The sequence below is a fragment of the Oryza brachyantha genome, chromosome 8 (assembly GCF_000231095.2).
Source record: "Oryza brachyantha chromosome 8, ObraRS2, whole genome shotgun sequence".
Lineage (NCBI taxonomy): Eukaryota > Viridiplantae > Streptophyta > Magnoliopsida > Poales > Poaceae > Oryza > Oryza brachyantha.
The window spans coordinates 12623102-12692772 of NC_023170.2; the positions used below are offsets into that span (position 1 = coordinate 12623102).

General features: G+C 40.5%; 7 protein-coding genes and 1 long non-coding RNA gene across 16 annotated transcripts in view; 3 read left to right on the plus strand and 5 right to left on the minus strand.

The window, feature by feature from the left end:
- Window positions 1–6333: 6333 nt before the first annotated feature.
- Window positions 6334–18386, minus strand: LOC102701934 (cytokinin hydroxylase-like). 4 transcript variants are annotated; one of them, XM_040527265.1, is made up of 7 exons: window positions 18364–18386; window positions 15828–15973; window positions 15487–15544; window positions 8673–9786; window positions 8328–8557; window positions 7961–8202; window positions 6334–7506 (listed from the first exon to the last, which is right to left on the minus strand). In XM_040527265.1, exons 4-7 carry the CDS (start codon window positions 8950–8952, stop codon window positions 6651–6653), a joined length of 1608 nt encoding a protein of 535 aa, XP_040383199.1. In that variant the 5' UTR covers window positions 8953–9786; window positions 15487–15544; window positions 15828–15973; window positions 18364–18386; the 3' UTR covers window positions 6334–6650. The 4 variants fall into 4 exon arrangements, with proteins under 4 accessions (XP_040383199.1, XP_040383198.1, XP_040383197.1 ...); XM_040527264.1 differs by lacking the exon at window positions 18364–18386 and adding an exon at window positions 16191–16404; XM_040527263.1 differs by lacking the exon at window positions 18364–18386 and adding an exon at window positions 16125–16404.
- A 1916-nt stretch (window positions 18387–20302) lies between these two features.
- Window positions 20303–26644, minus strand: LOC102711722. 2 transcript variants are annotated; one of them, XM_006659356.2, is made up of 5 exons: window positions 26149–26644; window positions 25330–25394; window positions 24821–25153; window positions 22107–24727; window positions 20303–21992 (listed from the first exon to the last, which is right to left on the minus strand). In XM_006659356.2, the coding sequence occupies exons 1-5, from the start codon at window positions 26168–26170 to the stop codon at window positions 20684–20686; spliced, it is 4350 nt and encodes a 1449-aa protein (XP_006659419.1). In that variant the 5' UTR covers window positions 26171–26644; the 3' UTR covers window positions 20303–20683. The 2 variants fall into 2 exon arrangements, with proteins under 2 accessions (XP_006659419.1, XP_015695948.1); XM_015840462.1 differs by lacking the exon at window positions 25330–25394.
- Window positions 26645–32129: 5485 nt separating this feature from the next.
- LOC102712000 (protein FLX-like 3) lies at window positions 32130–36147 on the plus strand. Its single transcript, XM_006659357.3, has 4 exons — window positions 32130–32277; window positions 34522–35050; window positions 35263–35396; window positions 35482–36147. Exons 2-4 carry the CDS (start codon window positions 34530–34532, stop codon window positions 35631–35633), a joined length of 807 nt encoding a protein of 268 aa, XP_006659420.1. The 5' UTR covers window positions 32130–32277; window positions 34522–34529; the 3' UTR covers window positions 35634–36147.
- Window positions 36148–38490: 2343 nt separating this feature from the next.
- LOC102712282 (14-3-3-like protein GF14-C) lies at window positions 38491–41727 on the minus strand. Its single transcript, XM_006659358.3, has 6 exons — window positions 41631–41727; window positions 40208–40620; window positions 40045–40123; window positions 39757–39879; window positions 38961–39077; window positions 38491–38871 (listed from the first exon to the last, which is right to left on the minus strand). The coding sequence occupies exons 2-6, from the start codon at window positions 40597–40599 to the stop codon at window positions 38812–38814; spliced, it is 771 nt and encodes a 256-aa protein (XP_006659421.1). The 5' UTR covers window positions 40600–40620; window positions 41631–41727; the 3' UTR covers window positions 38491–38811.
- Window positions 41728–43526: 1799 nt separating this feature from the next.
- Window positions 43527–46882, minus strand: LOC102712560 (protein CURVATURE THYLAKOID 1A, chloroplastic-like). Of its 3 annotated transcripts, none has more exons than XM_015840452.2 (6): window positions 46468–46882; window positions 44969–45069; window positions 44783–44890; window positions 44591–44662; window positions 44061–44131; window positions 43527–43936 (listed from the first exon to the last, which is right to left on the minus strand). In XM_015840452.2, exons 1-5 carry the CDS (start codon window positions 46604–46606, stop codon window positions 44063–44065), a joined length of 489 nt encoding a protein of 162 aa, XP_015695938.1. In that variant the 5' UTR covers window positions 46607–46882; the 3' UTR covers window positions 43527–43936; window positions 44061–44062. The 3 variants fall into 3 exon arrangements, with proteins under 3 accessions (XP_015695938.1, XP_006659423.2, XP_006659422.2); XM_006659360.3 differs by having other exon boundaries at window positions 44051–44131; XM_006659359.3 differs by having other exon boundaries at window positions 43717–44131.
- A 1908-nt stretch (window positions 46883–48790) lies between these two features.
- LOC102713013 (ultraviolet-B receptor UVR8-like) lies at window positions 48791–52638 on the minus strand. Its single transcript, XM_006659361.3, has 11 exons — window positions 52551–52638; window positions 52277–52421; window positions 52084–52194; window positions 51915–51975; window positions 51712–51830; window positions 50923–51008; window positions 50630–50831; window positions 50178–50231; window positions 49948–50058; window positions 49820–49876; window positions 48791–49202 (listed from the first exon to the last, which is right to left on the minus strand). The coding sequence occupies exons 1-11, from the start codon at window positions 52592–52594 to the stop codon at window positions 49011–49013; spliced, it is 1182 nt and encodes a 393-aa protein (XP_006659424.1). The 5' UTR covers window positions 52595–52638; the 3' UTR covers window positions 48791–49010.
- Window positions 52639–55020: 2382 nt separating this feature from the next.
- Window positions 55021–57734, plus strand: LOC107304770. Of its 2 annotated transcripts, none has more exons than XR_001550814.2 (3): window positions 55021–55141; window positions 56181–56293; window positions 56856–57734. It is a non-coding gene; the product is annotated as an uncharacterized LOC107304770 (long non-coding RNA). The 2 variants fall into 2 exon arrangements; XR_001550815.2 differs by having other exon boundaries at window positions 56181–56277.
- Window positions 57735–69118: 11384 nt separating this feature from the next.
- The window catches only part of LOC102702211, a 4472-nt gene continuing 3919 nt past the window's right edge, over window positions 69119–69671 (plus strand). The window contains exon 1 of one of the 2 annotated variants that reach the window (XM_006660085.3): window positions 69119–69555. In XM_006660085.3, the coding sequence (XP_006660148.2) occupies window positions 69204–69555 (352 nt within the window). In that variant the 5' untranslated portion in view covers window positions 69119–69203. The remainder of the gene's footprint in view (window positions 69556–69671) is intronic. The other variant, XM_040527252.1, reaches the window with a different exon arrangement.

Here is a 69671-nt window from a genome sequence, read left to right on the forward strand (position 1 = left end):
GCTGCCCTACACCTGGTACCGCCCCTGATTAATTTTAAATTTAAAGTTAGATTTATAAGTATAAGCAGAAGAAAGCTATAGCCACAGTTAGCGGCGTTTACACGCGTTTACATGAATGTTAATTATTATTTAATTATCCATATGTGTGTTATTCTCGAAGCTACTAAACTAAAATTTATAGTACGAGGCCAAGCTGAAGTCCCAGGTTTTCTATCATTTTGTCTCAATCCCGGCTATGAAAATCAGCTAGCAGAGTACAAGTCGTTCATCTCGAAAATAAAATTTCAAATATTTGATGGAAATTAGTTCAATTGAGCTCTTAACTTCACAATGTTGGAGCCATATGCCCAGTCTGGCATGCATTCTTGGTTCGCTAGGCCCTCATAGTTTGGGGCAATGAGCCGCTTGGCTTGTAAGGAATACAAGTCTTAACTGCTATAAATTTAAATTTATGTTAATTTTCAAAGAAATTTCTATATCAAAAGTTTTTAAAAGTAAACTATGTATTTTACAAACATGCATGACTATGATAATCTGATACTCTTCCATCCCGATATGAGTGTATTTCTAGCACAGTAAAGATAAATTAGTTATAAACAAAAATAACTCAAATGTCTCTCATTGAATAAGGAGGTAGTACGGAGTAGGAGGTAAGTATGGTAAAATAGAAGAAATTTAAATACAAGTGATGATGGAACAACTATTACTCCACAAATACAGTATTTGTAAGACAAATTTAACTTTCATAAATACGCTTATTGTAGAACAGATGGAGCGTAGCTAATCTTTACTCCTATACAAAGGAGAAGTAGTGACGGTGGGTGATGAAACTTTGTCACCTCACCACCAACTTTTCCCATCTTTTTTTTAAATGCAGGGGAGATTCTACGTATCAGTCATGTCACACCTACTATTTACTTTTTGTAAGAAGAAAAATGATAGTGTGAGGACAAACATTTTAGATAATAGTAAAAAATGTATTATCATTAAGATTTGATATATAAAATAATAAGAATAATAATGGATTAATGATATTTTTAACTAATATCTTTTTCCAACGCGCAAATAGGACCATCATTAAGCTGAAAACCAAACAAGCCGCCAGTTGAGAAACACAATAAGCTGGCTATCGGATACATCATACTGCCGGGTTATTATTAATTACTATATAAGTTGGACAATAATATTTCACTAAACATCTTTATGTCCAACTGAATATCAATAACCCTCTGGATCTGCCATTTCAATTGCTTAGCAGTAAGTTATTGCATTGAAGACCAACATTTAGTCCCTTCATATATATGCTTTTGGATTGAAAAGTTAAATAACTTGTAATTCAAAAATTATACTCTTCTCGTGCATGACAATTAACCATAGGAACCTCGAATAAAATTCGGTTAAATTGACCTAGCATTTTCCTTGCGTGGGCTTTCCTTTAATTATATTGATATGAAGGCCCTTCGGATGTAATAATTTGATAATCTCATTTACCATTTTATCCATGACTATCATATAAATCTTAGGCAAAATGGACAGAATCTAGCTTGTTATTACATTTTCTAATATGACTATATAACTTTGATTTTTCATATTTTGCATGATTGCAAACATATGAATCCCAACATGCAATCGGATTCATTATAGCCTAGAAGGCTAGAAAAAAAGTGGCAAACTTTACCTATTGTTGAACCACTTGTCAATTCTATATCCTTCCAGGCAAAAGAACTTTTTCCTTTGCCAGTATCATGCCTCTTGTTTCTCTGCACCTTTCTTGCAAACTATACCTTTTGCATTTTGAAGTACATGATGTAATGTTTTCATGAGACAGAAGACGGCAAGATGACTAGCTTAGCTAGCTAGCTATTACTCCATTAGTTACATATCAAAAGACTTTTTTTATATCGTCTAGATTCATGCACTGACCAATGTATATTGTTTGTACATATGTCTAAATTTAGTGTCACATATATAAATCTCCGTAAGGCTAAAAAGTCTCACATTGTGAAACATGGGGAGTCTCTCTTTCACATTATAAGGGCACGTAGGAAAGTGATTATTAGCTTACTCTCTCAATCTTACTCTCTCAATCGCCACGTGATGACGCGGATGAAAGAGAGCGAAGGAGAGAGAAAAGTTGTTGTCATGCATGGTAATGGCTTAGAGTCGACTCTTTAACATTTATTAAAGAAAATTTTCTTGCATCACGGTGTATAAAAAGGAAAGTAGCGTAATAAAAAATATTTTATTGCATTAATGAAGAAACCACACCTGACTCTATATTATCATAAAATAGACTTTTGTTACTGACGTGGGTTGAAATTGAGCCCACAATGAACTCTACCATTGAACATGCCCTAATATATGCTAGTCATCTCTAGATTTATATATATATACTAATGAATCTAAACACATATAAAATATATTTATTGATCTATAAATAAATATAGATAGAACCATGAATGGAGAGAGTAGCTATCAATCTAATAAAGATTCACTTTAACCTTTGGAACAAAGAAAGTGCCTTAAGCCTCGAGGCCACCCACTTCATGCTAAAATGATTACACTTGAAGATCCATTCAACCTTAATCTAAGGGAAACTAGAAATTAAGATATGCTCATCTGTAAACTGATTCAACGTAAATCTCGAAATTTTTATTGTTTGTGCTAACAAAAATGGAATAGAAAAGTAATTAAAGCTATTAGGCTGGTAGTGAACAAACAACAAACATGCTATAAGTTATGGATTTACTCTATTTGGCACTTATGTGGATTGCGAATTTGTGATTATTTCGTGTTTGGTGAAATCAGACATTGCCTTTAATTATCTTGCTGTGAATTACAAACAACAATACTGTGGTATTTAATAAATATGAAACGATTACTGAGAGACTTAATTAGTTGTTGGATAAATTATATTGTCTAAAGTTTCATGACTTGTGACATAGACTACCATGGTTATATATATATATATATATATATATATATATAATGGCAATACCCCAACGACAATAGGAAATGTCAGTTCACATGAAGAATACCTATATGTTTACGGGAATGATCCCCAAACGATAGTATCTGAAACAGGTAAGGAAAAGAATACCATCTTTGGCAAGATCATAATTCAAGACCCAATTGAACTCAACCATAACTATTCCAAAGAATTACTAGAATGTCTCAAATCCCTCGTCGATATGGAGAACCCGAGATATAAATTTACGGCTTCTAGAGGAGATAGAGGGATGAGACATCAAAACTAGATATGAGAGGGATCAACAAGCCTATGTTCCAGAAGATAACCATCAAACCTTCTTGCCGGGATCACCAAAGGTCTCGTCGACCCATCTTTTCCAACCACACTCTCATCGGCACTCTGAACAAGATCAGAAAATAGGTTTAGATTAGGGCCTCATGTATCCTTCTAACTATATGCATGCCTATAGCATATGTAACCATATCCATTCCACGTATATATCAATACTAACATAACGTAGGGTTGTTACTCTAACGAGGACCTAAACACGTATAAAAATCCTCCAATGTCTAACGGACATCTCCCCTAGAAGATATATAAAAAACACAAACATGATCTAGGTATAAAAATTTACTATTGTCGGACTTATATCAACGACAATATATTATGTTTTCAAAATATTTTAAAGAAAACACGCATATAGCAATAACAACAACAAATCGAGCATTATGAACCGTATAGCCGATCTAGTGAATAGTATCCATACAATAGATGAGAGAAAAGCCCTTCCATTCCAGCCATCTAAAACCGTGGTCAAGACAGACGCAATCCGTTGATGGATTCTTCACACACATAACATGCCAAACCTTCGTAGGCACATGACATGCAAACAGTGGGCTTCTTTTCTCACCAAGAAAACAAGAGGCTTCATGCATCATCCCAATCGATCGATCGCCAGGCTAAAAGGTGTGGTCACAACATGAGTCAGTACCAAGTGACAAATTGCAGTGACCAATCCTAAGCTTTGTTCCACTAATATTGTAGTGCCCATCACTCACTCAGTCCCCTCTGCTATAGCTAGCTAGCTTTTAGACCCCCATTTAATTAAGAGGGGAAAGGAAAGCTTTTGGTTGTCAATGTTACATATATATAAAAAAGTACATTGTTTTTGTCACATAGAGATGATGGTATTACTAGGCTAATCATCAAAATATTAAACAACTTAGCATGTTTGTGGCTTTGAGAGACCATTGGCATATAGTTAGAAATAGTACTGAAATGGAGCCCATATATTCGGTTGAATCAGATCAAAGCTCTAGCAAAACCGCGGCTCCAACGGCCGGCGATCAAACCCCATGCATCTCGATGCCTTTGGAGCACATAGAAATCAATGGTTGGTTTGCCCAAAAACAAGACACATTTATGTTTGATTAATTATGCCCACCATTAGGCACTAAGAGCAATGTTTGTTTGCTATCAGACCATAGAAAATGTGAATTATATATGTTTCTTGAACAGCCTTTAAATTATGTGGAGTGAGCATATGGATAATGTAAATTATATGGATGTCATGCAATTTTGTATTCTCTTGCAAAATAATGCTTCATATTTTCTGGTATATATGTTCATGCATGATTTAAACTCAATGTTTTGTGTTGGAGACCATGTATAAAAATAAATAAATTTTGGCATGCTATATTGCATTTAGGAGGGCATATATAGTATATGGCTAGCTGTTAGTAATACCATAAATTGGACATGGTTTTCCAGTAGAGCTAAATAATAACTAAACTTCTGCATGTCCCTGTAAACACAAATATAATTTATTCCATTTTTTTATCCGTATATAACCAATTGGACCACACAGGTTTGGCCGTTTCCCTAATAAACAAATAAGGTAAGGTTTTAATGTGTAATTGATTTATTAGCCAGTGAGGTAAGATGAGATCTGGGCAGGTGCATGGCAGCAAAGAGCCAAAGAGCACTAGATTAGAGTCCTTTTTAAAATGTTAGAGTTAGGTTTCTTGTGTGGTTTTCTACGTTTCTCCAGTGATTGCTTGCAGTACATATAATAGAAGAAGGAAGATTAGAATATATATGCGTGTAAGTTCTGTAGGGTTTTAAGCCGCTAATAACGGTGTCGTTGTATGATAGTTCAGGTGAAATTTCATATTGGAACAATCCAAAGAATTAAAAGAAACTAATTTACTCCTCGAAACTACTTCATTAATTGGAACATGTTTTCTCACTTTATTACCTAACATTATTTCTCTTTTTTCACCCTATACAGTTCATACTAAGATGGTTGGTAGGATGATAGGTGCATTAGAACTTACGCCTCACTGTGACTATATATGTTGGAAGCACCTAAGGTTTATTTAAACACCAATATTTTAAAACTTGTACATACATACTCCCTCAGCTTTTTCATGGTGCCCGAGGGTTCGAAAAACATGCTTAACTTGGCCTGTGTACTTTGTACCGGAACAAATCAGCCCAAATTGTTTATGTTCAAATTTATTTTTTGGTTGATTTATTATAAATGCAGTTGTTGATACTGTTATTTAGTTAGAATATTGTTATTTGGAAGATAAAAATTTCACTTAAAGTCAAATTTTTCTTATGGTATCTGCGCCGAGGAGTAATCTTGACAAAGAATAATCTTGCAAAGCGAAACTGGAAGGATGGTAAGAATTGTTGTTTTTTAATAAAGATGAATCAATTCTTTATTTGGCTTTTAGTGTCATTTTACGAGGTCAGTTTGGTCCATAATTTAGATGGCTCTAGGTCTGGCACGACCCGTTCTGTTGCTCATATGTCAGGTAATTCATTACGGAGTTTTGGGAAAGATATAAAGTAACTTATCTTACTAGTGGCAGCGTCGACCCGTTGGTCGTCATGGTTATACAGGAATGACATAGTGTTTGGTAAAAAGATAATCTCCTCTCTTCTACAGGTTATTTTTAGAATTATTTACTAGTTACATACATGGGTTATCCTATAGAAGCTTGGTTCACGAAATACGGTGTTTATGATGTCTCAGCAATTGAAACTAGTCGTCACGGAGTTTTTTACCCAGGAATACGGGTGGAGTCCTAGATTGAGCATTTTTTTTCTTAGCTAGGTTTTGTTCTATTTTGTAATAAATGGTAAAGCTTGCGTCTAATTTTTTTACTATGTGTATCTTAGTTGCAGAGATCAGAAGTGTTTTTCGAGTGATTGTATTACCTTGATATAATCATTTGAGATCAATAAAAGTTACATTTATCTAGTTAGAATATGTGTATTAGAAATTTTGTACACATTCTGGTAATGTTGTATTTGAAAGTTTCCTAGATAATCCCTCCATATTTGGTCAATAATTTTGAACCTAAGAACGAAATGTATGTTTCATATATATATATGATGATCGATGTCAAATCTGCCATCCATTTGTTACATATCCCTGCTCAACACATTGTACACGCCCAATGAGCATACAAGATTATTTACTCGTTACAAAAACATTGCCGACAAAATTGACTCCTCCAAATGCATTGGATAACCTGAATACAACTACAAAATTTTCTCCCGAGTCAAAAAAATTCAAAACAAAAAAGAGACAAAAATAATCCAAAATTGTAAAAAAAAACTAGTGCAGTAGTACATTGTAATTGAACGGCATGCATGCACACGTAGGCTATGGCCGCAGCGGCAGGAGGCGCACGGGCACGCCGTGGCGCGGCCGGAGCGTGAGCACGTTCACCGGCGCGTGGCGGTACTCGTCGGAGATGGCGAAGCGGAAGCTGGACAGGAGCATGGCGAGCGCGACCTTGGCCTCGACCATGGCGTACGCCTGGCCGACGCAGTTGCGCGGCCCGGCGGCGAACGGCAGGAACGTCCCCGCCGGCGGCCGCGGGCGGCCCGGGGCGAACCTGTCCGGCCTGAACTCGTGCGCGTCGGCGCCCCACGCGGCCTCGTCGTGGTGGATGGCCAGCACGGGGATCCACACCGACGCGCCCCTCGGCACCCGGAGCTCGCCGCCGCCGAGCTCGATGTCCTCGAACGCCATCCGCGGCAGCAGCGTCGCCGGCGGGTACAGCCGCAGCGTCTCGTTGATCACCATCTGCAGCACGGTGAGCCTGGGGAGGTGCTCGGACGACGGCGCGGCGCCGCCGCAGACGGCGGCGACCTCGGAGCGGGCCTTCTCCTGCCACGCCGGGTGCGTGGCGAGCAGCATGATCGCCCAGGTGAGCAGCAGCGCCGACGTCTCGTGCCCCGCGAAGAAGAAGGTCTTGCACTCGTCGATCATCATCTGGGCGTCGTACCCGAGCCCCCCGGCGCCATTGCCGCCGCCGGCCCGCCTCTCGGCCTCCTTCTTCCTCTCCATCTCGGCCAGCAGCATGCCGAGCAGTCCCCGGCCGCCGCACGGCGACGTCGACGGCGTCCGGCCCTCGTCGGCGATCTCCCGGCTCCGGTCGATGGACTCCTTCAGCAGCTGCTCCAGCTCGCCGTTCAGCCGCTTTATCTCCCGCCTATACTTGCTCGGAAAATACCTAAACAAAATAAATAAATTAAAACATGTCATTCTTCCAACTATATATTTATATATATTGACTATATAAAATGGTAAAAAAAACATTTTAACTTTTTTTCATAGTTTGATCGTGGAATACGTACGTCGATCACTACGTAAAAGTGTACTCCTAAATATAAGGAAATTCAAATTTAAAAAATTTATCTACATGCACTACATGAAGCAAGTGGCAGAAAGTATATATAACTGTCGGCTTTGCCTAGCCACGAACATTCTAAGAATGAAAAGCCACATTTTCTTTCTTTTTTTGGTTCCAATATTAATGCGAATATTTTATATTAATATTATGTATAATTATATTCGATAAAGATAGTTACATTTTGATTATATGGAAGTGTTTTTATATGAAATTTTGATGTGTGTGCATGTGTGAAGAGGAAGGAGAGCATCAATGGCGGGCGTGGGTGACTCACTGGCTGCCGGGGACCCAGAGGTGGCGGCTGGAGCGGGCGGTGAGGCGCTGCAGCTCCTCGATGAGGCGGAAGATGCGCTTGCCGGTGTCGTAGCTGGTGTCGAACTCGGTGCGCGCGATCACGTCGCCGGCGAGCCTCGTCATGTGCGCGCCGATCTCCACCTCGTTGCCGGACCTCGCCACCGCCTCCCGGAGCGCCCGCACCGTCTGCCGCGTGCACTCCACCATGTGCCCCACCCTCCCCTGCCACCACACCACAACGCGTGGTCAGCTAGCTGCTGTAGGCCACCGGCGGTCGATCCGTCGCCGGCAATGGCGTGTGATGGTCTGTCGCCGGGCGCGCCGTGGCGGGAGCGAGAGGTACGTACCTTGAGCCTGTCGGCCATGAAGGCCGGCGCGACGACGTGGCGCTGGTGCGACCAGGTGGCGCCGTTGGCCATGAGGAGGCCGCGGCCGATGAAGTGCTTGGCGCCCTGGCGCTGCAGCCACGATTTGCCGGTGACGTGCGCGTGCCGCGACGACAGCAGCTCGCGCACCATGCCGGCGTCCGTCAGGCACAGCCGCGGCTCGCTGCCGTACCAGTACACGAACCGCCGCCCTGCAACCAAGCACACACACCGCCGGCCGGTCAGACCATCCGCCCTCCCCCCACGCGCCGGCCGATCGTCGCCGGCGCATTCTACACTACACACGCAATGCACGCGCGCACTCACCGTACGTCTTGGACCAGAGCACGTAGTGCGGGAGGAGGCGGCCAACGATGTCGTGGCTGAGCGACCCCATGTCACCGGCGGTGGACCGGGCGACGAGCGCCGAGACGTCGCGGAGGTTCCCGACGAGGAGCCGCGGCGGCGGCCCGCGCACGCCCTGGCCCGCCAGGATCCTCCGGATCCTCGCCGGCGTGAGGTAGTAGCAGGAGGCGGTGACCCAGGCGGCCCTGGCCAGCAGCAGCGCGACGGCGAGCGCGAGGAGGAGGACGACGGCGGCGGCCATTGCCGTACGTATTGGACGGACAGGTTCTTGGCCCTTGTCTTCTTGCTGGCTGCAATGGCGGCTTGGTGTGCACTAAGCTCCGCCATGGCCTTGGCCCTTGAGCACATATATAGGGCTTGGAGACATGGCCCAATGAACAAACTAACAAATTGCCTAGCTTGCTCACTAGAAAATTGTTAAACTTATTTCCATTCGTCACTTTGATTGGTTGTTTGATTATGTGGGTGGGCCAACTAGGATATATATTTAGTATGGATCCGTCTAGTGATCAAATGTTTAAAATTTTTAATTCCATCGATCAAATCCGGTTATTGTTATTGGATGATAATCTGAAGGCATGCACGCAAGTCAAAAATCTTATACATGCCCTCCTCCCTAGCCTCCATGCATGGCACATGTGGTTGACAGAAAAACAAAAAATCAAACATTTGATCAATAGCAAAAGTAATTTAGGATTGGTCTCTGTATGGAGCTTCTAGCGGCCGTAGCCTCCTCTAGAATCTCGAATTCCCCCAAACAATTTAGATTCTCGCCAAAGTATGAGGATCGGTAGCTACAGAGTCAAAAATAAACTAATAGCTAAAATCTAGAAAACCTGGCTATTACAGATTCTAATAGGTTGGCTACTTATCAACCATTTCTCATAGTATGTAGCTCACCAAATAAGATTTATGTGTTTGCACCATGTATTGTCTATTGTCTATTGGCAAATAGCCGTCACCCAATGCGATTGAGGGGCTAGGAATTGAACTTATGACCTAGGTCTTCGTCGGCGAATGCACTAATTAACCATTTTTAGTGCTCTCTCTCTCTCTTCCTCCTCCTTGTGGTTATCTGTGCAAAATGTGAAGATAAACTAGGCTTGAGAAAGATGTTTGACTTGATTTTGACCTAAAGTGGGGAGGCCATGTTAGTGAATACAAGATTAGTTTTTGGTGTGTTAGTGTGGGGGAGAGAGAGAGAGAGTGCGTGTGTGTGATGGCTTTGGCATTTAAAGTTGCAAAACCGGTACGGTTGAGAATTAGGAGATAATTAACTGCAATAGTTAAGTACAACTGTGTGGCAATCAATATTTCCACTAAGTGAAAAAGAGGCAGCATATCTTCAATACCGGCAAGATTGTTTAAGGGAAAGGTATTTTAGTTGGGCTTATGGTTTCATTGCAGTTGCAAAGTGAGGATAAGCAGAGAGTAAGTGGGCAGCAGAATGAAATATCACTGTGAAAGATGTGTACTACCCAGCTAGACCACCTTGATCTCACGTTTTTCTCCAAGAGAAAAAAGTAAATTTCATAAAACTACAAGTGATTTGACCAAACTACCGTAGAACTATAAATTTAAGACTGTTTATTATGAAATTACATATTTTGCACCCGCTTATCACGAAACTGAGATATCCCAATTGTGTTGTGAAAGTTTTATAAGGGAACAGTGGGTCTGGTTAGTTAATGTATTAGATGTTCAATCCACGAAGAGTGGTTTGAAAAAATTGCAAGAAGAGTTGTGAGGATATATGTTCAATCCAAGAGGGGAAAAAAGAGGAATTCAGAAGCTTGTAAAGAGTATTCTTTCACTCTATGTGCCAGTCAATCCCATAAAGAAAAACTTCTTTTTAAGTGGCTTTATTCTATTCTCTACACTTTCAGTCTTTCACAGCTGATGGTTATCGGAACCAGAGTATCTCTGTTTATGAACATTGCTGAAGAACATAAAATAGATCAGAACAAGAGAAAGTAAAAGGAACATGGTGTCTCACCAGCTACTTGTCTCCACCTACTGCAACTTGCATACCAAAAAACATGTGGTAAATTGTTTCAGAAGATAGTCTGAATAACATGCATCACAGTGCTCCAGAGAGGTCAAAGGCTAAAAGGGTTTGTTTGATCTGTTGAATGGCATATTGCAATGCACCTGAAGCTATAAGTTTATGGTTGAGATTTCAAGGTTCAATGGACTGTGAACATCTTTGATTTCAACTGGACTTCTACCTTAAGCCAAACAGATGCATTTGCATCCTCGCACTCAATTCTGTGAAATGTTCAGTGAACCTTGTCACTCCCATTGGTTCATGTGTGCTTGGCACAGAATGTATTCAGCCGAACGTTTTACAGGCTTAGTGGCTTACCAATTTTCCTGGAGTTTCTAAATTTTCTTGGCCTCATAGACAAGAAAGTTAAGATGCAATAGTTTATATTTGCATGATGGAACATGCTTTGAACATGTAAAGTTTTTACTAGATTCTTTTAGAATGCAAGAAATTTTTACTCCATCTATTTCAAAATTTTAGTTCTGTCTTAACTTAAAATTCTCTAATTTTAATCCAAGTTTATAAAAATGCACCAACGTCTACAATATTAAATTAGTTTTATTAAAATCAACCATGAAATGTGTATTTATATTTCTGGGTAATTAAATGTTAAATATTTTTCTATAAACTTGGCCAGAGTTGCTCCATCTGTCTCAAAATATAAACATTTATAAGTTATTTAACAGATATTAAGGTTAAGAACAAATGACTATGTTGCGTCTTAATAAATGAGGAATGGATTAAGAGTAGAGGACACTTAGAGATAAGATGGGAAGAATTTTATGCTTTTATATGTAAAGTGATTGGTGGGATAATTAGTTCTAGAAATGTTTATATTTGGTACCAGATATAAATATCATAAATACTTATATTTTGGAATGAAGCAAGTTCATACTTTTGACTTGTGACAAAAGTAAAACGTCATATTCCCTCTATATTTTAATAAATGATGATGTTTTTTTATAAGTTTGACTATTCGTCTTATTAAAACATTGTATAAATATGTAAAAATTTAAGTTATAATAAAAATGCATTTGGTAATGATTCTAATCACAACAAACAGAAAGAGTATGATTTTTACATTATTAAATTCAATCCCTGTAAGTACACTACAAAATTCATTTTGTTTAGAAGGCGACAAACACTTTTGCATCATATTTGTACGCAAGATTCCTCCACGTTTTCCGAGGTAAATTGATTTGTCTAAATGAGGCGTATGTACCTTCTGCCTTCTACCTTATAGATATAACTCATATGGCAGTGCCTAATGCATCACCTACATACATCAGAGTAAGGGTGTAAGTGAACTAGCCCGTTAACCTGCTTATAGGCCAATTAAACGGGTTATCCATCGGGTTACCCACTTAATTGACTTATAAGCAGGTTCACGGGCCGGCCCACTTACACCCATACATCAGAGGATACGTGTCCCTAAATGAGACATATATTCCAGATATCGAATTGTTGTGCCTCGTGGATGCAAGCATGAACTTACCAGTGTGCTAAATATCACTATTTCCGTCGAACAATACAGAACATTTTAGTATTTCCTCGATTTATATGGATACTAATAAATCATATATATATATATAAACAATATATGTTAGTATATAAATAAGATCAAACATAACTAAATGTAAAACGCCGTTTTATAATATAAAACGGTATTTTATAATATAAAATGGATGGAGTATTTCAAGCATTGCATAGGAATATTACCAATGCCCCTATGAGTCGCCCTCAAACTCACTCTCTTGCATAACGAGGGATATGCAGATCGTCTTTTTCTTTTTAATCAGGAGAGATTTAATCTTTGGAAAGTAGTAACAGTACGGCAGACAGAGAAGAAGGAAACTGGTATCCAACGGCTGGTTTTCCTTTTCTTTTTTCCCCTTATTTTAGATTAGATCTGTGGGGTAGGCTGTAGATATGTTTATGTCAGGTTTAGTTGGTGATGATGATGGATCTTGGATGGGTGTTTTAGTGGGCAGGTGTGATGGATTTCTTTGTTCTTCAACCGCGCATGCACGGTTAGAGCACATACAATTGCAAACTATAAGCCAACTATAAATATATTTTGAGATAAAAGAGTTGAGAGAAAAGTAATGGGCTACAGATTTGTAGCCAACTGCAGTACGGACTCTAAAATATAATGTGCGTATGACAGATGTAACATGGTAATATATGTTTTATAGGTAGCTATAGTATAAATTGACTATTAGATTAACTATAGATAAATTAGAGCTAATAATTAGCTATACTATTAAACTTGCTCTTACGAACAATGACGTTGGTTGTTTAAATTTTTCGTATAAAAAGTCAAACGATATATTTATAAACAAAAAAATAAGCTATAACTTTTATGTGTATTTTTTATCAATCTAAAAGCAAATGTTAGAAAACACGATAAAAAAATACCCTAAAATCAAACCAGATTAAGGTTAAAAAATTTTTAAATAGTTTATAAGCATAAGCGAAATGATAAGGCTCAAGTTAGGACACATACAAAAGTGCTTATTAGTTGACTCTCTCAATTGTCACGTAAGCAAATTTGATGATGTGAAGGAGAGAAAAAAGTTATTACCGTACATAACAACAACTTAAAATCGACTCAAAGCATTTATTAAAGAAAACTTTCTTGCATGAGGATGGATAAGAAAACTAGCGTAATAAAAAATATTTTATTAGATTAATGAAGAAACCATACCTAACTCAATCTTTATATATGTTATTATAAAATAGATTCTTGTTGCTGATATGAAACAGATAAAAATCGATAATAGACTCTACTATTGAACATGCCCTTACACTCATCTGCACGCATCTCCTACGGTATACCAAGTTTTGGAGCCACAATGTCTGTTTTGGAAGATGGTTTGTATGATTGTATCATGAGCTTGGTGCTCTTCAACTTCTTGTCGTCGAATTGAGATGCTCGAAAACATTTTGAACCAATATAGAACATTTATGCATAACTTGTAGTTGAATTGAGATGCTCAGAAATATTTTGAATCAATATAGAACATTTATGCATAACTTGTACTCTCTTTATCCCAAAATATAACTTATTATTTTGATCAATTTCGGACAAATTAGTACTTAGATAAAATAGCCTCTATGCCTTTATTCACTTAAGCCTTTTGATGATGGAAAGACGTGGTGACATTACTCTCAAATGTGCAATAATTATGTATTTCCTTAATCTGTTTTATTTTCTTCTACTCTCTCCAATTCATGATGTAAGACTTTCTAATATTGCCTAGATTTATATAGATGCTAATAAATCTATATATATATATATATATATATATATATATATATATATATATATATATATATATATATATATTATACATTCATCAATGAATAGATTTAGACAAGGCTAGAAAGTTTTAAAATATGAAATGGAGGTACTATGTTCCAAAGTCTGTCTTATTTGTTTCCAAGTCTCAACGTAATAACTTATTATGGCAAAAAAGAAAGAAAAAGCTAAAATGGTTATTCCCTCCATCGCAATATCTCCATCGCAATATAAGACTTGTCTTGCCTAGATTCATATGGACGCTAATGAATCTAAACATATATATAAATTGTAACCATTCATCAATTGATAAATTTAGATAAGGTCGTAAAGTCTTACAATATGAAATAAAGATAATACTTGTTTTAGGACCAAGGAGATGGTATAATTAGCAATCTTTACTGTTCTTTTTTGAAAGCAATGATAGGTTTTGTTGTTTTCTTAATACTTTCCTCTGATTTTTTTTGACGATGTTGACTTTTGATCTATATTTAACCCTTCGTCTTATTCAAATAAATTTATATAATTATTGACTATTTTATAAGTATCTTTAAGTATAAATTTTGTATATTTGGACAAAACTTTTGAATACGACGAATGATCAACCGTAAATAAAAAAGTCAACGGCGTCAAAACAAACAAAGGGAGTATTTACTACCTCCGTTCCATAATAACTTTATTTTTCGATTTCTGTGTTCAACGTTTGACCATTTGTCTTATTTAAAAAATTTGTAAAAACTTTTTTAAAAATTATTCACATATAAAATACTTTTCATGTTTTACCATCTAGTAACAATAAAAATTTTAATCGCAAAAAAAATTCAAATAAGATAAAGAGTCAAAATATTATATCTAAAAAACTGAGAAATAAACTTAATATGGGACGTTGGTAGTAGTAAAAAAAGGAGAATGCATAATGAATGGTGAGAATTAAAAAGTTCAATTGACATGCATCTCATGATTTCCAAAAAAACATAAATTAGCGTTTGCAAGTTAAGAGAAGAAATAATCTGTCCATCCACATTTATATGCGCTATCATCAGCGAGAAACAAAATTGACTGAAACTTCAAAAACAAAACAAACAAGGGCTCTAATTTTACAGAAGAAAATTTTGCCAGCCTGCTTCCAGCTTGAGAAGGTAAAATGAACAGAGCTGGCTCATATATTCCAAAGACATGGATGATCATATGCAATCTAACTGGTACACAAAATGGATTTGAGAATCTTTTATCTGGGCATAGATAGATCTGATTCGTGCAATCCATTTAGCCCCTCACTGGCATCTTTTCGATGACAACTAGCTAGGCAATAATGACAGTTAGACAAGCCCATTGAGAGGCTTAACGTCTCCAGCAATTTTCATGGACATGCTTGCCGTGCCAAAAAAGCATACATAGATTTGCGACAAAGTTCAGGAGATTCTCACCTTGGTCTGCTTCAACATGGCTGTCGATGCGTTTCGGAAAAGCTTTGTCTGAGGTTTTCTGAAACAGAAAAAAAGGGGAGTTGCAAGGCATGTCCCACAAATTTTGAGGCTAAGTCACTTTATTCCCATCACTTGAGAATTGACAGCCAAATATAGGACTACTATTACACTATAAAAAAAATATAAATGCATAGAAATCTGATGGTCTATAATGCTATCTCAGTGAGTTCTTATATGGTGGTATACACGGTGAAGTTCATCTTCTTTTGTCAAGTTTTCTATAACAAAACCGCTAAAATGCAAGGTGAAAATTTACAACAAAGAGGGGGTGAGCATCTTACCTCGATCAGCAGCTCTCCGGCTTGAATGACTTTGCAGCATCTCCTCGTTGCTCTTTACAGACTTGCTCTCCCTGAACATTGGCTAACAACTGCAATAAGCCTTGCAGGTTCTTGCAAGATGTACAGAGAACTCAGTTTCCACAAACCTAAAGAGAATGCAATAATCATTTTCAGCTTGCTGTAATATAAATTCATGAATTCGCCATCATGGAGTACTCAGATATTGATCAGCAAACATGGGCTAACATATACTTTTATCTAGGAGTGCAATTCGAATTGTGTTTGCTTCAACTCAACTTAAATCGCCATCTAACTGGCTGAGACTCTCAGAATGTTAGCTTTGCCCAGGAGTCACTCCCTCACCACACATGCGAGGAAGAAGATGAACAGTAGCACGAACGCCGCGGAGCCAATTGCTTCTGTATCTTGGCTTTATTACTCACTGAAGATTAACTCGGCACTAGCAACTTACACCAGAGGAGCACAGGGGCTACTTATACACCAGGGACACACCAGGAGCTAACCTCCATGCCATCACATCGCCATGAGCCGCACGCTCGCCCGGACGATGCGGCTTCCACCTGCCCACGCACACCACTCCCCTGAAGACTAGCTAACTAACTAAACTAACTATTGCGTGCACATGCATGCAGCCATGCATGTAGCCAGCAAACCAACGAACTAATGCATGTATACAACCTGCATGCATCTACCAGGCAATCCATGCAGCCACACACTCGCGAACACGACTCAATCATTCTGACACGCCACACATCCATGACAAGCTTATGGCTAACACAGAACGCCTGCAATATGAATGAAATTAGACTTACAAAAACTAATCAAAGTAATTTCCTGTTGGGTTGTCTAAGATCTGGCAAGTTCTTTCTTTTATGTCCAGGCATATTACCATCTGAAATTGTGAATTGAATATACTCATGATAAATTCCTTGTAAGCCACTAAGATTTTCCTGAATGCCCTACTTGCCAATCATTTTTGCTCAGGTCATATCAATGCTAATAGGGGGGTAGCATGAGCCTCTTGGGCGAACAAGAACCGGCCCAGATATACACTGTTGAAAGCATCAATCTCTGAAGCCAAAATATAAATGGTGACATTGTCTTGTCCATCCATCTTCTAAACTCCCTTGCGTCCAGGTCATTTAATGTACCGGAGAATAAAACAATGCGCAGTCCTTGCATCACTCTGACTCGTGCAGTGACCAGCTAAAGAAGCGAAGAGGAATTGAAATAGCATCTTAATTGCTAAGTATAAGAAAAGTAAAAAAAGTACTTATACTGTAAAAATGGGGGAAAGACAGAGCAAAAAAAGTGAACCCCATGCATGTCTTACCCATATTAATTGCTGCTCCATCCTAAATATACTACCTCCATTTTCACATGTCACTTTGACCATGTATGTTTTAATTTTGACCATTGATAATTTCTAAATGTTTAGTTTATAATTAGTGAAAACTATATATTTGTATCAATGCACAAAGCATATTGCTAATATGGCTAACTTCTAAGTATGTACTACCTTTGTTTCATATTGTAAGACTTTTAGCATTGTCTAAATTCATCCATTGATAATGTATGTAATGTATATATATATATTTATTAGCATCTATATGAATTTAGGCAAGGTTAAAAAGTATTACATTGTGAAACAAGGGAAGTATTATTTTATTTTGCAAAAAAAATGAGAGGTCAAAGTTATAAAGTGAATAGTACCCAGTGGTAAGTATTTGAAACCGGAGGCAGTAGCTATTTTTACCGTTCAAATTGTAGTTGTTTCTCCAATCACAATCATCTCCCGTTTAATTTCTCAACCTACTACATCTTCTCAACCAATCACAATCTTCCCTCATTCAATTCCACCCACTTTCTTAATATATGTGCCCAACTCCAGAAATTATCATTTTGGAACAGAGGGAGCAGTGGTTTCCAAACTGTTTTTTTCTTAATGAAACAAATGGTCCAGAGAGAATACAACTGCACCCTAGAGATAAGAGATCATCTTATTTGAGAACAGTTGAGAGCAGTTGACCACTACAGTTGTATGAAGTGTGATGAAGCTTTTGTAAAGGATCAAGCAAATTTCCAGATTCTCAGAAAAAGAAATTGAACAGTGAGTTCGGGGCCAATAAAAGCTTTTCCGGCTTCTCCATGCTCCAATATATTCCGTGACAAAAGTATATCAATAGGAGAAACCCAATAACAGTCAATGTATTATTATGAACCAAGGAGTGTAAGGAAAAAATATAAGAGAAATAGAGATTTACTTGCCCAAAAAACTGGAAAGAGGAAACTAACATATCATCTTAGCATCTAGGGAGGCATTCAAAATTAAGAGATTTTACATTGACTACTTTTTAAAGTTTCATCAAATATATGAAAAATCGTACTCCCTGTAATGTCCTTTATTTTTTACATTTCAGGCTTTGCGTTTCTGTAACACAAAATTGAGACAGAAAACATAGGAGCAAAATAGTGTATAAAGATAAGAGATTATTAGAAGAGAAACACATGGTACCTATAGCGCTTGTCTTAGAAATGCAAGGTATCCACCTTTCCTGTTGGAGAGCTGAAGAAACAAGAGATTTGAAGCTTCTAGAAATGGAAGAGACTTTCTTTCACTGCAAAATACATGTAAACAAGACAAATAATCGTCTTGAGTACTAATTCCCACATTTTGAAGAAGGCAGAATTATTGTTAGTCCTATCTCTCCATTTCCATTGCCTTCTAGAGTTAAAGCATGCCACTTGACACCCCAGAGGCCTAAATGATACTACCATGACAATAAAGTAATGATAATAAAATTTGTCAGTCTGCTGAGCAGAATCCTTTTGGAAGTTTCAATTTATCCTGCACGTGACAAATTGTATAGATCACCATCTAGCAACAAGGCAAAAAAAAACGACTTCCAAGGGAGGTCAGCATTCTAAAGTCTGGAAGACTGGAAGACAGGAGAAAATCAATTGTAACATGTAGTTTATTCAGGGGAACTGCATTCTACTGGCAAATATTTCATGCATCAGTTAAGGTGAAAAAGTCTAATGTTAAATGTCTGAGCCAGCAATGCACTGAACTTCACACAAGTATCTGAAAACATCATTTGATGTCATAATGCACTGAGCAGTAATAAAACATGCGGCTAGTCACACCTGATAAGAGGTACCTCATATGGTTGCCAAAAAGTGCACAAAATTGTGATTAAGAACTGGTAATAGATGGCAGATTTCTGACACACTGAGTTACCACAGCAGAGGTTCGCTGTTTCATGGGTCTTCATCCATACAACTGGTGCTGATAAAATAACAAAATCACTACTGCAAAAGGTATAATCAGCCTAGGCAGCATCCACGACTGTACCTCGTAAAATTACTGAAGGTGATCGCTTAGCCTGCCCAGACAGGCTCTAGAAGCTAGGCGTAGGATGCTTAGCCTGACTAGGCAGCAACTGTGCCGAAACTACCCTAGGTGAGTTCACAAGCGAGAAAATGACAGCACTGCACCACCAACAAACTGGTGCCAACAAACCTAGTATATACTAGTAGATTAGTCAATATATCCATGTACCCCTGTCTGGCAAGGTCAGATAAAATGTGCAGGCTGCCAAGTGCCAATGGCTTCCGTATAGACATTAATTAAACATGACAGTGTAAAACAGCCAAACAGGGCATAGACACAACACAATTTTTAATATCTTTGATCCACAAAATATGATGCTCCACAACTATTTCATATTTTGATATTTTCTTTAAAATTCACTCACTAAAATAGTGGCAATCATACCAGAGTAATGTGAATCCAAGTAAGAGGTAAGTCACTACATTCATGTCAGCATTTCTTGATGAACAGCAACTATTCTGTGTATTCATGTTTGATTAAATGAGATAAAACAGAACATGGGATCTGACACAGCATAAACAGGACATGGGATCTGACACCACATAAACTTGACAAACTATTGACAGCTCCACATACGTAATACTGCTGGGTCACAGAAAGAGCAGCAATACAGACAGTGGTTCTTATTAAAAAATTTGAAGAGGGGTTATGTCCCTTTAAGTATGTCAAGAGCCATATGCAGTGAAAAGTCAACAATAATACCAGTAAGGAGCAAGTACCAGATATAATTACTGGAAGAGGATTAAACCAAGGTGTGAGTGCAATACCTGGTACGCCTCACATGTGCAAGGGCGCTGTTCCAAACTTTGTCCTGAAAAAAGAATGCCAGCTAGAGTAAAGCTTGTGAAGAAAAATATTTATAGAGAAGACATTTACCGCAAGGATGTCATTTACTCAAGTCCAGAGGTTCAAATGGCCCTACCAGATACACTCCACTGAATTGTGTGCTGAGTCAGGCTTTTTTTGTAAGCACCATCTCCAGGACGCACAAACCAGTTAACCAATTAGAAAAAAGGTTGGATGGCATAAAATGCCGATAGAAGGCAGAAATATAAGAGACATCCACAAGTTTCAGTTCAAAATTAATTGATTGATTGATCATGTTTAAATGGACCTCATACAGGCATAATGTCCATTGAAAAAGAGTGCAGTGAGGGGGTAAAGAAAATATAATAAATAAAAAAGAACAGCTATAAAGCTGTAAACCAGTGATTGTGATCTACTACTGATATAAATATTTACAAACGAAAAGAGGAAAATTGTAAAGTTAATCAAATCCCTCGTTAATCTGCAAATCCCTCCTGAGTGCATGATTTCAGCTTATCTGTGGCTTGCGCACAGATGCAGAAACAGAACAAGAAGCAACGCTGTCAAGGTAATCCTTTGTCAAATAGTAGTGAGCATAGGAGCCCAGGTTTCCAGCATGGGTTTGCTTTCCAATTCAATCATATCTGAAAGGATTTTTGTTATCTTCTTTAGTTCCACGAGGCAAATCCACACCCAGCTGCCTCTCGAAGCCCCTTTCAAATCTCCGAGGGCTTCCCCTTCTTTGGGGTTCTGGCGATCTGGGAGCAGAAATGCGTGGATGAAGTTTATCTCCTGTATGATTTCTGAACTGCTTTGTAGCGCCATTCCTGTCATATGGCTTGGCAGAATGAGTTTCATATCCATCAGCATACTCCCTCTGATCATCACTGTTCCCATCATGCCTATTTCCCCTCCCCCTTTCAAAGCCATAAGGAAGTCTTCCCTGTGTTGGGCGATACAACTCTCCAGACCTTGGCCGTCCGCTGGAGTCTACATCAAACCTGTCATTTCTTGAGGTGGTTCTCAGGGGTGGGCTTCTCCTCGAATATCGCTTTTTATGATCAGGAATATCAACAGTTGAGCAGTTCCTCCCACCAGCCCATGTAGAACTGTGTTGAGAGTAAGTATGATCTCTTGATGAAGGGCTATAACGCATAACTCGATCACCAAATCCAGGTTGTCTAGAAGGTGAAGCCATTCTTCCCATTCTAACTTCAGTCATGTAATTAGGCGGAGATCTACTTCTGCTATGCCTCCATAAACTTGAACTGCCATTCACCATAACTTCCCTTCTGTTCCTAGGTGATGTCCAAGCATGTGGAGATCGAGACCTTGAACCAGAAGGGGATCGGCTGTGAGCACGTGAAAGGTTAAGTGAGGCTCTATGAGGTGGGAACCTCCTTTGTCTATTGGCCAGTGAGCAATGAGCTGAACTCATATTTAAATTAGCATGATCTTTATCCATATCAGGACCATATCGAACAGATCGATTACCAATGGTACCAAAGCGTCTTTCTGGGGATGCTTCCCTAGCATGTGCAGGACCTCTGGATACGCCACTACCTCCATCTCTGTCAATTGGAGAACCCCGTCCAGATAAAGGGCGGTATGAGCTACTTAAAGTGTTGTTTCTCACCCTCCTAGCCATTTTACTAGCATTTGCGGTATCAACTGCCTTTACCAAAGTGCCATCAGGTGCAACTACAAAACCATTGCTCTGCATCTTTGCAACAGCAGCTTCTGCAGCATTCCTTGGACCAGGCAGGCCATAATTATAATAATCAGGTGATTTGCGCCGGGTAGGACGAGAACTGTTTGAATTTTCCACCCATTGTTCCACCCGGCTGTTACCTTGAACATGTCGTGATGCTGCACCTCTTTCTTGTGATCTAACATCAACGGTTCTTTCAGCCTTTGAAGCTGAGCCATAACCATCATCAGATCTGGACGAAAGAAGAAAAGGGATCATAAGATTAGTGACTAGGGCCATGACACTGGATCATCAGGGTCAAATTACTTGCAAGATGACAGCTAAAAAAGGTTCACTAGTGACTTACCTGCATAATTCATTTCTGTGGGTTCTGTCAAATGATCTTGGTCGTTCTTCTCGTGGTTGCATATCTCCATTTGATAACTCCATATGCCGCAATGATTCACCAGCAGCAGCTGTATCTGATGTGCTCAAAACACATCGGTTAGATGAATCAACTGTGTCCCTTGAATCATGTTGAGAATGCCTCTGATCTTCAGGTAACATATCCCATCCCGTGGGCTTCATCCTCAGACTTGAAATATCATCCCCTAAACCATCATTGACCCTCTCAGACTGGTTAGCTGTTGCAGCAGATCCAGTTATTACATGGCCTGAGTTCATCTCATATATTCTCGAGTCACCATTCACTCTCAAGTGAACATTGAGAGCCTTCTCACCAGCATTTCCAGTGCACATCATTCCAGATCCATCATCTATGCAGTTAGTTGACCATGAACGCTTCAATGCAGCTGGTGAAACATCACCATCTTTATTCCTGGAATGTGTTCCATTGACGTCAACCACTAGGTTACCCGTATTCATGGAGCCAGGAGGTAAAGGAGAAATGCCTGGGGCATCACTCTTGCAATCTAACACCTGGTAATTGACATGTTTAACTTCTTCATAAGCATCATCTCCCCAATACCCGCCAGATTCCCTAAGTTCCCCGTCCTCATATTGAGAATCATCCTCTTCAGCACCAATATTTCCAGTCCCAGCAAGATCTTTAATAATCTGAGGAGCCTCTGCTTCATGACAATGCTCCGTAAAATTATTCGATAGAACCTTCCCAATGTAGTTTTGTTCTGCAGATTGTGAATCCGCAATGCTGTCAATGTCAGTAACTGGTTTGATGCATTCTGAATTGATAAGGGGAGCTTCATGGGCATCATCTGTAGTATGACATGTTAATGCATTGCTACTGTCAGTACAAGTGAGATTATGACTAATAGGTGCATCAGCACCCTCTTTTTCATGAGTGTGGGACATCCCACGATCAGAAGAACCTGGGTTATCATTCATATGAGTATCAGAGAGGTCCAAATCATCATCTACATCTGCAGCTGTCTTAGAGATGCTCAATACATCAGTGCCATCGGTGCCATGTTCAACCTTGTCATGAGCTGACTGATCAATTTTACTAGTTCCAGAATCAACATCCAAAAGATCTTGGTTCTTAAATTCAGATATGCTTTGTTGAGAAGCTTGCCCAAGTTTATCATTGCTCCAGCCAAGACCAGTAGAACTTTTATTGAAAACAGTTACTGTTGCAAGGTTTGTGCTTTCCTCAGAAACTAACGTGCTTGTGAAAGGCTTCACTCTGGAGCCCAGTTCACTCATTTGAATTGAATTAATCCCAACAGAACCATCTGTAGAAGCCATCTGGGACGGACCTACACAACCAAGGGCTGAGGCATGTGAAACATCAAGTTTCTCCTCATTTGCAGTCAAAGCAAAACACCCGGTCATAGGAGCCAAAGAACTGCAATCAGGATCAGATCCTAGATGTGATTCTACTTTGCCTATATCATTGTGATCAGGCAAATCCTTTGTTCCTGCAGATGAATCATTGCATTCTAGCAGTCTCGATTCTAAAATCTGCACATTTTGCGGCGACAGACTGCACAAAGGTTGAGATGAACTATCACCAGCAAAATCACTTTCACCCTTTGTACAAGCATCGCTTGGTTCATCAATCGCAGGAGTTTTGTCCTCTGAAAGATCAGGAATGTTGCCAGCAATTGTTGAGTCAAAAGGAGCTTGACATGCCTGCAGCTTATTCGTCACATTTTCAGCGTCACTACAACTGCTTATAGCAGAAGCTACAGGCTCAGGACCAACCGTATCATGATCATCGTCACCACCACAGTTAGTGTCCCATGCCTCCATTGCAACATTAAGATCCCAATGCAACCTAGAGTCACGGGTGCCATTGGAATGCTTAGTTTCCATGACTATATCCTGCAAGCAACCTACAGATTTGTCTGGATGACTTGCGTTTATTGATATGGTAACACCTGAAGACTTTGTGACAGAAGCAGATGAAAAATCATCTGCTTTGTTTGCACTGCCCAATGCGGAATAAGGCACAGAACAATCCTTCTCAGCATGTGAAGATTCAACGATATTTTCACTGTTCAATGTAGGGGAAAACACAGGCTTCATATCAGGAGCAGATTCAGATGACTCCAGTGGCTGGTTTGATTTGCAATTTGAAGCATCCAGAGTATTTAGCATCTCCTCCTTGATTTCACTTAGGACATTCAACTCAGAACTACCAGCGATATGTTCTGGTTTTCTTTCTTCAACACAGTGTGCCGACTTCGAGCATTCGGCATCCAATGTGTAATCATCCAACTCACTTGTGCAAGCAGCAGCAGCAAGTATTGATATGCCAGAAAAATCATCTGCGCCAAAAGGCCCTCTCGTTTCCTCTATGTAATCAAGTGCAGGTGCTTTAACCTTGTGATGCTTTCCGCGTGACGAGATACCTCCAGAGGATCTACTCAGCAGTTTTTCATATGGATCCACTAGCAATGGAGTGGGTGGAGGTGATGGAGAACAATCCATAAGAAATCTTCTCTTTTTTATTGGAACACTTTCCATAGGGTCACTAAAGCGCCGACCAAGAATAGATACCCCAAACTGCAAAAATGTCATTAAATAGTTCATAAAATTTGCATTCAAGAATTTTATTGACGCTTACTTATTGTACTCCTAAAGGGGGGAAATAAGAACCTTCTCGGACTCAGAAACAGGAGCATCATCTTGTGCCAATTGTTGATTAGTAGCATTGCTGCATGCATAGAAAGACATTATTTCATCCTTCATTTTGTCTTGTCCAGAGAAAGAGGTCCTTGCTCTCCTTGCAGCTCTTTGCCTTCTGTTTATAGTCTTCCATCTCACCTCAGGATCTATAGGCCTTGGAAGCTCCAAGCCCATGGTGTTGAACTTGCTGTTACACGATGGCCCACCTCTGTCTGTTGTCGATTCACCGCCACAGCCTTTGCAGGTCATTGAAACACCTGAGTTAAGTGATGATGGCCTTCCAGTACAGGTGCACACCCGAATCTGCCATGAGAACCAAACTAGTAAAAAGATCTATATCCAGTACGGTATCAGTAAAAAAAACTATTAGGCAGATGGCAGAATATCGATCCTTAGCACACTGAACACAATGGAAGCTTTCAATTTAGTTGAGATACAAGTAGAGCATAAACCAGTGTCCTTCAAACATATGAGCATACCATGAAACCAGGAGCCTGGTTGACATCAACTGCACCCTCAGATCCAATAGATCCCTTATAATCCTCTGGAAAACAAAAACAACAGAAGGTTCCGGTTGAGCACCACACCACCAAAGCGTATGATACTGCTTGAAGAACAATAGCATCACAGTCCACATAGCGTGATCGAAAGGAAGAGGGAAAAACTAAACGATGCTTCTGCAGCCATGCCACCACCGCCACCCCGCGCACCAATTGTCGGAGATCAAGCTGAGCCCTTTCCACAGCAAAAACTTAAGAAAAACTTTCAACTTCCGGTCCGCCGCGGCCACAAGCAATCAAATTCTTCCCGTGCAGCACAGCATATGGAGCACCAGTAATGGAACACCAGAAGCTAAACCGAGAGTAAGGCTTTTACGTCCAGGACTGAACAGCACGGAAGAACCAGCTCCTTCGCAAGTCCTAGTCAACTGCCCTCTTCCCTCGGACATCAGCATCCACGCCAAAAGAGAACACCACTTCTTCCTAGAAAATTGATCCCCATGAGAGCAGACAGATCTGGGAGCTGGACGAATCCCTCGCGAGCACCAGCATCCAGAGCACGCAGAGAATAGCCTGGCTGATTTGACCCCAAGACAAAAACTCCGTAGCCACAAGTCCAAATCCCTCAGACAAGGCAGATCTGACATCCGGCCGGCGAGAACCTGTACTCCATCCCAGCGCCACACGGTGATCTCCCGCGGCGGCGGAACCAGACCCCGCCGATCAAAAAAAAAAACCTCCGCCCCGACGGCGGCGAGAGAGACTAGTCAGATTTCTAAGAGCTAGGGTTGCGTATACCTTTTGCTCCGGCCTTCCGCATCAAACCCAGGGCCGCCGCCGCCGCGTCGTCGTCTTCGGCAAATCTCTCCCTCCCTCTTCCCCCTCCTCCTCCGCGCGCCGCCGCCCGCCCTCGTCCAGGCGACCCAGCTTTTTAGTCCGAACCGCGCCGCTCCATCCGCTGCCTTCCCCCCTTCCCCCCTTCCCCTTCCCTTCCCTCCACGGATTCCTTGCGTGCGCTGCGCTGCGCTGCGTCGCGAAGAAGAAGAAAAAAAAAATCCCCACGCGGCCGCTGCTGCTTTTCGACTGACCGATCGGCGCCGCCTTCCCCCGCAGCTGCTGGCTCCGTCCGTCCGTCCGCCGCCGCCGCCGCGGATTTTTTTTTGTATTGGACCTTTTCCTTGTGCTACTTCGCCGCCTGCGGAGGAGGCTGGGGGGAGAAGAAGACCAAGACCATATTTTCCCGTGATTTTTAGGGTGCGCTCGCGATTACTTATTATACTATGGTATTATTTTTTTTTCCTTTCTCTCGAGATGAGATGGTGGTGGGTGTGCGAGCTATATAGGGACGGGGATCCCAGGCTTCGTCGATGGACGGGATTACCAAACGATGGGCTTTGGCCTTGATTTTCGGGTCGTTTAGTTTGTAAAAAAAAATTTTAAAACGTTACATCAAATTTTTAATATATATTTAAAGTATTAAACGTAGTCTAATTATAAAACAAATTTTAGATTTTGCATGGAAACTACGAGATAAATTTTTTCAGTCTAATTAATCCATCATTAGCATATATTGGTTACTATAGCACTTATGGTTAATTATGCACTAATTAGTCTTAAAAAATTCGTCTCGTGATTTCTTATATAACTGTGCAATTAGTTTTTTTATCTATATTTAATACTTTATTTAGATGTCCAAAGATTTGATGTGATGTTTTTAGATAAACTTTTTGGAACTAAATAAGGTCTTCCTTCTAATACTTCGGTGCTCGGCATTCCACGACCGTTTTGATCAAAATTTTGTGGGTATGTATAACTATTATACATATTTTTATCATGGATACCGTTTAATTTGAGTACTCATTTGTCTGAAATTGGCCAAAGTGATTATTTATTTTGGGACAGAAGAATATATTGTTTGAGAAATTATGGATTTGAGTTGTCCGATCGTATCAAATTGACCATCCATGAGATTGTTAGTTTCATCTTTCTTTTAGTTTGACTTGGAGACGGAGATTAGAATGCTTTAATTTTTAATAACCTCCGTTGAAACTTGAGATGCACAACTAAAAATAAGCTATTGGAACGTATAGCTATTGGACTCAAATTCAAACATAAAAAGGCTTCCTTCCCCATCAATTTAAATCTTTAAGGTGTTTAATCATTTGATCCTACAAATGACCTTAAACTTCAGGCATGTTTCTCTGCATCACAACTTCCTTAACTCACAAGGGCTTTAATAGTATGTTATTAATCATCCAAAACATTATTAGGGGCTAGATGCACTTTTAAAATTAGTCAATGTTACAAATATAAGATACCTCATAGATGTGCATTTATATCGGTAAGGGTAAGAGTATCACATATCTAATCCTATATGGTAGATGAAGGAAATTATACTTAGATAAGAATGCACCGGTAGTTCAATTTGAGTATAATTCTACTTACCTAGTCATTTTGCCTAACTACTTTAATCTTGCTCGATTTCTACCAAGACTATGTATAGAATCTATACATATCTCCATAGTTCTACCTGAACAAGGGCAACCATGGGTATAAATACAAGATTCTCAATGGAAGAAGCAAGTCAATATAACCCGAGGGCAACTAGAGATCAATCCAACTCAATAGACCCTAAGGGGCAATTAGAAGACAATACAATACAAATCACATCGAAACAACATTTAAGAAGCTTGACAATGCCTAGTCACCGAAACCACTCCCATATTACCATGTCAATATAGTTGCAGATAGGCTTGTTCAAAATCCTGGGAAAAAAACTCGGACTAAGCTCGACAATTCAAGAAAAAAAAACTAAGCATGGGCTCAACCCGACCTCGGGCTTTCTCATGCCTTAGTATCTAGGCTCGACCTCGGCATGTTGCATGGTCCAGTCGGGCTCAGGCTTGAACATGCCTAGTTGTAAATTAGATTAGGATTCCCTTCTTGTATGTTGTCCTAATGTGAAATTGTATAATGGTAAAATCAACCACAAATGATAGGAGTAGGGCTATGCTTAAGTCATATGTCATGATAATTAAGTTAGCTATTTCGAATTTTGATAATACCATGTATCATCTCTATAAAATCGAACAATATCTCGCAAAAGCAATCAGACTGATTATCCGATATAGTTGTTGAGACCATGTTCACACCATCTATCATGACTAGTCAAAATAAGGACTAGTTGGGAACACAAATGAAGCAGGTGCTCTATACTGATGTAAGATTGATAAAATGGTAAAACCAGCTACGACCGATAGGAGTATGACTATTACCCTACCTGATAGGGGCTCGAACCCGTGTGAAAATTTATGTCATTCTTGTTGCTATAGTTTTGTGTGTACCTCAATACTATCTAGACATTATGTCTTCAAACACGGTAGTAGGATCTCTATTGGACGACATGTATGGTTGTTTCTTAAATTAAGCTTTGTACTTGGACCACAATTAGGCCAATAAATCATGTTAGCGCTAACATAATACATTGGATCTAGGATTTAGATTTACAAATGTGTAAAATCCAATCTAATCCAATAAATAGCATGTATTTCTCATTAGTGTCATTAAAGTCCCAATGATCCAATAGCCTAATTAGCCACCATAACCTAGGGAACTTCTCTGAGTCATCGTATTTTTTTCTGTTTACCCGTCCACTTTCCAACTCCAATCTTTCAACTCTTTCCACTATAAGTCACAACTTACTTACATATTTTTTCATTTTCGGATCTACTTATTGCACGCTAACACCATGGGCTCGACACATGTGTTACCCCTGGCCATAGAGCCATTTCTTCACCATTGTTGACAACAACCAGATCCTCCCTGCATCATCGTCGCCCACAATTGCCTTCCAACTTTCTTGAGCTTGTAATTGATTTTTGCGATTCATAAAACTTAACTATGTCAAGTTTTTAGGTAGGCTTTAAATTTCTAATCTTTTGCCCAAGTCAGGTTCATATATAAAAAGGTTAATTTGATCTGTGCCATCGTAACTTTGCATATTTAGATAAATGTCATTACAATTAGTCTATTTATAGTTGCGCCATTCAAATTTTATAAAATTAAAACCATGTCATCGCTGTTAGTTTTTCTATCTTCTTTCCATCTACACGTGGGACCCATTTGTAAGATTCATCTTCTTCATTTTCCCATCCCAGCAACACTGATGACGAGCAGGGTGGTCACTGTGGTATAGGCCGCCGGAGCTGCTGCTGGGGTCCATGGCGTACGAGGCTACCGTCGACCTGTCAAGCGTCGGGTGTTTGTTTGCCGAGATGTGCGCGCAGCAGCTGGTCTTAAACGGCCGGACAAAGGTGGAGCAGATCCATCGGATCTTCAAGCTCTACAGCTCATCGGCCGAGGGGTCCTAGCTCCGCGACACGACAACGTTGCCGCATGCCACCGTGTTCCGGCCGCAGCACCTGGAAGTATTTGTCCATGACGTCATGCTGGAAAAATAGTCCGAGTTTTTCCCCTTGTCTTGACTGGTTAGTATTTCACGACAAGACTTATGCCTGTGAGCCGTTGAGCCCGATGCAATTCAGCGCTTCGCCCGGTGCAGCTCACTGCCTCCACCGACTCAGGGAGCCCATGGCCACCGCCAGCGCCACCTTCAAGCAATTCAAGAGCAGCAAGGTCGACAAGCAAAGACAAGGCAACGGGAGAAGGATGAAAGGAAGAAGATAGATCTAACGGGTGGGTGCCACGTGTGAATGGTGAAGAAGATGGAAAACGTGACGGTGATGGCATTGTCCGAATTTTGTAAAATTTAAGTGGCATGGCTATAAATAGATAAATTATAAATACATTTATCTAAATACACAAAGTTGCGATGCCACGGATCAAATTAACCCTATATAAAAACTTAAAATTGTTGGGCCCAGCCTATAAAAAACTATAATTCGAGCATTTCCCAACGATAGTAAAAATACTTGAACCTTTCAACAATAAAGTTCTACTAAAAAAAGAGATACTTTGCTTCGTGTTTCAAGTTTCAACCCATGAAAGCGTATGACCTGTTTGAATCATTGCCGATTCAAACCTTACCAAAATGATGATAGTGACTAGATTTAACAACACGATATTTATGTAAAGTGTGGTTGGTTGGTTTGTTGCTAAATCTTGGTAGGTGATTAAGTTCTATTTCAAACTATGGTAGTTCCTTCTCTTCGACACTGTCTAGTTTGTTGCTAAATCTTGGTAGGTGATTAAGGCTGCTTTCGGCAGCTTGGTTGTTAACCGGCATAGAAAACGTGGTAATAAATTAGTATATGATTAATTAATTATTAACTATAAAAAAATAGAAAAATATATTAATCTGAATTTCAAAATCAACTTTCCTATAGAAAATATTCACAAAAAATACACCGTTTAACAGTTCGGGATGCGTGCACGTCAAAATCAAGGAAATCTGGGGTTAAGAAGAGCGGAAACGAGTGAGGCCTAAGTTCTATTTCAAGCTATGGTTGTTCCTTCTCTTCGACACTGCCTCCATTCCAAGCATTTATAGGATTTAAATTTTGCATCATAATATAATCATCCATGCATTGATTTTCATTTTTTTATTCCAATAACTCTAAAATCAATTGGGTGATTAGAAAGGAAATATAAGCAATCCAAAATTTAAACCTTTAAGCACTGAAGTAACTAAAGTAGATTCTTTTAACAAAATCTTAGTATTTACTACTAAACAAAATAAAAACATTTATATTTTGACGGAGAGGCGTATGATTAAAGTTTGGGTTGTGCCTACAAAACCAATCTCCAAAATGAACATGCTCCTACCACTTTTCTGTTCCCTCTCTCTCCCTTTTAGCCTTTTTACATTGCCTCAACTAGATGTGGGCAGAAAAACCCCAACCGAACGACCGAACTCGAAAAATCAAGACCGAGAAATTTGATCATCAATTTGGTCATATCCAGTGAAAATCAAATTTTGTTCGGTCAATTCAATTAATTTCATTGGGTAATCAAAAAACCGAATTAAGAAAACAAAAATGGTCAAATACAACCTTCAATCCACTAGGTTTAATAAGGGTAAGCTCTAATTTTCACATCCCAACTCCTTCAAGGTATGCACACTTATAAGAGTATTCATTTGGATGTGAGCACTATTTTTGACATTTTTTTAACTATAAAATCACAAAAAATTCATATTATTTCGCTGCATATATATGAAAAAAAAGATAACATGCTGATTAGATAATGGGTTTTTATCTTGACGGAACAAGTTATGAAGCAGATGAAACCAGCTATAATCTACCAACTGGTATCAATGCTACATAATAACCTATGGGCCGTGTTCGGCTGGTGAGGGTAAGGTAACTTATCCTTAGCAAATTTTTAAAAAAATACACTGTTTAGCAGTTTGGGAAGCGTGCGCGCGAAAAACGAGGGGTAAGATATCTTACCTGGGGCAAACAAATGAGGCCATGATACCATATGATACTAAGAGCATTCTCAACAGCTCATATAAATTTGGTCATCCATATCTTTATTTGCATGATCATTTAAACTAGATTTATCCTTTATATCTTTATGTACTTCACTAGATCATTCATATATGACATTATCTATATCTTTTTGGAGGATAGAGAGATCATCTAAATATGAAGGTTCTCTCCTAATATAGATGACATCTAAAAATAAATAATAGAATAACCGTTCTATTAGAGCTTAATTTATAATCTTCATTGAATAGAGGACGGTTAACTTATCATATTTATCATTGGCACCCGCGGGGCGAGGCAGCGTGGAGGGGGCGACGGAGGCACGCGCCGCCCTGAGACTCCCACCCCACCCCAACCCCCTCCCACCTCGCGCCCTTCTCGCGCGCACGGCCGGCGAGCCAAGGAGGAGGGCGCGGCGCACGCAGCGCGGCATCCATCACCCACCCCCATCTCCGTTTGAATCGAATCGAACCCCGAGGTATTCCTTCTTCTCTGCTCTGCGGTGGCGCTCTCCCCCCTCCTGCGTGGATTTGAGACCCATCGCGGCTTGACAACTGGCTAGTCTCTCGCTGCGCTTAACCTAACTAACCCGCCTTCCCGGTTCATCGCGAATGGAATTAGGGGGGAGAGTAGTGATGCTGCTGACGTCGATAGCGAACACATAGTTACATCGTAGTCTTGTAGGATCCATTAGTTGCATGTGATGTGATTTTGCTGCAGCACTAGTGATTTAGGGGGTGGGTGGGGAATCGCCCTATACCATGTTTACGATTTAGCGTCTTGGATCATGCCAAGTTGCCAGTACAGTTTTTCTTGGCCGGGCTCTATTATAACCTATTGGGTCTGTGATTGTGTGCCTACCTTTGAAGTTACTTGCTTAGCTCTTATGTCGATATAGCTTCTTGTCCCTTCACAAGCCGATGCGGCTCATCAGTGCAGCAATTTCTGCGAATGCTTTCTGTTGAATGTAAAGATACATGGTTTTTGGTAGACATAAATCTTCCATAAAAGAAAGGGGGCACAATTATGAAGTGTATCCATCATAACCCACACGACTTGTGTGCATCGGAGATTCTTCCTTTTTCTCGCATTTTCAAAGTATACGGACTGACTACTGCTGTGCTACTGTTGTAACTCTAGCATTACGCAATAAGAATTGTTACTTTATTCCATTAATAACTGATTCTCTGGCTCGGCGAAAAAAATAGCTGATTCTCTGCACACTGCATAATGTTTCAGTTGTATAGGCACCATGTTAATCCTAAAAGCCTCTCTCTCTCTCTCTCTCTCAATACCACCTCTTGTTGGAATTTTCTTTGTTCCTGTGTTGCACATTTATCAAGTGAAGTTACATGTTATGTAACTCATGTTTTAACTTCTTTATGCCGTGGTCTTATATCCCGTACTGCTGTTTGTTATATCCCGTACTGCCATTTGTTTTGTTGCATGCTAGAGCACTAGGCGGTCAGATCCTTTTAGTTATCATGGCCTGGTCCTCTGGTTAGGTTAATAGAATCATAGTTACAGAGTTCCTAATTAACTAGCCAGATGGTCTTATTGTGCATTCTTTCTCTTTTTTACCCTCTTCCTTTGTGACATATTACAGCTGGTATATGCCAACCATCCCACAGTTTCAGTAGAATAAACACATTGTAGTGAAAATAATGACATGGTATGATTGCATGGCTGTGAGCTTTTTTGCTGGGTTTTTTTTTAACATTTACACAGAACTAGAGCATGCAATATGCAATATTTTTCGTGCTTTATTCTACTGGATAACAGGACAATATATTGAGATCCTTTGACCACATTGGTTGCTTTTCATTTGTCAACCCTGAGGAGGATCAAGCTGTTTTTTTTTTGTTTAACAAAGTCACTCGTATGCTTCTTCCATGAGAAATACTTGTTTTCTCTGCTTTGAGTTTCTTTTTAATCAAATGTAAACCAAACAGCTCACATTCAAATATTGTTAATTAGTTTTAGCAGTTACACATCTCAATGAACTCATAGTCAGTGAAGTCCTGTTTGTATGGTTTTGACTGGCCCCAGAGGACATGCCCCTTTTGGCATTCTGGACTGAATGTTTGTTATTGTGGTATTGCCTGTGCTTTTTACCCATTATTCCCATCTGTTCTTTGTTTTCTAGATCACCCTAAATTTGTGCGAGCAGGTAAACATTGTCTTGCCTCTTCTTTCTATCATTATTCTCAATATAACATTGCTGAAAAGTTCAAATACAAATACCCTGATAAAAGGCCTTGTTAATATATTCAAACTCATCTAATGGCTAAAGAACTTATTTTCAGTGACTTATCTTAAGCCTGTGAATATGTGTATAGAACCTGTCCTGCAGATTGAAGCTTCACATGGAACTACTGAAAGCAATGGCATTGTTAACAGAAAAAAAACTTTATGAAGTTTCCTATGTTAGCATTTATTACGAGAAAACGGCTATGGTACATATGAATGTAAATTATGTATTACATAACATTTCTCCTCCATCCATAATTATTTCTTACAAGAGGAAGTTGTGAAGGCTAAAGAGTGGAAATAGGCAAATAACAAGTGGGAAAACCTTTTTTATCTGAAAATATACACAAGCCTTGTTCGCTTTTCTGTGAGATTTGCCTTAATTCGCACTACATCCCCTTTTTTTTGTTGTTCTGTGCGCATTTCAAAAGAGGTTCCTTTTCATGTTCTTATGTGTGGCATTCTTGATTAGGCCTATAAATGGCAGGAAGACACCGCATACCTCGCGAATACTATGATGAACCTCGAGGGTTTCGTGATGGCCCTCCTCCACCACTTGCTCGACCAAGGCCCATCTCTCCACGTCGCTTGGAGGAGCAGCTGTCTAGCCGTCGTGCTGATACACGCAGAATCCGTGATGACAATCAGCGCCTAGCTGATGAAATTGTTGGTCTCAGGCAAGCAATGCCTCGTCTGAAGGGAGATCTTGATGCTGCAAGTCAAGCTATACCCAAGCTTCGTGCAGAGAAAGAACTTGAGTCAAGGGAGCTGACTCAAAGGAATCTGAAGTTGGAAGCTGAGCTACGTTCCTTAGAACCCCTTAGGCAAGATGCCTTACAGCTACGGTCTGAAGCTGGGAAATTACAGTCAATAAGGCAAGAGATGACTGCAAAGGTGCAGGGGTTATTAAAAGAGCTTGAGCATCAAAATTCTGAAAATCAGAAAATACCTGTCATGATAGCTGAACGTGATGGTCTTCGGCAGGAACTAATCCGAATGAGGTACTGAACTATTCTGCATCTTATTTCGTGTAAAATAATTGCTACTTGTTGCTTTTCTTGATGGATCAAGTATCGGTTCTAAGTTGCCACTCAGAGGGGTATATTGGATCCTTTCTGGCAGTTTCAATTCTCAATAAAAGGGGCATTTCTCGAGTGTCTTTCTCTCTTATCTTCAGATGTTAGAGCAAGCTGATTAGTAATATCAATTGTAGGGGAGCCCTTGAGTACGAGAAAAAGGCAAGGCCGGAGCTGACAGCACAGGTGCAGGCAATGGAGAAGGATCTTGTTGCTATGGCTCAGGAGGCTGAGAAGCTGAGGGCCGAGATTGAGAAGAGAAAGGCTCCCAGTAGGTTTCTTTTCTTTCACATTTACTGAAAGTTTTAGAAATAAATGGCAGCTAACACCTAACAACATAACATGTTTGATTTTAGGTTTCAGCGGCCATGGAGCTTATGGACCACCAATGGCGACTCCAGGGATGGGTCTGCAAGGCGTCTATGATGGTAGCTATCCTTCCATAGGCAGCCGCTATGGCACTGGACCTTGGACACCACATGACCCACATGGTTATCCACACATCTAACTGGTTTTCTGATCATCGTTCTTCCCCGGGCAGTGTTTGATCTTCACAATATCGCTTGATGGTTGATACCGATCTTGACAAAGCTGTTCCCTCTGTCGTAAAACTTATGTTGCACAGTAAGTGATCTTTTGGGATGCATTTCGAGTGTTGTTAGTTTAGCACTTGCGTTACATAGCAATATAGTACCATCTATGATTGCCTTGGTACCTTTCGTTCCATCCGGAAAATGTAACAGATGTTTCCTGTAAGAGGAAATTCATTACAATGAACAGGAAAATTGGTGAATCTTAAGCTCTACAAAATGCAAGTTTGCATGTGAATGTAACGAAGGGAAATCAGCGGGGCTGAGTGTTACTCACGAGTTGTCTCTTCCAAATTGCAAGAGCGAATACTTGGTATCTGTAATGTGCAATATCATGAGCTGTGTTTCCTGAGCTGAGCTGATGTTTATATATTCTGCACTCCAGGTAATTGATTTTGTAAATGGATATCTACTAGCAACAGGCAGTGCAGATTAAAATGATTCAGCTGTTCTTTGTGAAGCGTAAGCGGTAATCGTATCTGCATTTTTGTGGTGTTGGTGTTGGCTCCTATGCGCATGAGAACCTGACGGCGCAATGGCATTTGTAATTCTTGGCGATATATTCTTTTTGCTCCATCATTTCGTTTATTGGAAGCAAACAAACAATAATTTCTGAACAAAACTTTTTTATATATGGGTGCATTGTGATTCAAATCAAATGATGGAAAGTAAACTATAATGATAAAAAATCATAAAATTAACTTTTAAAATTAAATTAGCTTATAAGTGAAACAATATGAGATCCATTCGCACTTGAAACCAAAAACATGAGGGTGATTCTTTGACTCTGCATATTACAAACGAAAAATAATTTATGAATAAAATTTTTATATACGCATTTTAGTGATCTAAAAGCTAAAACTGGAAAACAAACTACAATGAAAAAAAACCCCTAAAATACTCTCTAAATTTAAGGATAGAAATTAAAAAATTTTCTCATAAGCGTAAGCACAAACAAAAAAATAGGGGCGATGGGAGTTGCATCTTGAGAGAGACATTGGTCTCGTGAAAACACGAGACAATGGATTGACGGGGAATTTTTTAGAGAAATATTATTTTTAATGGAAAATCATAAATTTGAAGTCTGGATGCAGAAAATCGCATAAGTAGTAGCCAGTCAAACTCCGGTAGATCGATAGGGACCCTGTTGAACCGAGGTTGTTCGGTAGGCCAGCTGCCGAGGCCTGTCGTCCTATGGGAGTTCGAGAGGGCAGCCTGGGGCCTGTCGAACAGGGGGAGTTCGACAGGCCTCCTAGAGGCTCCTGTCGAACTGTGGCTATGGCTCCAATCGGTCTCCTGGAGTTCGACAGGAGTGGTGGGGGTGGCCAATCGTCCTCCTGCCATTTGACAGGCGTCACCGATCCAGATGGTGGGCCAGTCGAACGTTGGGAGTTCGACTGGTACGCTATCGCACTTCTTGCACCATATCGCCCACCCAAAGTTCGACAGGATGCTATTTTTACGATTTCATTGGGCCGGCCTACATTTTCAAGATTTTCCATAAAAAGGAATAATATTTCTCCAAAAAAATTCACATCCTACCAGCCGACAAGTGAGGCGGCATCAAGGTCGCTTACTTGCAGTTGCAGACAAAATTTTGGTTCAAACTGAAAATGTGCACATGCAGTATTGTCCACACATATATGTCTGGAAAAATGCTCTCAAACAAGACTGGAAAAAAAATAACGAGGTTCAGATTGTCTCGTGGGTAAAGGAATAAACTCTCTTTCAGATCAGTCAAAATTCATTCAAATGTCTCGGTCTTCCGGGCCCATATAGGATGATTTGCTGTCTCAGTCTTCGAATTTTGAGATTTTAAATCCAGGCAAGAAATTTACCAGGATTATGCTGTTCCATTGAAACTACCATGTGATTTATCTATAATTATCTCCCCTTCTTCTCTTCCATCTTCATTGCTTGCTGCGTCCAAGGGTACTAGTCGTTCCAAGTTTTTAAACCACCAAACAGCTCATCCAAATCCGGCAAAACTGTGCAGTAAAAACGATTTTGCATTGATCCTACCTGGCACGAGGAGCTCGAAATTGTGTGACCAGCAAACACCAGTAGCTCGAAGAAGAAAGAGCATGAATCTGATATCACAGCAGTGAATTAGCGGCGTGATTATCATCTATAGTTCACTAGTAGTCTGTCGTCACGGCCACTCGCCATCAGATGGCTTGATCGTCACATAAGCAAAAGAATGAGAAGCCAAAAAAATGATGATCATATATAGCCTAAGTACGTGGACCGCTTGTACGCGTTATCATATTGTACTTTGTACCGATGTAACTACCGCATTAATCTCAAATGCAAGAACCTTTTTGCACCGATGGAACTTGAATGGGGGTACTTCCTAGCTCCACCAACGGGGGAGATGAATGTACACAAAACTGGCAGATAGTTGAACATCTCGAAACAATTTGTAAGGAAATTTGCAAGGACTATTAGTGGCAAATAGTTTAATTTCCCATTGGTTATCAGCGAAACAGCTACGAGAGATCTAATGATCGGTTTCATACAATCGATTACTCTGCAGTACTATACTGCATTAGACGAACTATCCACGAACTGCCCCGTTCCAAACAAAACGATACAAAATTTCGCAATGCACGCTTATTGCCTGTTTGGACTTTGGGATATGTTTCTCTTTCTCATTCATTCATTTTGAACCGTTCAAAGTTCGAACAATAATTTTGAAGCCACCCAGAGTATTATTTGCAAGAAGCATCTGCTGCCAACTGCAGCATCGCAATTGCATGAGCATAACTCATCACAAGAATAAATCGAGGTGGACAACAACTTAAATATTGCTCAATAAAACACTATCTGGAGACAACACACACGAGAGTCATATCCAGAGGAGAACAATCTGCCCACACGGACCACTAGCAGCAAATGCAAAGCAATGGGAACTAATTCGACCACTACCAGCACCCAGTAAAGCAAATGAGAAGAGAGAAGGGGAGGAAATAGGAAGAAAAACATCTAGTAGAACACAAGAAGAATCCATCCATCCATCATCATGTTGATGGCAGCATGAGGCATCTAAATCAATGGGCTCCAATAACATGCGGAGCCATCGATTGATCTTCCCGTTTACTGGCCCTCACCAGCATCGCCCTTGGAGGCTTCTTTCACCTCATCAGCACCATCCTCCTGCCACAGAGATAGTTTCATATGGTAATTAGTAATTACTCATTAGTTCAGGTTTGGCTAAGCAAAGCTATTGATGGGCTGAAAAGTACCGTGAGGTCAGAGGTCCAGAGGGTCAAGTTGTCCCTCAGGAGCTGCATGATCAGGGTGCTGTCCTTGTAAGACTCCTCCCCGAGGGTGTCCAACTCAGAGATAGCTTCGTCAAACGCCTGCAGTGAATCAGTTCATCAGTCACAATAATTTAGAGTTGATGTAGCAACAAACATCAATAAGCAAAAGGCAGGGTTCATACAACAAACAGAAACATAATGACTGGTGATTCAATTTAATGACAACACAAAGGAAGAGTTGGTTCAGATTAGACGAACCCTGCATTTTTATCATGCTCACTTTTTGTAGGCTTTGGCCCCATAAAAATTATTACAACAATATATAAGCACCTAATGGAAGCTTTAACTAGGATTATCCTACCAAGTGCACTCATAAACTTAATCAACAAGGAAGCACGGGAAGGATGTCCCAGTTAAAGCAGGAAACACTAAGTTTATTCAGTATGAATTCAAATTCATATCACACTACATAATACTAAAGCACATACCATATAACTTTAAACAAAAAAGGGACATTAAAATATACTCCCTCCATTCCATAATATAAGGCATAACCACTTTTTTCTTTGTCCCATAATATAAGACGTGCATGCAAGTATGCATTAACTAGCATATTTTTTATCATCAAAACATCCAATCACATTATATGCATGCATACATGCACCTAGGTAATCCAAACGAAAAGAGAGTTATAACTCTTTCTTGGTCTTTGGGTTAGTGGTGGTTATGTCTTATATTATGAAACAGAGGGAGTAGAAAATAAGGGCAAATGATTAACCTGCTTAGCAAGGTTGCAAGCTTTGTCTGGAGAGTTGAGAATCTCGTAGTAGAACACAGAGAAGTTAAGTGCCAGTCCAAGCCTTATGGGATGGGTGGGAGCAAGTTCCGCCAGAGCAATATCCTACACAGAACAATGCAAGGACAGAATTTTCAGAAAGCAATGTCTGAGTTACTAAGCAGTCATTTATAACCAGATGTAGTATATGAATATACTAGGTAGTAAAATCAGAAGTGAATCAATTGTATAACACACATGTTATCTAAGAATTAAAATGAATCAACCTACCTGGGCAGCCTTGTAAGCCACCATTGTGCTCTCAGCAGCTTCCTTTCTCTCAGCACCAGTCTTAAATTCAGCAAGGTACCTAAAAATTAGAAACTAACCAAATCAGAATAGTCAATACAAACTAAAGGTTTGTTTTTTATGATAAGCATGCATCATTCCCAACCTGTGGTAATCACCCTTCATTTTAAGGTAAAACACCTTTGACTCCGCAGCTGTAGATGAGGGCACAAGGTGGGAGTCAAGCAACTTCAGAATGCCATCGCAAATCTTGCTCAGCTCAGCTTCAATCTTTCCACGGTACTCCTTGATAAGAGTAACATGCTCCTCATTGCCACGACCCTCCTCCTTCTGTTCAATGGATGACACAATGCGCCAGGAGGCACGGCGGGCACCAATCACATTCTTATAGGCAACAGACAAGAGGTTGCGCTCCTCAACAGTGAGCTCTTCCACATCTACAGTCTTTGCCACCTTCTCCATGTACTCAACCATCTCCTCATACCTTTCGGCCTGCTCTGCCAGCTTGGCCATGTAGACATTCTCCTCCCGCGACATTTTGATCAATGAAGGGATTTACTGCAGCCATAAGAAATACTAATAAGTCATCAAAACAATCATGAGAAAATGACATAATACCACAAGTTATGATTGTACAGAGCAGACAACGTTGTTATTCAAATCAAGGATGTCCATTTGTTAAGAAACATATACATCATTTAATTATTTGTGAAAAAAATCCGCAGAATCCAACAAATTTCATCAAAGTTGTGACAGTAACTCCTTTGAAAGGTTACGAATTTAGGATTATTCTAATAGTACACAAATACAAGTCCACAATATAGAACAAACTAACAAGATAATACCATGCAATGCATCAAAATCTCAGATATTTTATTTACTCGCTACGAAAATGTCCCGAAAAAGAACTGAAAATCAATTTCTGACTGATAATTTTAGTGACACAAGAAACATTTCAGATCAATAAACTGAAGATCTAAACGCACCTACATCTACCACCCACGAGGCATCAACACTGATTTTCCGCAAAGCAAGGGCACCTACCCTTCCAATCCAGAACTTTTTTTAAAAAAATCACCACAATACAGGCACGTACCATTCAACCACTATATAGATCCCTCACCATTAACAGAAAGAAACCTAGATCTAATCAAGGGATCAAGCGCAGCTCACCCATATCATCAAACCTAAATCGGCACAACATTTCTGTCGACCAACACACGTTGGCTCTCAACCCACAAAAATAGCACGCCGAAAAAAAAAACATAAATCCCCCATTCCTAAACGAGAGGAGGCTACTCCAAATCGGCGGATCTACACCCCGCGCGTGCCCCCCCTCAGGATCGCAGATCCGGCAACTCGAACACCAAACCAAATCGCCCCAACCCCTACCGACCACGCCAGATCTAGCCCAACCACATCCCCCTAAATTTCTCCCAAAATCGCCACGCGCTGCTCCGCGAGATGAAACAACACACTAACATGAAGAGGAGAGAGCACCACCACCACCTAGAAATGCATCAGAACGGGAAACAAAAGGAGGAGGAAAAAAAACAGGTAACCCTAACCTCCGCTGGTGCGGCGGAAGGAGGCGGCGGCGGCGGCGGCGGAGGGTTCGATGCGAGTGCGACGCTGCTCGGAGGTGTGGTGCGGTTCGGTGGAGACGGTGGAGGGGTGGGGTGGGGTGGGGGGGCGCTTTATATGCAGGACGCAATCGGCGAGGGCTGGCCCTCTGGCCAATGGGACGGCGCCACGTGTGCGGCACGCCGACGCCACCCGTCCGTGGGCCCCACACGACCGCGAATGACATGTGGGGCAAGGCCGCGCATGGGCCCCACATGTCAGTGGGCGGGGCTGCGTTGCGGCGGGCTCGGTGCGCGCGGTCGGTGGGAGCCCACCCCCGAGCGAGCTCGGGCTCGCGGTCCGCGGGCTAGGGAAGGAAAATGGCACGCGTTTTCCGCATGACATGTGGGCCCCGGGACCGGTGGGGCCAGCGTGTCAGTGAGATGGCCTGATTAAAGAATAATTGCAAAATGCAATTTTTTTTTGTCAAAAGCAAAATGCAATGAGGGGGGTTGATACTGTCTATAAGTGGAACCGCACCATGGGTGATGGAAATTGCAAAATGGCCTGCGATGAGTTCGTGACATCTCATCTCAAAAAAGGCAAAAAAAAAAAAAAAGAACTCTTGAGGGAGAAAAAAAGGCATTATATGGTCATGGAAATGGGAATTAGCACCATAATAAGGCTTGCAAATTATAACAAATGAAATGAATTTTCAGTGTTTCCCAGGCTGTATCACACGGCAAAAAAGTAAAGCTGTGGCTGACTTTGGAGCTCTGACCCCTTCCTCTGTTGTTCAAGGTCTGAAGAGGAAAAGGTCAGAGAGGCTGTCTACCAAATATACCTTATATTATTTTCTGAAAAGATAGCATTTCGATGTTCAGCTCCTAGTGGTCTAGAAAGTCTTTCTGCGAAGAAATTTTGGGTCCTGAGAACAAGTGGAGATTTTACAACTAATTGGTTTGTAATTTAGGTGTTAAATGTGTGGTTTTAGCTCTCTGAACACAGCACTTTGCCCCAACCACCCCAGCTACAAATTAAATATTTCTTTTTTGCAAATTTACAGATAAACTTGTGAATCTAAAAAAAAACATAAATGTGGCTTGGTGAACTATGGAAATTGTCTAGCTGTCATGTGTGTTTAAACAGGAGAGGACAAAATTGGACAGTTTGGTTCCTGACAGAAAGAAAAACAGAAAAAACATAAGCTTTTCTTTTTCTTTTTCTTTTTCTTTTTCTTTTGACGATCCTTAAAAAGTTACGAAGAAAATATATACAAGCAATTTCACCCGTACAAGTTCTTGTCAAAGAAACCGCTAATCCCCTCGTGCAAGTTGCATCCCTTGCTGTTATCGTTTTCAAACTCCTTACTTGTCCTTGTCCAGAGACAGGCACAGTTCCAGCACAGTATGCTTGGAAAAAAATATCAGGTTAGTTTCCATCTTAATGACAGAAAGGGATGTCATTTCCACCAAAGCAATCTGGAAAGCAACGTGTAGTAGAATGCTAACCCAGATTTGACACGTAATTGACTGCATCCATACGGCAAAATCTTCAGATGAGCATTGAGACAGCGAGACTCAGGGCTCGTTCAGATTAAAAAAAAATTCGCAAAAACATCACATCTATACGGTATTAAACGTAGTTTAATTACAAAATAAATTACAGAAACTGTGAGACGAATCTTTTGAGCCTAATTAATTCGTCATTAGCACATGTAGTTTAATGTAGTACTTATGGCTAATTACATACTAATTAGGCTTAAAAGATTTGTCTCACGATTTTCCGTAACTGTGTAATTAGTTTTAATGTTTATGTATATTTAGTACTTCATCTAGATATCCAAAAATTCGATATGATGTTTTTGAAAAAAAAAATTAGGAACTAACCAGTGCCTCATGTCATATGCAGCATTGAATCATATGGAAAATAATAATTCTTGCATGAGGCTACAGGGCACACACAATGGCGGGTGGCAACAGGCTAACAACTCTGGGATAATAACACGGAAAGCTGAGAAATAGAAGATCGAGAAAGAAATCTCTTAATCAGCCAATTAGCTGGATACTTAAGGATTTGGTACAAATGCAGAATCTACTGGGCTACTGATTTCATTTCAAATAATTTTAGTACAGCTAAAAACTTATCAGTTCTGGCTGGGGCAGTAGTATACAGCTGAGTCATTTGGGAGGAAGCCAGACAAGAAACAGGACCAGCTGACCTCCATATCAGAAGAATCACAAGCATTTTAGCGCAGCCATAAATGTGGAGATCTGTTCAGAGGTCAGATGATACTGCAAAACCCGCTGAGCTGCAGACAGTACAGAAGATGTGGGAGACCATACATCAATAACGTTTACAGCATTTACATAAGAAAACAAAAGGTTCTAATGACAACGTTCAAGAAGAGAAATAGGTTCGAGACCAGGGCGCACAGCTATTCCTCGTCTCCAGTAATCCTTTTCTTTAGAGCATCAAAGCCATTGACCAGTTCTTCCCGGTTTTCCTACCAGAAAGAAAACAGGCTATAAGAGAACCAAACAATTGAATACAACTAAAACATAAAAGTGGATCTGGGGCATGCTTGGACAAATGAAAAACACACAACCACGTATTGTCTACGTGTTACAGTAAGTTGGACCGAAGCATATCTGACATTCAAATGGTGAGTAATTTTTTTTTCTCTAGGATAAAAACAAATGGGAAAGGACTTGGATGGAGCTGGGATAGGAACGGCAAAGCTAGCACACTAGCCAGCTGTTTATCTGCTAGGCATGTCAGGCATGGACAATTGGACAGACGTGATCAGTACTACTGGCCCATCAAGACCAAGTTGTGCACCCTCACGGTTCAACCAACAAACTTTTAGGTTTGCTCAGCTTAAGTTAATTGACAAGAACTCAAGAAACTCGTGCTGAATAGTTCAAAAGCAGCTTCACTGCCATCCCACATGATTCAAGATTACCTTGAAGAGCAGGTACCGGTACACAAACCATCCCGAGTAGCCAAGCCCAACTAGCTCCAGTATATTTGGAAGCTACATGAAGGAAGAATAAGTAGAACAGTACTTAGATAAACATGTGACACTATGCCTAGGACAGCATTTTACAGCAATTACAGTTCAATGAGGGAGTAGCAACACAAGCTGGATATGTACCAGTGGAACTGAGTCAAGAGCTTTGACAACAATCAAGGAAAGCCAAACAGCGATGATTGCTCCGCCTCCATACACGAGAACAGAAGACTTGTTCTCAATAGCATCCCACTGTGCAGTGATCACAGCAATCATAAGATTATTGAGTGAGCGAAGTACAGTGTGCTCTCCCAAGTAAAGTGAACATACCTTCTCTTTGAGCTCAGAAAGGATCTCGTCATCCTCATCAGAATTACTCTCTTCTGAAGATCGCATGGCTTGTACATGGACTTGAGTGATCTTCAGGGAATCTGCCAACATTTGATTTCTTAGTCTACCTGTACGCTTTCTCAGCCACATAGGTTGGAGGATGGCCATTAAACAGATGCCACAATACTGCTAAACAATCTTGCCAAACAAGTCGCATTCATTGTACTTATCTCTCCTTGAGAAACAGGCATCTCGACTTTTATAGAAAGGGCACATTTTAAATAACTGAAGAATATACGTGATTCTTTAAACTATATTTATATTTTGACCTTACAGATTCATCTGACGAGATACTTTTAGAACATGGTTTGGTAGTTTTGAGTTCTTGAGTTGTCCACAACATAAACAGCAAAGATACACTGCGTATAGAAAAAGCTAGTTAGAAAGCACCACTGTCTGAAAATATGATGTAGTAGCTCTTAATGAAAGTAATACAGACATCTTGCCAAGCATTCAAGTCTCTCTTATCAGAAATACTTAAACAGGTAGACATGATTTCATACCCTGAACACAGGACATCAATGATATATCACATCCCAGAAATTGTGGGTTTAGGTCTGCCAAATTGCCAATGCACTGACACCAGCACAAAAGTAGGCCCTTCTTTGGTGAGCACTTCTTATAGAGCAGGGGGAAGAAAAAGTAATCGAAAGCCCAACACCATTATTTACTAATTGGGTTCAGTGCACTTGGGTTAGCCAGGGGTTCGCTAATTTGTTGTTGCTTAACCTAACTTGTATATTGATTCTTGATAGTGGAGCACAACGGATGACATGTGCAAAGTGGTTTTTGCAGTATTCTACTGTAAAGACTACTATTGGTTAACTACAAATGCACTTTCAAATTCCAACATTAGTGTTGTCTATCAGTATCTATGCTTTGCTATAACTGTTTGACATCAAGTCAACGTAAAAGGACATTCAGGTTAGAAAATGAAAAATAAACTCATTCCACCGCACCCCACAATGAGAGATCCTCCTAACCCAAGATACAAAATCCAATACACATTTGTTAGAAACTACTAGAAACCTAGTGCCCTGCAATCTTTTGTTAGCAATTTGTCGTCACACTTTGTAGAGTGGTACCTCAGCTTAACAAGGATCAGATCTCAAACACTTCACAGCCTAACAAGGATCACATCTCAAGCACTTCACAATATTTCTTCGTAGAGCTCGTTATTTGTTACCTCGGATTATGCTAAGAAAGAACATCGATGAGCGTGGTTACTTCCTTTACCAATTGCAAACAAATGGTGCATTGTGCTTACTACTAATATCAAATTTTTTTTGTACACCAGTATTCACATTTTGCTAGTCTTTTTCCTAATAACGATTTGACCTGACGTGACGATTTGGGGGAAAATCGAGCATCGAGAGCTAAGCCACTCTGGGATCCAATTATCTAAAGCACAGGACGAGAACTCGGGAAGTGGCTGGTACCTTCGCGGCGAGGGGAGGGCGCGGGCGCGGGCGCCGCCGTCACGCAGGGGGTGACCCAGCGGCAGCGCAACGGAGCCCGGGGGAGAACAGCCGGGAGGGCGAGGGACGCCACCGCCGGCGGCGCCGCGGCGGCGAACATCGCGGCACCGGTGCTAGCCGCCAACTACGCTCAGTGGATGCAGGCGTCACGGATCAGGCAAACGCCGGCGAAGGGGCGTCGGGTTAGGGGCCTGGAGCTTGAGGAGCTGCGAGTGCGAGAGGTGGCGGCGGCGACGGCGGCGGCGTCGCCGGCGAGAATGGTTCTCGTTTTGGCACGCGCGGTGTGGACCACCGGCGCCGTACGATTGGAGATAGGCGGACCAGATCGACGAAGGGTAGGTGGTGTAGGCTTTTCCTATTGACGAAATGGAGGGGGCGCTTGTGCCTTTCTCTGTCAAACCCCAGTCAGGGTTTCATAATTTAAGTTTGAATTTTGCTGAATTTTGTCATCCGAATTTCGTGACACCTTTCAAATCCAAATACTAGCTCGGTTTGTGTTAAATTCCGTTCAATCATTGAAATGGGATTTCACATGGCTCAAGTGAAATTCATTGTCTCGTCGTGATTTGCGTTCCGACCACCAAAAGATATTAATCGGAAAGTTAATATAATTTAAATGTAATACGCCTGAAACTTGGAATCAAAATGAATTTTTGGGGCAAGAGGACATAATATTGAAAAGAGGTTTTTGGGGTAAACACTTACATCCCTTGAGGTATAATAGTGTTTATATTGTAAACTTGGCATGTACGTTTGTATTTACAAATAATTATTTTACATTAGTAGAAAATATATCCGTCAACAACCAAACGTTCACATAGATGTTCATGGTGTAGTTAAAAGTATATCCATCAAGGGGCGCATCTAGGCCTAGGGCAGCTACAGCTTTAAGCCCAAAACTTCATATAAATTTTGTATAAATTTTAGGAAAAAAGTTAAATTTATAAAGAATTAAAACAAGATATTGATTTAAGCCCTACGTGTGGCTCCTGAGTCATGACCAGTTCCGGTCCTTTATCCATCAACAACAAAATGTCCACAATAACTTGAATCCCCACCAGGTACCTGTTGGACAGAAACAAACATCACATCACAGTGATCACAACATCAAGAATAATTCAAACCTAGCACATATTTCCACCATACCAACAAGAAACGACATATATCAACTAATTAAAGCAAATAACAGTGGCACATCTCACACGCATATTATTGTCCACCATTTTTTTTACCATGCACATACACATTATTGTAAGTCTAGAATTTACAGGCCACAACAATATTATTATTATTATTCATAATAATATTTATTTTAGGGTTTTCTATGGGTCATACTACCTTACATGTCGCATAAAACGTAGGATGTGTATTTCTGTAAGACTGCGGGTACCCATGGGTGAAGACTTGTATCCGCACCTAACCTGCATATTTGCGGGTATCCGACCCACGTGTACCCGCGAATAAGATTTCTTACCCATACTTATGCCTATAGGACATGAGACTCGCGGGTACCTGCAGAGCTGGGATCCTCTGCAGTAGCATGTACTACTGCATAGTGCATAGGTAAACAGTACGGTAAATTTGCACTGGTTTTTAACCGTTGGATCAGAAACGGATGGATCAGATCTGATTGCTACAGTACTGCTATAGTGATTGTACAGTACCCAAAACATTGTGGCTACGTTATTTGCGTCACTGTTCACAGAATGTTTTCACCGTACCACTCACATGTACCACTCACATAAACAGCAATCCTCTGCTGTAATGCAGAGGATCCGGACCCGGTACCTGCACCCGTGGATCGACCTGCCATCTCTAAATCTATATATCAACACAATCGTTTAAATAAGTTTATTGTGATAAGTTAGGTATTCACACACAATCGTTTAAATAAGTTTATTGTGATAAGCTAGATATACGTGGATTCACATGATGAGTGTACGCGCGTGGAGCTGAGCGTCAACGTTTCAAAAACAAGATACTCGAGAGTAGAGCCGTAGAGGCGCACTGTCGTCTTTTCGATTAAGATTATATTTATATATCAAATTAAAAAATTTTATCGTAGTTAATTTTTTAGTTTGTTAATTTTCTGTTTTTCTTTTAAATCACTAAGATTTTAAATCACTACTAGGATTTTAAATCACTAAGAATATGTATATAAAAGTTTTATTTATAAATTATTTTTTTTTAAATATGTTGTTGGGCCTCAATCACCCCCACGGTCAATTTGTTTTTCCTTCCGTAGGATGAGTTCGCTCGGAAATCATTCAGAAAGAGAAGGCAAGTAAGAGAGTAGCACAGTTTATTTATCTCTTCAGAAATAAAGCTCCCGATTTTTTTTTATTCCTCCTTGTTTATTCATCATTCACCTCATACATCACAAGGATCATTTTTAACATTAGCGTCATGTCCTTATTGCACGAAAAATACTCGGTATTTTCTGTACCAGCTCCGGGATTTGGCATTTGGCCAAAAAAGAAAACGAAGAAGACGCCATCGACCACTCACTCGTCTACCTCCGTCCATGTCGCGATGGCCAGGGTGTGCCTCCCGCCGCAGGCGACGTACCTCGCCTGCCATTGCCCGGCGGAGCCGCCGCTGGATTCCGGCGGCGGCAGGTCGATGGGGACTTCCATCGGGTGGCCTGTCGTGACCTTCCTGCCGTAGCCTAGACGGCCATGGTCACCCCTCCCGTACTGCCAGCACAGAATGGAAAACACAGTACATGTAAGCACAGAAAAAGATCAGCTTTACCAGAAGAGTTTACCCAATATTGATTTTCATTTTAGGTAACAAATCTGAAGAGGTTCCCTATCACACAAGTGAAAAACGGAAGATCTCTCCACAAATACCATTTTTGTGTGTGTTGCGAATCCATGCCTCTTAATGTTTAAAGGTGAAATGAACTACTGTTTGAGTCTAAGCAATTTCTGTTAATCTCTAGATCAGCGGTGTGCTCATTGTCAGCATTCCATACACCACAACTTTGAGTATGTTCTCACAGGAAAAGGTGTTACAAAGTTACACAGCGACACTGGCTCCCAAAGTACTAACAAGCTGTGAAAGTTCTCATATAGGGATGCTTCATGCTACTCCAAAGCACAAAGGCATAATAAATTGAGGGGTTGTGTACTGACAAGTGCTTAGTCAGCCGTTATTTTTGGTTCAGTCAAATTTGTTTATTTTAATTGCATTAGTTACTTATTATGGGTAGTAATATACTGAAATGGGGACAAAAGATCAAATTTACTGGAATATGCATACATGGTACATACTACGTAGTAACTAGTACAGGGGGGGGGGATCCACTTACAGAAAACATTCGTCCATCACTAGTTAGCGCAACTGAATGTGTTCCTCCACATGATACCTACAAAGAAGAAAATGAGTTCTGGTGCTCAACTTGCACAGAAAAAATCTAATTACCTTAAGGAGAATTACCTGAATAATATCCTCTCCAGCCAGAAGCTGGACCTTCTGAGGAACCATGTGACTACTCTTGTCATCTCCAAATCCAAGCCTCCCATGTTCTCCTCTCCCCCAAGCATACACCTACAGGGGCCAAGATAGTGAATAAGAGAACTACTAACCTATTTTTCCAATGCTTCAGTTGGATTGGCAACAATAAGCTAAAACATGCTGATCCAGTTAAAGCCAAAGGAAGGAAATACCTCTCCCTCTTTTGTTAGTGCAGTTGAATGCCAACCTCCGGCGGCAATGTCAACCTGAAAACAAATGTACAAATGAGCTGTATGGAATTATAAACAAGAGATAAAAAGACAAATATTGATTTATCAGAATAAAGTGGTGGCCTATAATCAGCACAAAATTCTTTGCATTTGTAGAATCAAATATACTAGTGTAGAGTGATTAGAAGTAGAGGTACTGTACTGAACACAATGGCTTTGTGAGATGACCTAAAGTAGGCAAGCACAACTGACTGTAAGCAAAGTTGAGTTTAACACAGGATCCAAAAGACTAGGTTTTGTTTTGTGCTTGGCTAGTCAACAGGCTGGCCTTCTTCTAAGACTTGGTTAGTATTGTGTTTAGAACACAGACACCCTATTAAACTTTATTTGACAGGTTATCAGAATTTAGAAGAAACAAAATCAATGTGGCTCACCAATGAAAGGTCAGATAATCCTTCAACACGGATTGGTTGTGATCTTGGTTGAGTATCTCCAGTCCCCAGTTGACCATATTCATTGTTACCCCATGCCCACAAAATTCCATCTTCTGTTAGAGCCAAATTGTGGAATGCACCTACAGCAATCATCCTTACATTCTCAAGGCCTTGCACCCGCACTGGTGTAGATATTTGCTTGCTGAAAAAGGACTAAAGGTCACCTGCACGTATATAGGGAGAAAAGAACACATGCAACAGAAATTTCAGCATAAGGCAGTAAGGCACTATACATATCGCCTGGAGGCCATGGTTGCCCCCATGTCCAAACATGTCCTTCTTGTGTCAAAACAACCGAGTGTGTCCCTCCAGCAGCAACCTACAATTAACAGAAAGAATCTGAAAACTCAGGTGCTAACAAATGGAAAAGTGATAGTGAAAAGCAAAACTTTATCATTATGTAAAAGTGGAGTGCAGGACAAAATGTGATAGCATTATTTTGTTACAGTAACTATCCACTTTGGGAGTGCACAACAATAAGTTATAGTGTTATTCTGCGACAACAACAATTCATGCATAATATGTTACTCCCTTTGTTTCATATTATAATTCATATTATAAGTCACTTTAGCTTTTGGGCCAAGTAAAATTTCTATAACTTTGACAGACTTTACAGAAAAAATGTATCAACATCTATGGCATTAAATTAGTTTCATTAAATTCACTGTAAGATACATATTGGTAGTGCATTTGTTTGCTATTCTTGATGTTGCTACATTTTTCTATAAATTCAGTCCAGTTTGAAAAGTTTGGCTTAGGACAAAGCCAAAATTACTTATTATATGAAAGAGAGGAAGTATGAAAGTTATTGCCCAGCCCACAGACATTCTGTTCTACGACCTAAAAACGTGTTCCACAACTAACACTTCTCTGGCAAGTAGAAGATGCCAAGGTGATAGTGCACAATTTGTTGGATTCTCATTCCATTCAACCACCATGCAGCATGCTGCATGAACAAAAGTGATAAAATTCCAACAATCTCGCGGGACGTATAGGCCAATAAAGGAATCGATTCCACTCACTTGCCGAACTTTCAGCTTGGGCGCACACCGCTGCGGGATGGGAATGTCCCTCCTGAGCGCCCTCGTTCCATCCTCCTTCCTCTCAGCCTCCTCCCCGCACTGCCCATACTCGTTGCCCCCTGCACCATCCACAGGCACACATTGGCATCAATCCCACCAAATCGAGCCACAGAACCACGCAAGTCGGGCAAAGCTCCCCGTACCCCAAGCATATGCTCTCCCCTTGTCGTCCACCGCGAGGCAGTGCCATCCACCGATCGCCGCCTGGTAAGCACAACAATACAGGGTAGCATTGCGTCAGCGCTACTCGCTACCGCCAAAACGCAGCTCGAAATCGCGGTTTTTGGAGCAGCGGGTAATCTGTTGGGTCACCTGCACGATCCTGACGCCGGCGAGGGCCTCGACGGGGCCCGGGAAGCTCTCCGTCTTGGTCTCCGGCGGGTGGCCGAGCGTGCCCCGCTGGTTCCACCCCCACGTGAAGAGCTGCAGGCCGCACCAACCAGATCACAAAGCCGCAGCAAGCGAGAACAGGGGACAAGAGAGGGAGGCAAGAGAGAAGGCGTACGCGGCCGTCGGCGCAGATGGCGAGGGAGTTGCGGCTGCCGGCGACGACGGCGGAGACGCCGCGCGGCTCGAGCGCGGCGACGTGGTGGGCCCAGTCCTCCTCCTCGTACCCGCCCATCCCCAGCTGCCCGTCCTCCCCCGAACCCCTACACGCCAAAACCCAAAAACAAAAAAAAGGCGCCATCAGCGCCGCCGGCCGCGGGGAGCAAGACGAGAATGAGGGGAGGGGAGGGGAAGCCGTCAGCGCACAAGCAGGAGCACTTTACTCTACTCACCATGCGAGCACGGCCGTGGGGAGGGAGGAAGGAGGGGGCGCCATGGGGGGGAAGGGAAGGGAGGGTGATAGTTACTGATAGGTGGTGGTGGTGGAGTTGGGCACAAACAAAAGGGGGAAAAGGTGGGGATGGGTTTTGGTGCGCCGCGCAGGCAGCAGCACCGCCGTGTCCGGGGGCGGCGGTCGCTATCTTTCGGGGCGCGTGTCCGGCGTGGGGTTTTTCGCTTGCGCCGCGGCGGTAGGGTTTTTCTCTTCTCGGTGGATGGATGGATGGATGGATTCCACGTAGGTGACTCACCCGGAGGTGGTTAGGTTTATTATTATAGGTAACCGTGATTTGATTAGGAAAGTGTATTGGCATTATGCCGTGATAAGGGGAGGGGGCCTTGGTGATTTATAGTGTCAGGAGAAGCGGTGGAAATTAAAAGGACATGCTTGGTTTGAAACAATATTAATAATTAGAAATAGAAAAAAATAATAAGAGTACATGTTCACATCAATTTATATTAATTTATTTAGAAGGTTTCAGTGAGAGCAAGTAAAATTTCTGCCATGTAATTACATCCGTAAAGAAGAGTTTTAGTCAAAAATGAACTATCATTTGGTGAAACGGTGGATAATACTAATGACTAAGTAGATTTATATGGTTTTTAAGTATTCTTGTGGTGGTACGAGGGTGAAGAATCAGGAAAAAATATAAGATGCGGTAAATTGCTCAAGAGAAATAGCAATGACTGTGAAGAAAATATAGCTTCATGTAAATGGTGAATAACCAATATAATCATTAAACTTTTGGTTTAGCACCAATTTAATACCTGATGTTTAGACAAGTCGTCGAAGTTTGTTACGTGCCTTAATATAATCCTTGGCCCACTAATACACTACATGGATATGCCACATCATGTATGCGTGCAAATTCTACGTTAAATACCCATTATACCCTATCTTCACAGGAAATAAAGATAAATAATGAAGAATAAACAAAAAATGTCGCATTCGTAAATAAATAATGCAACATTTCGTTCGTTTATGTTTGCTTTATTTTCCCTTTTTCTGTTGTTTTTTTGCTACAGAAAAATGGAAGGGTAAAATGGACACATAATTGTTGGCTTTGTTTTTTTATGAATGACGTGGTATAGTGTTTTAAGTTGGTTTAGAGGACTATATTGGGCTGCTATAAAACATAAATGATCAACTTAACCTCAGAGCAAAAGTTGAAGAACCAGATTCGCAACTCCCTATAAAAGTAATAGGGCAGGGTGGCACTAACTATATCTAGCAATTACAAATTTACAATCCACATTCAAAGGTGATTGAATAAATTTAATTCTTTTACTTGTCCTGCAATATCAAATGAACTCATTTGCATTTCCCTTTCTTCTATTGTAATGTTGTGCAAGATCTCCCTCTCCCATAAAAGAATCAAGTACAATGAGTCCATGGACCATGAGTATACATTTTTAGAAAAATCATACATCAAATCAAGACGACCGAGCCTCCCAGCCAGGCTTTGCTTGCCCTTCTAATACAAAGTATTATCTTCCTTCCGTAATAACTTCATTTATCGATTTCTGTGTCTAACATTTGACCATTCATTTTATTTAAAAAATATATACAGTAACTTAAAAATAGTCACGTGTAAAGTACTATTTATGTTTTATTATCCAGTAACAATAACAATATTAATAAAAAAATTTTAAATAAGACGAAGTGTCATTGTATCTTAAAAACTGAAAAATAAAACAGAACTCCACGTACATACCGTTCACGCAACGCATCACATGGTGCTCTATGCTTCAGTACAATCTTCTATATGTGCCCCTCTGCTAATGCTGACACTTTTTCACAGTGGAACTACACCACCTCCCCTATCGAGGAAAGATGAACGATTATTTAATTTTTATAGCTATTTAATATTATAAATAATAAAATTAAATACTATAAAATTGACAAATCTATTTTGCTAAACACACGTCGTTTAACCGTGCCCGAGTTCAAGTGCGTGCGTTCAATGGAAGTGCCTGAGTTCAAGTGCGTGCGTTCAATGGAAGGAACCAAGCAAGTCTCGCACTCTCCACTCCCTCTTATCTCTCTGGCTCACATAAAATATGCTCTTACACGATAGATGTAAAAAACTTACTGCTAACCGTTCAGCAGTTTGAGAAGGATGAATATAAAAGCTAAGATAATCCTGAGCAAGGGACACAACGTGTGACACATATAGTTTATGAACATGACACGACATTATGCCATTGACTTAAGTACTATTTGCAAAATAATTCACTGTCACTTTTAGCTGCTCACTATCAGATCATTTTCATGTAATATTATCATACACAAAATCGAGTTAGGCTTCACGCCAAAATTCGCACGAAAAAGCATAAGCATTTTCTTCTGGGCCTAGACTTTTGCTTGCGAGCCTAAATGGGCCAGACCGGAGCCCTTTATTAGAAGCCCGGCCCACTAAAAGGATGGCCACACTGGCCCACATCGCGGACGCGCAGCAGAGTCTTCTCCCCCCTCCGCCGCGGCAACATCGCCGTCGCCGCCGCAGCACTCCTCGGTGGCGCCGCCCGCCCATCGATGCCCCAGGTACCTTCTCCCTGCCGCATCACGGCACTGTTGCTATTATTATTCTGCGGCGGCGCTTCTAGTTACGGTCGGGATCCCCAGCCCTAGCGTCAGCGGGCCTGCGGCGAGATTTTTTTTTCTAGTCCATATAGAGGCAGCGAAGAACACGAGCCACGAATCGTGCGTGATCCGCCGCCTTCTGTACCATGCGATTGCATAAACTAGTACTCCTACTACTGCTAGTGCGGCACTTTCGGGCTAGTGGTTGTTGTGATGCAAAAGCAATCCTGTCGGCCTTGCGTGGTGAGATTTAACAAACTAGGGCATGTTTGGTTCGAGCGTGCAGCCTTTAGATAGAGAAACTATGTTCTCAGGGTTTATGGGATTTTCCTAAAACCGATGCTACAGATTTGCAACATGCTGGATAGCGGGCGTTGTGTTGCAAAACCGATATTGTTCGGCTTGGAATTGTGAAATTAACTGGGTAAGGCATGCTTCTTTTAGCATATGGCTTTTTAGATTTTTTTTTTTTAAGACTGATGTTGAGGCTTCGGAACATGCTGTTAAGGACAGGTTCTGCAGAAAATTAGGGTCCTGTTTGAGTGTGAAGCGCCTTTGCAACTTTGCCGCATTTTAACACTAAAGTGATGCTTATCTATCAGGCTCTTATTTGGTGCTGTTTTCTGATCAATCAGAAAGTTAAGCATTCATGGAAGATTGGATACTGAGGCTATTCAATATTAAAAACCATATGAGCAGTAGCTGAACAAGTTGCGAATTTGTCAAGGGCACATGTAGTGAATCCAACTGTCTATTAGACCAGAACTCTGAAATACTTCTGGGTTTAGTTGCAACTTAACAAAAGAAAAAATAAATAAACAAAAGCTGGAAGCCTGGTAATCATCTGGTAGTAGTACTGAACAAGACATGTTGTACATTTTTCCTATCTTCGTGATAGCTGTTAAGAGTTATACCCTCTCGATAAGTTATCTTGCATGAGCCACGGAATGTCCTTGGAATGATGTGTGTATCCATTTTTCTTTCCCTTTCATGGCTTTAGCCATATCAGATTTGGCATCGGATCGTCCTCAAGGATTGGACTGTGATGGAGAGTGTGTGGTCGATGAGCAAGATAAGGAGCAAAGAAGACCAGCCAGGTCTGGAGAAAAAAATGTAGGGTAGAGAAATGCTGCTATTTATATATAGACCTGAATTTTCCATCCTGTTAATATTTTCCGTGCTCATTCAAGCTACCGTCAAAGTTTGTCTGCATCAACAAATATCTCTACTGCCTTTTGACGCATCCATAAATATCTCCAGTCTCCTCTTAAGTGATGCTTTCACTTTGATACAGCCATATAGGACAGCTCTATATGAGAAATAGAGGGAGCTTAATATTCAGAAGTGGTCAGTCATGCTAACCCTTCGATTTCAGGACAAGTGTGGATTCTAAATAGGTTCAGGCGACAGCCTGAGCCAGGTGCAATAGACAGTGACAACTAAACAGAAGCCTATCAGTCTTCTGTTATCCTTAGAGTCATAACTAGTGAGTGGTTATTACTGATTATGACTTAAGTCTACTTCTGGGGAACACTTATTGAGGTGATTACGCATGATTACTTGCAAGGGGAAAATCGACATATATTATAGCATTTATTATCATCTGGTGAAAATTTGACTGCATTCTTGTTGCAAGTAGAAACTTGACCAACTATTCATCATATATTTTTGGCAGTTTCAGTGAATCATTGTACCTCCTGATGTTCATCTAAAGATATTACTGTCTCTCACAACACTCTCTGGAAGGCAGATTTGATCACTTTGCTTGGACTGCAAAAGCAGGTATGTTGATCTTATCTTCAAGACATAGAAGGTAGCAATGCCATAAGTTTCTCCTTGTTTTTATCAACAACATGCCGTTCTTACGGAATACATGCATATCCCCAAACCTAAATGACTTCGAGGCTAGAGCAATTGGTGGTGCATGCCATCCACTCATTTTTCAGTGGCCATGCTAGCCTGCTAGGGATCTCAGCTGCCTCTGTGGACAAACAAATCGCCAAGGACACACCACATGGGCAACATCACACAGGCATGGACCCTGCTTGCCATCTACCCTCACCATTCTCTTGTTGTTTTTTCCTGTGGGATTTGTGGGAGGGGGGAAGCATCCAAATGAACTTCAATGCACCAGATTTAAGATTTACAGCGGTAGCAAGGAGGCCCCCCCCCCCCCCCCCCCCCCGCCCCCGTTGCAATTGAAATGGCCACATGTGGACTGGCATGTGTTCCCATCAGAGATCTCTCGGTTACAGTAAGACACGGCCAATTTCGACTTGTTACCCTGACGAAGGAAGAAGAAGAGAAGTGAGGGCAGACAGAGACAGCAGCAAACCCGGGCAGACAGCTCCACGCACATTTCACACAAGAGTCCACAACTCCATACAGCTCCATCTGCAGCAGCAGGACAGCAGCTTCCTTGGGTCGGATTTTTCCATCCCGGCTGATTCCACCGCGTTCGGTTACTGAACTTTCGACTGGTAGGTGGTGTTTAGACTCAGAAAATTTTTGGGAGAAGTGTCACATCAAATATTTGACCGTATGTCGGAGGGTTTTTCGGACACGAATGAAAAAACGAATTTCATGGCTAGCCTAGAAATCGCGAGACGAATCTTTTGAGCCTAATTAATCCGTCATTAGCACATGCCGGTTACTGTAGCACTTATGGCTAATTATGGACTAATTAGGCTCAAAAGATTCGTCTCAAGATTTCTTCCATAACTGTGCAATTAGTTTTTTGATTCATCTATGTTTAATGCTTTATTTAGGTGTCCAAAAATTCGATGTGATGTTTTTGGAAAAAAAATTTGGAAACTAAACAAGGGCTTACTTCAACTCTGTGCTGGTAGGCCCTCTGTTTTTTTGTTTTTTTAACAGCGTTGACTTTTAGATCTTAATATATATTGTTTATCTGTATGTATAGTACATAGATCTATTAACATTTATATAAATTTGGCAAATGGTAGAAAGTCTTACCTCGTGATTCATGAGGTAGTATATTTGTGTTTATAATTTTGAATAAGATGAATGGCCCGTTAATGTTAAATAAAAGAAACGGGAGGGAGCAATAACCATGCTTCGTTTTGACGCCTTAGGGCATGTTTAAAGGTAGAGTGTGTTGTGGGCTCTATCTCAAGCTACGTCAGCAACAAGAGTTTATTTTATAATGATACGTATAAAGGTAGAGTGAGGTGTGGCTTCTTCATTAATGCAATAAAATATTTTTATTAAGCTGGTTTTCTTTTTATACATTCTTATGCAAGAAAGTTTCCTTTAATAAATGATAAGAGTCGACGCTAAGCCGTTGTTATGTATGGTAACAGCTTTTCTCTCTCATTCCCTCTCTTTTCTTCACATCAACAAATTTTACTTATGTGACGAATGAGAGAGTCAGCTAATAGACATCTTTGTACGTGCCCTTATACGTGGTCAGGTCCGTGACTAGGGCCGCGTTCGGCACTAGAAGTAAATATCTAACTCCTCTATTTTTCCGCGTGCACGTTTCCCGAACTGCTAAACGGTATATTTTTTGCGAAAATTTTCTATAGAAAAGTTATTTTAAAAAATCAGATTAATTTATTTTATATTTTTTAATAATTAATTATGTATTAATCGATTACTACGTTTTCCGCGCCGGATAATTAACTCACAGCCCACAACTATAGCGGCTTAGGAAGGAGCGGGAATTCGGCCTTTTGACTGGCGTGCGTTGCTTGTGAGCACCGCCGCCGCCGCCGTATCTTCACGTTGGGTTTTCTCTTCGCTTGCACCTCAGTTATGCTTCCACTGCGGAAGAATGACGATGTCTTCGTTTATTTCTCTAATTTTATCCATGTCCCTGTTAAAGTAAACAATGTAAAATTCGTCAAATGTTGGTTTTGTTTGGTTTGAAGCTAAAATTACCTTTACCAAAATATGTCTTATGTTGAAATTTGTCATTATCAATATTAGGTAAGATAAAGTTTTATTTTGTTTGAGCATAAAATAAGCCAAATTAAAAGTTTGACACCAAACCAAATGCTTGAATAATACTGTTGGAATGACCCAAATTTTGATGAGACTAATTTTGGCCTCCAACCAAACCAGCCCCAAATTGCAAGTTTCATCAATACAGCAAAACTATCAGTTTGCACGGATGTAATCGAGGATTTTTTTTAATCTTTTCAAATTTCAGTTAGCTGTAACGTTCTGCACGGAATTTTCACCGAGCATTGACCATGCTGGCTAACATGCTGTCTGACAAGGTGGTCCTGCTATCAATTTGCTACAGAGTTATAACCTACAACGGTACAACTGGACTGAAAAATGTCATGTGCTAGGCTGCTAGAACTGTTATTCTTTTCGTAATTTTCACTCTTGGGTATGTGCATCCTTAACTGGTCCTCCAAAGTCTCTACGACTCTTCAATCAACACCGTCAAAATCCTCTTCGTTTAATCAACATTTCAGTATTGCAATTAAGCTGCAAGTTCTTGGCTCGGTATTTTCTCGAGCAAGCGTTCTTCTCATGTCTATTTGGGATTTCCTATGGTGGTTACTCCTCCGTTCCATAATATAAGACACGATCACCACTAACCCAAAAACAAAAAAAAAAGTTATGACTAACATCTTGTTTCGATTACCTAAGAGCAAGTATAATATTAGACTATAAGTTAGTTGTAAGCTAATATAGAGAAAAGAGATAATGAAAAAAAGGATGGGGTTGACTCACATACGAGAGACAAATATTCACCAACTCTAAAAAATGTATTAAATGCAAAAGTAAGAGAAAGAAATAAGAGATAAAAATTATAGCCAACCTTATAGCCAATCTATTATATGTGTTGACTATAATATAAGCTTATAGCCAGTAAGCTGCCTTTACTATTAAACTTGCTCTAAGGGCTCCCGATAGTACATTACTGGTGGTTTCTATCCTAATTAAATAACTTTATCCTAATTAAATAACTTGTCACATAAGCAAAATAATGACATGGTAACATAATTAATGAAGAAAGAAAGAAAAAGGCTTAGAAATTAAGTCTTATCATCATCCAATGCACCAAAAAATTATAAATTCACCATTGGTAAGAAACCATTAGTTTTTAGGGACAAGTATCATGCTCACTATTGGTGAAAAGAGTTAGAAGGGAGAAAGAGAAAATCATTATTACTCAAAGACATCTCTAATGTGGAAAATGATTTCTATAGATGATTTCTTATACCATGACAACCGTGTCGGTTTCGACCATTGAGACTGCTCTAAGTGCATGTATACATGTATGTAATATGATTGGATTTTTTAATGATGAAAAATGTGCTAATTAATGCATACTTCCATGCACGTCTTATATTATGGAACAAAGAAAAAAAATAGTTATGCCTTAATATTATGGAATGGAGCGAATATTATGGAATAGAGGGTTATGCCTTATATTATGGAACTTATATTATGGAACGAAGGGGGTATTATAGAATAGATGGATATGGCTTATATTATGGAATGGAGGGATTAACATTTAACAAGCCGAGTATTTATTATAGCTGCAGATTAACAGTGAGGTTGTCGGTTTCCAATGTAGTACGTGCAAACCATTAATATGATGTGCTGATTCAGCTATTTTGATCAGCACCTCTTTTTCTAACATTTGATAAGATCGTAAACATTATAATTTTTTCAAAGATAAACCTCATAAATTTTATATTTAAACATAGCCACATCTATGAAAAATTATGCACTGTGATTTGAAACATATTTCATCCTTCCAAAATATAAGTATTTCTAGAATTCAAATTTTATATCACAACATAAATATTTTTGCATTGATTTCCATGATTTCAATCATTTCAATAATTCTAGAGATGCTTCGAAAAGGAATCTAATCAATTAAAAAAAATCAAAAAGCATCATAGAAATAACTAAGAATCTTTTGATATTTTGATATCTTCTTAGTTTACATATTAAATGACTTAAAAATGTTTATATTTTTTATTTACGAAAGCTGCATGCTACACATGTATACCGAACACACGAATCCGGACATGTATTACTGTCAATCTTAACATGCGCCATTGATCCTAGCGGTAAATATTTGATCTCACTAAAATTTTATTTAAAATATAGCCGTGTGTGCATAATCTAGTTTTAAATATCGGATGCCCCTAATTTTAGACACTAGATTTGCAATATGGGTGACTTGGGCCGCGTTTGCCGACAAGTTAACTTAACCTTTTTTCTCCCTATAATATAAAACATACATGTAAATATGTATAACTAGCACATTTTTTATCATCAAAATATTCAACCACGTTACATGTTACATGCATGCATGTATCTATGTAATTCAAATGAGAAGATAGTTATAACTCTTTCTTGGTTTTTGGGTTAGTGGTGGTTGCATCTCATATTATGGAACGGAGGAAGTAATAATTCAAACCTATATTTATGTCTCAATGTTATATAAGTTAGCTCTTTTTTAGTTTATAATACAAATATTTTGAAGCTTATAGGTTTTTTGAACTTGATTTTACGTGAGTGTACGAACCTACCACATTCGTCACCAAATAAGATCTCCAATCTTGCTCGTCCCAAAGAATTTATTAGTAAGCATTCGTTGCATTGAAGCTTATAAAAATAGTAAATAAATTTAGAGAATAAATAAGGTGGAGAATAATTGTATTAAGATTTGATAAAATTAAAGATACTATAGTATTTTTTATTTTATATTAATACGTATGAAATGAGTGAAAAAAGGAAAGTGGAGTAATAGTTTTTAATGTGACGAAGGGAGTATTCAGCGGTCCAATAAAAACAGGGTTAATTCGTCCCATGCCACTGCAAATATGGCTATTTAGAAAAATATTATTATAACTTTTCCGTATTTGGATGTGTGCCACCACTATTTTTCTAAATTGGATCTATGTCACTGCCGTGACATTTTTCATCCACTCTGTCATATCCCCATCCCCGTCATCTCCCCCGTCACGCCGCCGCATCGTAAAATTGACGACGACGACCTCGTCTTCCCGGCAATGAAAGTGGTGGTGTCGTTCGGCCGCCGCCGCCGAAGCCCCCGTTCGGCCACCGCCCGGCCAAGCCACCGCCGCCGCATTGAGCCAGGCCGTTGCTTTTGCCGTCCAGATCTGGCCGGAAGTCGATCGCCGCCGCCGTCGGAGAGTCGTCGTCCGGGAGTATGTTGGTCACCGGCCTCCGCCCCACCCCGTACGCCTGCCGTCGGCCTCCATCTCGCCCGTCGGCGGCCTTCGCCCGTCCCGCACGCTCGCCGCCGACCTCCGCCCGCCCCGCCTCACTGCTCGCTGTCGCCACCCTCCCCGCCGCTCACTGTCGCCGCCCTCTGGCTCCGTCGTCGTCTTCACCTCCATGTCTGACAGAGAAGAAGGAGAGGGAAGAAAACTGAAGGAAGAAGGCAAATAGATGGAAAAAGTCACAGCTGTGACATGGATCCAATTTAGAAAAAACAGTGGTGACACCCATCAAATATACTAATTGTAATGTTACTTTTCTGAATAAGCATGTTGGAACGAATTAATCCATGAAAAAAACGTCTATGGAGCTGGGCGATGGGCGCCGAGTCGGCAGTAGAATCAAATACTTTCTTGGCTAGGCTAGAGCACTAGCAGTAGGAGTACATTCTAGACGGCGAGGAAAGCTAGAACGAGTACTAGTAGTAGAAAACTGTCACGTGCGGTTTAATCCCGATTCCCTCCGCTCCAACCCTGCAGCCAGGTCAATGCGAGGAGCCGGGTCGGACCAACCAAACCAACCCCACCGCCTCGCCTCGCCTCGCCCACGCTACTCCGCCTCACCCGCACCCTCGCCCAATGCCAGCCGGGCCACACCACCCGTGGGGCCATCCTGTCTGCGGCGGCAGGGTGTGCCCTCTCGCCGTCGCAAAAGGGGCGGGCGGAGTGGGGGTGGGGGGAGGTGGGCCCGGGTAGGTGAGCTGGATCCAGCGCGCGCGGCGATGATTGACGCCGTTTCGTTGATGATGATTGCTACTACACCGAATGCGACCTCTCGAGGATCTTCTGCGCCCGCGCGTCTCCGTTGCCCCTCAACGAAGCGTGGCCGCGGGCGTGTGTGTGTGGGATCGTGCACGCGCACTAGTAATTAAGGCGGTCGTGATCTGTAATGATGCCCTCGACCACCGTCTACCGCATTAGGACACTAACGGTGCACCGTTTTTGGCCAAGACAAAAGTCACCAAAAACACACAGTGAAATGTGTCTTGGTCTGCATCATCCTAAATTTGAGCACTGTATTCGTGGTAAAACACAACGAATATAGTGTAAAACACAACGAATATAGTGTAGCATATGTACCATTCATAGGTACTATAGCGATCGATTTCATGCACTTGTTACGAATCAGATGGCTAAAAACACACCAAAGTCACGGTTACTATGCTTGCCTGACTTTTTAACCGAACGGTAGAGAATTTCGGTTGTTGGCTAGTTGCTTCGGCTTCTTAGGCCCAATTTAGTTTCTAAAACTTCTTTTTTTTAAAAAATACTTCACATCAAATCTTTAAATATCTAAATTATAAATCGTAAGATGAATCTTTTAAGTCTAACTAGTTAAACATAGATAAATAAAAAAACTAATTGCACAGTTATGAGAGAAATCGTAAGATGGATCTTTTGAGCCTAATTAGTGCACGATTAGCAATAAGTGATACGATAACCAACGCGTAATTGGGCTCAAAATATTTGTCTCACGGTTTCTAGGCGAACTATGAAATTTGTTTTTTCATTCGTATCCAAAAAGCTCTTTCGACATCCGTTCAAACGTATGACGTGACACCTCATCTAAAAATTTTTGGAACTAAACAAGATTAATTACGGCAGGTTTAGTTCCCAATGTTTTTTTTAAAAAAACATCGTATCGAATTTTATGACACATAAATGAACTATTAAATATAGATAAAAATAAATTAATTGCATAATTAGAGAGTAAATCGTGAGACAGAATCTTTAGTTTAATTAACCATAAGTGCTATACTAAATTAGTAACCCACACGTACTAATGATGAATTAATTAGACTCAAAAGATTTATCTCGTGGTTTAGCTCATAAGGTTGTACAGCGAAATTCGCCGATTAAGTCTGAAGGCGCTCGAGCGGATAGAATTTGACAGTTCCTTCTTCACTGCTACTCTTATACATTTAGTTATCTATCCTGCTCAAAAAAAATAATGGTGATGGTAGTGAATCTATCATCCACCAACTATATTGTCTTACCAACTTCTTTTATGTATTTAAAATATTTCAAAATGGTTCTATTGGTTCTATTTTTCATCTCCAAAATACAAGTTCCGAACAATACTAACATGCATATAATTCATATTTCTTCGTAGCAAAGCACGAGTATTTAGCTAGTACCATATGCATTTTACTATTTCTTAAATTATTTATTTTTTGCAAAGTTAATTTGTTTTTGGATGGATGAGTTTGTATTTTAGAATTCATCATACAATATTTAACAATGTTATATGTTTTGCTTATAATAATTACATGAAATTTATAGATGAAAAATATTAGCCAGGTTTGCACAGTAGACTAAAAAAGTAGCATCAACATTTTCTGATATTTGAGAGAGTATATTCCATAAACTACAACCGTTTTAATTACAACTATCATATCTCTACAATCTTAAGCCAAGTGATAGATAACTTTAATCCGCAAACCTACAATTCCGCTAGCAAAGGGGTCTCTGACAGACCATTTGCTGTTTATAAGCAAAAGGTCAACTGATGAGAATTTTAAAAACCTGCGTGTACTTTAGCTTCCTAGATTCTACAACTATATATTTTTAGACAGAATTCTGGGTTTCTTGGAGATAGAGATTGTGAGAAATGGTGCAGCTAGCTACCACAAATTCTCCCAAACAGGAATTTTATCTCTTAGACACGTTTAATATTCATGCAGTCTTTGTTTATTAAAAACATACTCAGCCTCGTATTTTAATTTGTATTAAGCATAAGTGAAATAATTTATTAGCAATTAAAAAAATTTATGAATAAAACTTATATATATATATATACACACACACAAACATACGTTCTTAACGATTTAAAATCAAATACTGAGAAATAAACTACAATAAAAATATTTTAAAATTAATTCTAAATTTAAGTTTTAAAATTAAAATTTTGGCTTGCAAGCATAAACGAAAAGATGTGACTCACCTGGTGAAGCAGTCAAAGCCCAAAAAACTTGAGTCTAGGGAGGTGACGACTGTACTTAACTGCTTATGCATTAGTGGAATATGTTGTATTTTCTTAAAGCGGTGGAAAATATGTTAGTATCCCCTCTAGTCTTGAGTATTTAACTTATAGCAAAATCTAGTTAATTTAAAAGTTTCACCGTTAATAACTTCTCTAATGTATAGTTTAATTACAAGAAATTACATGCATAGATTTGTGTTGAAAAGTATAGTCATTTTATCATCGACTCCTTGGATTTTATAATTTTATTTAAGGTATAATTTTTATTAAAGGGAATCATATGTGGTGTAGTGCTGGAGTCGTGGGTATATGACTCCATCCACCATATTTCAAATGTTGGTGTCCACAAATATTACATTACAAGTGAGTTTTCAATAGATATCTAGTGAGATTAGGGATATATATATCGTTGATTTCCGTCTCTTTGAGCGTGTGCTAGGAGGTGCATTCGTGGATGTGTGAGAGTGATGCTGTGCATGCGCTGTTGCAATGCAATCCTATATATATATATATATATATATATATATATATATATATATATATATATATATATATATATATATATATATATATATATATATAATGTTGATTAAAACTAAAAAATGCTAGATGTTTGTTCCAAATACCAAATAGAAAGTTCCTTCAGGAGCAAAATACGCATATCTGCTATAGACAACCTAGATAATTACAAGAGATTTATAATAGTAGCAGAATACGCATATCTGCTATAGACAACCTGGATAATTGCAAGAGATTTGTAATACCAACTTGTAGATTTAAGCTTCCAGGGTATTAATTTAGGATCTTTCTAATTATAGCTAATTATGATTTTTTCCTATCTTACAACGTCCTAAAATAAATTAGAATGAAAAAATAATCTGGTTCATATGCCTTATTTTCCTCAATTTCTATTGCATAGCACATTAGCATACCATCTCGGTTGTTGCATGTCCGATGGTTCAAAATGGATCATGAGTGGCATTATCGTCATATGATAGAAACTAGAGGGGTAAACTGGGAATGTTGTCCCGCTCGGCCTCTCCACATCGCTGTTGCTTCGAGACGGTTTCCCTTTGTCGTCAGCGTCGAAAGCTGAAAGATGAAATACATGCCCTCTCCACTTTTGCAGTAACACCTCTCTTATACAAGATATTTATTATGCACTCCGAGAAAAGTCAAAATCCAGTCTTTGTTCGAGAAAAAAGGTTCAATGAATCTATACATACTTAAAAGTTTCTCGGCCATCACCACTAGAGTCAACCATGTGTAGGCCCTGCATGAGCCCAAAACCGAAAACCAGTGCAAAGAGAGGAGATAAGGGTTGAGCAACTCATCGTCGCCGAATGAGGACAACGACGCCAGCCGTCGCGCCGCTAGGTCGCTGGAGGAGGGCAACGACGCTGGCTGCCGTCTTGGATCCCAGCCTCGTTGTGCTAGTCGTCGGCCGCCCCACCACCGCCGCGCCCGCCACCAATCACCCCAGGTCGCCCCATTGCTGCACCCACTGTCGGCCGCGACGCCTCGTTATCGCACCCATCGCGCTGCTGTCGCCCGCTCCAGCACGAGGAAGGGAGTGAGAGGCCTCACCGATGGTCGCCCCGCCCGTCGTCGATCGCGCTGCCTCGTCGCTAGTTGCGTCGCCGCCTGCTCCAGGACAAGGAAGGGAGTGAGAGGGTGAGAAAGAGCAGTGTTAGGGTTAGGTATTGGATTGAATAGGCTTTTAAGCATACTGGACATTCATTTCTTTAGTTTTCAAAGTTTAGTAAGTCTCTCTCGGGTCCCCATGGGTTCCCTATCGGTGTAAATCGATCCTCGACCCTGGCCTTGACCCAAACTGGGGCCTCGGACTTGAGTCCCCACGGGGCTAAAATGCTCCCCGGTGAGCCTGTCACTGTAAGGCAAATTTCCATCCCTAGGCGGAGGGAGGCGCACCGCCCCGAGCCTCGTTGGCCAACGCCAACGCACGCCGGCACTGGTGGCGGAGGCGCATAGTGGAGAGGAGAGGGGGCGGTGGCGGTTAGGAGTGGGGGGAGAGGAGAGAGAAGAGGGGGAATAGGGTTAGGGTATATATGTGTTGTAAGTTGTTGGGCCTATGGAGCCAAATTTACCTATAAATTTATATTTCGAGTCACGTGGGTTTCCTCTTTTAATTGACACCCAAAGCTTACGTGTATATAGGCTATTCTACTTCTTGTGAGAAGAAAAAGATTATGAGATTAATATCCTCATATTGGTAATAACATATTAATGATGTTTTTAAAATATAAAATCCCGTTGCAACACATGACAAATTGCTAGTTTGTTGAATTTTTTTAGATGCGATAGGTGTCGACGTTCCTCAAGGAAAGTAAGCATTAACAATGTCATTTCCATTCATCTGCAAAACGGAAATTCAGAAGAGGTCCAAATAAACTTGAGTAACCGTACGTAGGTGGGTTGTCGCTAAGATGGGTGCTCGAGATAACTAAGATTGAATCATTGTGTCTATTTTTAGGACAACTAGAAACGAATGAATTAACCATAATAAAACAAAAAATCTTACATTAGAAAGGTGCTGTGAGTTACTTTTATATATATTTTTAACACAAACTGCATCATTTACGAGCTTAGAAAATGTGACGTGAAAATAAAAAAAATCTATTAGTAGAGTGTTACCATATTGGATTGGTTACGTCCTTTTCATATATTTTTCTCAACTTTTTCTCTGCTTTTACGTGCATCCTTCCCGAACTTATAAACGATATGTTTTTTAAAAAGTTTTAATATACAAGTTCATCATCTCACATTCCTAATAGTTAATTTAATTATTTATACTATTAAATAATTATAAAAAATCAGGAAATATTTCCTCTTCCTCGAAGAAAAAGAAAAAAAAAGCTTAAGACAGTCGTTGGGTTATCTCTGTGTCGTTAGCCTGATATTGTATAACAAAATTATGTCACATGAGCCTTTTCTCTTTTCTCTTAGTGTTTAGTCATATAGTTTTCTTGGGACACACCAATGTATATTTTATTTGAAATATACAAGTCTTGATACATCATAAGATTCTGACTTAGCTAAATATGCTTCAATGTGTAGAGCTATATAACTTGTACTAATATAAGTCCCACTATGTTAGAAAAATAGTATATAACTCATATGAGCCAATGAGCTAACCAAATGCTCCAACTAAATTATTTTTTAACCTTAGCACTAGTTGCCCAAACAAGCAATAGGTGCTTAAAATTTTTAGCTTAGCACCATGGTCTAATGTATAGCACCTCTTATTTTAGTTTTCTTTCCTCTATACATCTCTTTGGCAACAACCTTGGAGCTGCCCTCATATGAGATTTGTTGAATAGAATTTGACAGAAAATAGAGAGAATATTTCATAGGCTTCAACGATCATGAATCAAGCCTCTGTGGTTGTATTCTTTTGGTGATAAAAGTTTATCTAATTTCTTGATAGCTATTTAATATTATGTATGAAAATCCTTATATTTTAGGACGGAGAGAATATTACTGATTAATAGATAAACACGAGAAAAGAAAAATCTTATGCTATGAAATTAATGAATCATATAATAAACAAAAGATACAAGCCCTTTGCTGCAAAACTCCCTCTCATTCTCTCTCACCACTTTAACCATTCCACCCCTGGCGAGTCCCACTAATTACCATTCCTCCGCCGAATAAAACCACCCCCCTCTCCCCGCATCTCCTCCCTCCCTCGCCTCTTTCCCAACTCGGATCCCCTCTCGCATCGCACGCGAGCCGCGTCTTCCTTCTTCTAGGGTTAGGGTTCCGTTCCGCCACGGCCATGGACCAGCCTGCGGCGGCGGCGGCGGCGAGGAGGTGGGTGCAGTGGGAGGAGGTCGTGGTGTCGAACGACCGCGGGCGGCGCCTGGTGCACTACTACCTCCGGGGGGCGGGCAGGGGCGCCGGGGAGGAGGAGGGGGAGGGGGAAGGGGAGGGGGAGGTGAGGGTGCTGGCCGTGGTGGGGCGGGAGAGGAGCCCGCGGCACATGTCGTACGTGGTGCAGGGGCGGTTCCTGCGGGCGCTGGTTGGGGCCGGGGCGGCGGCGCTGCCGGCGCCGGCGGATGGGGAGGGGCCACCGAGGAAATGGCGGTCGAGGCGGGAGGTCGTGGACTGGCTGTCCTCGCTCGTTTCCGGTAAGATTCGTGTGGCCGGCGTGGTTCTCTTCTTGCTTGGGCGGCCGATTTGGGTGTTCTTCACAATTTCAGAGGACGTTTCTCCGAATTTGAAGATGTTCTTTTTTTTTGTTTCA

What these genes read in the sequence shown, in the direction of transcription:
- LOC102701934 (XM_040527265.1), bottom strand. Translation starts at nt 8,952, where the DNA reads ATGGCCGCCGCCGTCGTCCTCCTCCTCGCGCTCGCCGTCGCGCTGCTG. An exon ending in GCTCTGGTCCAAGACGTACG is followed by an intron (nt 8,558 to 8,672) that starts GTGAGTGCGCGC and finishes GCTTGGTTGCAG; the next exon opens with GGCGGCGGTTCGTGTACTGG. An exon ending in TCATGGCCGACAGGCTCAAG is followed by an intron (nt 8,203 to 8,327) that starts GTACGTACCTCT and finishes GTGTGGTGGCAG; the next exon opens with GGGAGGGTGGGGCACATGGT.
- LOC102711722 (XM_006659356.2), bottom strand. Translation starts at nt 26,170, where the DNA reads ATGCGGAAGGCCGGAGCAAAAG. An exon ending in CTGTTTCTGAGTCCGAGAAG is followed by an intron (nt 24,728 to 24,820) that starts GTTCTTATTTCC and finishes ACATTTTTGCAG; the next exon opens with TTTGGGGTATCTATTCTTGG. An exon ending in CACAGAAATGAATTATGCAG is followed by an intron (nt 21,993 to 22,106) that starts GTAAGTCACTAG and finishes TCTTTCGTCCAG; the next exon opens with ATCTGATGATGGTTATGGCT.
- LOC102712000 (XM_006659357.3), top strand. Translation starts at nt 34,530, where the DNA reads ATGGCAGGAAGACACCGCATACCTCGCGAATACTATGATGAACCTCGA. An exon ending in CAGGAACTAATCCGAATGAG is followed by an intron (nt 35,051 to 35,262) that starts GTACTGAACTAT and finishes TATCAATTGTAG; the next exon opens with GGGAGCCCTTGAGTACGAGA. An exon ending in TGAGAAGAGAAAGGCTCCCA is followed by an intron (nt 35,397 to 35,481) that starts GTAGGTTTCTTT and finishes GTTTGATTTTAG; the next exon opens with GTTTCAGCGGCCATGGAGCT.
- LOC102712282 (XM_006659358.3), bottom strand. Translation starts at nt 40,599, where the DNA reads ATGTCGCGGGAGGAGAATGTCTACATGGCCAAGCTGGCAGAGCAGGCC. An exon ending in ATGAAGGGTGATTACCACAG is followed by an intron (nt 40,124 to 40,207) that starts GTTGGGAATGAT and finishes TCTAATTTTTAG; the next exon opens with GTACCTTGCTGAATTTAAGA. An exon ending in CTTGCAACCTTGCTAAGCAG is followed by an intron (nt 39,078 to 39,756) that starts GTTAATCATTTG and finishes GATTCACTGCAG; the next exon opens with GCGTTTGACGAAGCTATCTC.
- LOC102712560 (XM_015840452.2), bottom strand. Translation starts at nt 46,606, where the DNA reads ATGTTCGCCGCCGCGGCGCCGCCGGCGGTGGCGTCCCTCGCCCTCCCG. An exon ending in CTCTTGACTCAGTTCCACTG is followed by an intron (nt 44,663 to 44,782) that starts GTACATATCCAG and finishes TCCTTCATGTAG; the next exon opens with CTTCCAAATATACTGGAGCT. An exon ending in ACCGGTACCTGCTCTTCAAG is followed by an intron (nt 44,132 to 44,590) that starts GTAATCTTGAAT and finishes TCTTTCTGGTAG; the next exon opens with GAAAACCGGGAAGAACTGGT.
- LOC102713013 (XM_006659361.3), bottom strand. Translation starts at nt 52,594, where the DNA reads ATGGCGCCCCCTCCTTCCTCCCTCCCCACGGCCGTGCTCGCATG. An exon ending in CCATCTGCGCCGACGGCCGC is followed by an intron (nt 52,195 to 52,276) that starts GTACGCCTTCTC and finishes TGCGGCCTGCAG; the next exon opens with CTCTTCACGTGGGGGTGGAA. An exon ending in CCAAGCTGAAAGTTCGGCAA is followed by an intron (nt 51,009 to 51,711) that starts GTGAGTGGAATC and finishes TGTTAATTGTAG; the next exon opens with GTTGCTGCTGGAGGGACACA.